The 72089-nt window shown below is 35.9% G+C and overlaps 1 protein-coding gene across 4 annotated transcripts; it reads right to left on the bottom strand.

The window, feature by feature from the left end:
* Window positions 1–33823: 33823 nt before the first annotated feature.
* On the bottom strand, window positions 33824–36805 carry LOC131063170 (protein XRI1). Of its 4 annotated transcripts, none has more exons than XM_057996952.2 (9): window positions 36562–36805; window positions 35899–36036; window positions 35673–35804; window positions 35435–35589; window positions 35271–35352; window positions 35095–35191; window positions 34905–34936; window positions 34761–34820; window positions 33824–34648 (listed from the first exon to the last, which is right to left on the bottom strand). In XM_057996952.2, exons 2-9 carry the CDS (start codon window positions 35966–35968, stop codon window positions 34371–34373), a joined length of 906 nt encoding a protein of 301 aa, XP_057852935.2. In that variant the 5' UTR covers window positions 35969–36036; window positions 36562–36805; the 3' UTR covers window positions 33824–34370. The 4 variants fall into 4 exon arrangements, with proteins under 4 accessions (XP_057852935.2, XP_057852936.2, XP_057852938.2 ...); XM_057996953.2 differs by having other exon boundaries at window positions 36449–36573; XM_057996955.2 differs by lacking the exon at window positions 36562–36805 and having other exon boundaries at window positions 35095–35188; window positions 35899–36487.
* Between the last annotated feature and the right edge of the window lie 35284 nt (window positions 36806–72089).

The raw sequence follows: 72089 nt of genomic DNA, 5'->3' as shown, positions 1-72089 counted from the left end.
GGACATAAAGATAAAATGCAAGGAACCTATAACTATCTATTGTGATAACACTGCAGCAATTGATATATCTAAGAATCCGGTACTACATTCTAAAACTAAACATATTTCTATCAAACTAAATTTTATGAAGAGAATGTTGAAGCAAAAGAAGCAAAACTGGTTTATGTGAATACTAAAGAATAGATTGTAGATATTTTCACTAAGCCTTTGCCTAAGGAGACTTTTGAATATCTCATAGATTAGCTTGGGGTCATACCCCCACTGGTAGAGACTTAGACAATTGATGTTTGTCATCAACCGATAGAATTAATAGAGAAATCTTTTACTCCGACCTTTATGATGAGAGCTACTTCTCAGGGGGAGTAGTTGGCATATTGAATTGGTTGGTATTTTGTATTTGAGCTTGACTTTTGTATTGGCTCTGGCATTTGATGTCAAAGGGGGAGAAATTGATATGGAAAAACACAAGGAAAACACACGTTACTCTCAGGGGGAGAGATTGTTACTTTGGGTGGGATTGATTACTCTTTGTATCTGAATTTTGATTTCTGGTTATGATCTCTTTTGGGAGATTGTTGGTTTTTGGTATTTGGCATTTATGTTTTGGCACTTTGATGGTTTTTCCATCTTGTGTTGCCATCAATTCCAAAGGGGGAGATTGTTGGTATTTTGGTTATATGGTTTTATCATTGATGTCAAAACCTATTAACACTTATCAACTCTGGCACTTTGGAGAATTGGCAATGTTCATCGGCAAGCAAGTGACTTTATGCACAGTCACTGGTATCTGGTTCACCGGCAGGATATGTTGTTCACCGTCACTTGGAATGACATGGAAAACATCTGGTTATGTCAAAGACATCGTTTAGACACTTTGTCTTGGAGATTTGTTCATTGGATTATTCGTATTTGCATATTTGTTGTTACCGGCAAATAGGTCCAGAATAAGCATCGACAGGCTTATCCATTCCAGATCAGCACGAAACACTTTGAAGATGATTTTGTTGTTATTGTAAATGCATTAAGCTGACATGTTGAATTAGATATTGCATCAGTTATTGATTTACTTGTAATTGTTTTATTGTAATATCTTTTAGAGTCGACCTACTAAAATTGGTCTTAGGTTAGTGTATATATGTAAGATCTTATTTGTAGTCAGTGCGACTCCTATTTGTGTTTGAGCAATGAGCTCTAGGCGCTTGGCCTTTCTGCATGTGCATACCTCATTTGTATACACATACTATCTGTAGTAGTATCATTTGATTGTGGGTAAGGTTTCCCACTGTGGTTTTTCCCCTTACAAGGTTTCCACGTACAAACATTGGTGTTATGTGTTGTGGATGTTATTGTCTTTCTGTTTTATGCATTAATCTTTACCAGTACTCCAATTATTTGATAAACTGTCTACCGGCATAAAGTTTAGTTTATCGGTATTAAGCATTAAGGTTGGTTAAGTTGTTTTTGGTTTGAATTTATTAGACAACTGATTCACCCCCCTTGTCTCCAGGACCTAACATTGAGAAACAAACATGTTATGTATTTATATTTCAAATTGGTGGTCTACATTTTATTAGTGTGTAGTTAATCCATCTTTATTATATAAATAATGATCCTACTCAATTTAGTTGCTCATGTATTTATTTGAGATTAATGATATTTTGACCCATACATTATGTTAAGCAATCAAGTTGTGTTTCAAATCCATGATCTTCATTCTATTAGTGTATTTCTAGAGAAACTTCATTGCATGGGCAATGATGTTACTCAATATCTTGGTTCACATTTATTTGAGACAAAAGAAAATTTTCTTTTTACCAACCATACATAGTATGAATGCATGCATGGTGTACATAGTGCATCTTGTCTAAAGAATAGCCACTCCCCAATCGATGATCACTTCACATGTGTGTATGTGCACGCACAAATTTTACAAAATCACTACAACCTACATTAAACATACATTTTTTATGTTTGCAGGTGTTGAATATGGGACATATATTTAAGAATTCATAACGTGAAATAACAAAAGCAAAGATTAACCATTGATTTGCACACAATTAAACATACTTTGAAGGCCAAAATTGTTTGTTTTCATTGTTTGAAAGGTGTTATAACAATAGGTATAGATGTGGAAATGCTATTGGTAATATTTAGTCATAAGAGTGATTGATTTTTTAATACAAACTATCCCTTTGTTGAAAGAGCTTTTTGGGAGCCATAATACTTAGTAAAACTTGTAAGAACTAATTTTTAAAAACACAAATCTCATGAGTCAACTCAAAAACCTTACCGCTAAGCTAAAATACTATTATCACAAAAGCTGACACCCTTTAGTAAGCTATCAGCTCAACAACCTTGTGACACATTGGAGGACCTCTCAAAGTAAAGTGTGCACTTTGAAAGATATAGGCCAACCTCCAAAGAATGATGGTTCATATGCCCACTTCACGTAAAAATTCTTTAAATTGGTACCTCTTGAGGAAAATGGTAAAAATATGCTTGAAAATAAATTTATAACTATGTTGGTGATATATATAAATGATAATTTAAAATTAGTACAACTATTTTCTCACACAAAAATACATTGATTCAACTTTTGAAAGGCACAAATTTAGTAATTTACAGGTATATGTATAATTATTCTATAGAAAGGTTTTAGCATTGATATTTTTAGAAGGAAAAGACAATTAATTTTCACAACCAACAACTATTTATAAAAAAAATATAGACTACATTAAACATGCATGTTTCTATTTAAAGGTGTTAAACATGGGATATATATCTAAGGATTCATAAAGTGAAATCACAAAAACAAAGATCAACCATTGATTTGCGCACAATCAAAAATACTTTGAATTCCCAAAATGTTTGTTTGCATTAATTGAAAGGTGTTGTAGAAGTAGGTATAGATGTGGAAATGTTTAAAAAAGAACTTGAAATGATGAAATTATATTAATATTTAGTCATAGGAATGACTATTTTTAAGTTACAAACTATCCCTTTGTTGAAAGATCTTTTTTGGAGATACAATACTTAGCAAAACTCGTAAGAAATAATTCTAAACTTGAATCTAAACTTCCTTATATCTCTATTTTACATCTGAGAGAGTATAGGACAACATCTATGAAATAAAATAAAATCCAAATGACTAGGTCCACCTACTTGGGTGCCTAGGAGGAGTGCTTATTTATTTGTCTTTAATGCCTTGTCTTTGTTAGAATTTTTCCACTTGATGAGTTGACACTTTGATTGCTAGATGCTTGGAGTATGCTATAACCACCTCCTAAATCCTTGGACAAACTTCAAACTTGATCAAAAGTCACCAACCCACCTCTATATCTACTCACTTGGTTCCTACATTGTTGCTCAATCTTCACAATTGACAAATTGACTACCCAAAGTTATGAGACATGTTCTTTTTCCTTGCTTTTGAAGTTTAGAAAGCCTTGGGGTCATATGGAACTGAAATAGGTCATTTAAGACCTCTTGGACTACTTTGAAAGGTGTCATAATAGCTTCAAACTACTCTCCAATACATTAATTAACTCTGAGGACACTTTGAACGTGTCAAAATGACACATATGAGTCCCAAAACTATCCTTCTACTATACTTTATGCTTTATATCTATCATATTGTTAAGTCTTTGAAAATCTTTCCATCACTGAGATCAAGGTACTCATGATTGTCACTTTGTTTGAACTGTGCTCTTTAGTTTCTATGTCATACTTGTTATTTGATTGTGATATTGTTGTCCTCAATATACCTCAATAGAGTCTTAGACACCAATTACTTCTAGTTTCACTTTGCCAATTCCATAATATTCACAAAGTTGTAACTTTGGCTAAAGTTCAAATATGTGCTCTCACTTGTAGTGAATAGACTTTTTTTCTTAACAAATCCTTACCAAATTTTGCATAAAATTTTGTTCTCATCTCCTTTTGACATTAATTACTATCACATGTCTTCAACTATACACAAATGCTATTGTCTTGTTATTATTTTACTAATGGCTTTCCTAAGATCTCAATGTTTATGTTGAAGACTCTCACTTGCACCTTGATTGTCATTCTTCCTTTAGCTTCATCATGAAATGTTATTGTCCCTACACTTTTTGACATTCCCTTGATTGTACCTTACATTGTAAAGAATCATTTCTAACACAATATACTAACATCAAAGGTTTCTTTACTCGAGGTAAACTTGATCACAATACTAGTGCTACAAGATTATCCAATGCTAGCAGTCCCTTTTATGACTGTGTCCTTTGAGATAGAATCCTTCTTCAAGGAGACTCTCTCATACTTTAATACCTTTCACAGTACAAATTTGAAAGGATTGTCGCTAGTTTATTTTGGTAATACTATCAACTTTCTTTCATACCTTATGAACATTCTCTTTCTTGCTCATTAACTTTGCATTGATGGGTGTCACTTCTCTTCCTTTACCATCAACAGGCTTCACAAACCTTCATTTTACCCTAATGTGGTCTCATTATGACTATTTTTTTCATTCAGCACTTTTGTATTGTTCATCCTTAAATATTACTATCTTTTAGCCCTTTTCATCATATTTGTGTTGGAAAAAACAATGAAGGAAAACTGAGAGGGGAGGGGGTGAATCGGTTTTCACCATATTAAAAAATTTAAGCGCAATCTCAGATTTGATCAACTGTAGCAAGAATAAGGATAAACACAAAAAAAAAAACACACATAACACATAACACTAAGATTTTTGACGTGGAAAACCCAATCAAGGGAAAAACCATGGTGGGAACCTACCCACAATAAGATGATACTCTGCAGTAGTATGTGTAAATATTACAATGGGGAATGCACATGCAATCGGGCACACTGCCTACAACTCACTTCTTAAAATACAATGACCCAGAAGGATACAACACTCAAGGAAGGTTCACTACCTTACAATAATAGTCGAACTATAATCCAATTAATATGAACTGAAAGAATAACATCTGCTAATGCTTGATGGCAGTTTTGGTTAAGCACATTTGTCTGCCCTGCAATACGCTTTGCTCAATAGACCACACCAAAGGATAATTTTTCTTGTTCACACATACACCACTCTCTGATAATGCAGACTCAACACTGATTCACAAATTACATGAATATAACACCTATTTATACAAATCGTCAACCTTGACTACAAGGTCGGCCAAACCCTCAACACCTAATTACAAAATTACATCACATGATACATAATTCAATCACCAGACCAATACAATGTCATGACAACACAACATGGACCCAAATCAATTCCTTGAATGTGCAACACCATTAGGAATCTCGCCAAGATCAACTGCAACATGTTACCCCACTGAAAATACCACATAACACAAAAAATATCACCGAGCCCATAAGATCTTCAACAACATGCACAATGATCATGTAGACCACCAAAACAAATAGGACATGACTAGGAAACACCAACAAGCACGTTCAAACCATCTGTAATAGCTGCACCAACACCACTTAATCAAATCTTCATCGTTCAACATGCAAACACTCAAGAACACTTAACAACAACAATTTGGACAAGAAAGATAACTTGTGGAGCACCAAATCATGAACCATCTGAATTGAAGATACAAATGAACATCGCGAATACTCTCCCAAATCCATAACCAAAGATATGATCATACCAGAGCACAATGAATCAAATACCAGAACACTAAAACACTGAATACTAAAAAAACCAATCTCCATACTAGAATTCATAACTCGATCAAAGCACTACATAGCACCATGAAATCAATAAAGAATAAAGTATCTCTAGTTTATTCCACATACTAGCAGATAAGCCAACCAGATCAACTCACTGCAAACACCAAATCACCAAAACAATTCTTTGTAACATCAAAATATAGGAATATATTGACATCAATGACAACAACATATCCTAGCAGCAACAATATCCAACAATATCCCCCTTTGGCATTGATGGCAACATATAAATGTGAAAAATAATCAATGCAAAGGAATAGATCAACACAATGTAATCTCCACCTAAGATCATGCACACAAAGCTTCCAAGATAAGGCATTTTTTCACATGCTTCTCTCCCCTTTTGAAAACAATGCCAAAGGCATAAGCAAATCAATCTCTCCCTCTAAAAAGGAAAATCTCTCCCCCTTATGATAAACTTACACACTGAACCATACATTAACTACCCTGGCTGAGTAGTAGCACCAACTCATCAACTCGGATAAGAAGATAAGACTGTGAAGTCCACCAGATTGATGCATCTCCATGCATCTAGTTCTCATGAGGAGGGGAAGAGACCCCTAACTTGTCTCTCAAATAGACAAATGTATCTACAGGAAAAGGCTTATTAAAAATATTTGCAATCTGCTCCTTTGTGGAAACATACTCCAATTTGACTTCTTCATCATTGACCTTCTCCCTCAAGAAATGATACTTATTTGATATATGATTTGTTTTAGAATACAGTACCAGATTCTTTGAAATATTAATAGCACTTGAATTGTCACAATATTTAACAGTAGGCTCATCATATATAACTCTAATGTCCTTCCAAATCTTCTTCATCCAAACTACTTGATTACAGTTGCTAGCAGCAACAATGGATTGAGCTTCAACAGTAGATAGAGATATAGCATATTTTTTCTTGCTCGCCCATGAAACCAACTTCTTTCCCAAAAAGAAAGCTCCACTGGTATTTCTCTTCAAGTCATCTACATCACCTACCCAATTAGCATAAGTATAAGCACATAACATGAAATCATATTTCTTCGAATACCACAACCCATAATCAACAGTCGCCTTCAAGTATCTGAATATCCTCTTCACAGTAGTAACATGACTCTCTTTAGGATCGACTTGAAAACTGGCACAAAGACAAACAACATGCATGATATCTGGTCTAGCCTGAGTCAGGTACAACACTCCACCAACCATAGACCTATACAAGGTCTAATTAACTTTTGGAGATTCATCTTGCTTAGACAACTTGCATCTAGTCACCATAGGAGTTCCAAATGGTTTGGAATCATCTAACCCAAACTTCTTCAATAGTTCCTTCACATACTTAGATTAAGAAATGAAAATACCTTTAATAGTCTATGTAATCAACAATCCTAAGAAGAATTCCATATCACCTATCATAGACATCTCAAATTCCTTTTGAATATCATCAACAAACTTCATACTCAAATCATCATCTCCTCCAAAAATAATGTCATCAACAAACACTTCAATAATCAAAATATTATCATTATCAACCTTAAAGTATAAATTACTGTTAGCAGCCACTTTACAAAATCCCAACCTCACCAAATACTTGTCCAATCTATCATACTAGACTCTAGGGGCTTGCTTCAGTCCATACAGTGCTTTCTTCAATCTGCATACCATGTCTCCTTCATCTAATAATAAAAAACCATCTGGTTGCTCAATGTAGACTTCCTCTTCAAGATCACCATTCAAAAAGGCTGACTTGGCATCCATTTAATATACCTTGAAATTCTTATAAGAAACATATGCAAGCAACAATCTAACGGCTTCAATTCTAGCTACAAGAACAAAATTCTCCTCATAATCAATTCCTTCCATTTGAGAGCATCTCTTGCATACCAATATTGCTTTGTTTCTTACCACTTGACTAGCTTCATTAAGTTTATTCCATAACACCCATTTAGTACCAATCACATTCTTGTCTTTAGGTCTCGGAACAAGTTCCCATGTGTTATTCTTCTCAATTTGATTCAACTCTTCCTCCATAGATTTTATCCATCTCTCGTCTTTACATGCTTCAACAACATTTTTAAGTTCAATCTTGGGAATTAGGCATATCTCTTCAGCAACAATCCTTCTCCTAGTCATTACACCTTTGTTTTTGTAACCAATAATTTGATTTTATGAATGATTCAATTTGACATACCTCAGAGTCTTATGATTATTTCGATTCTCAAGCTCTTGAACTTCTTCATTGACAACAACAATATCCGGATTAACTGTCTCTACCAAAGCATTCTGCTTTTGGATCTCAATTTGTACTGGCTTTGAAACAACATTCTGATCATCAAACTCATATCCACATGCTTTGATCTGATTTCCATGACATTCATCAGCCTTCACATTTTCACTTTCCACTATATTCTTCAATCTCTTATTGTAACATCGGTAGGCCTTGCTCTTAGTAGAATATCCCAAGAAGATTCCTTCATCACATCTTGCATCAAACTTTCCTATATCCTCATCTCTTTTGATATAACATTTTCTTCCAAAAACTTTGAAATATCTAACTGTAGGAACATGACCAAACCATAACTCATAAGGAGTCTTATCAGAATCACCTTTTATATGCACCCAGTTGAATGTGTAAACCACAGTGCTAACAACTTCTCTCCAAAAATTTTCTACAACATTTCCTTCAATCAGCATAGTCCTAGTAGCATCCAAAATGGTTATGTTCTTTCTTTCAACAACTCCATTCTGCTAAGGGGTTCTAGGAGCAGATAATTGTCTTCTCATTCCATTCCTTTCACAAAATGAATCAAACTCATCAGATGTGAACTCTCCTCCTTTGTCAGATCTCAGACACTTCAACTTCAACCCTATCTCAACCTCCACCTTAGCTTTGAATATCTTGAATTTCTCCAATTCTTCTGATTTCTCTCTTAGAAAAGTAACCCACATCATTCTAGAGTAGTCATCAATCAATAACATGAAATATCTATCACCCTACAAGCTTCTCACTCTTGTAGGACCACACAGGTCAGTATGCACAAGATCTAATAATCCATTAAATATATACAATGTACTCGTAAATGAAATTCTTGTTTGACTTTCCAACTGAAATTCTTTACATATCGGATTAGAAGGCTTCACAATCTTAGGAAAATCTCTAACAGCTTGAGTAGAACTTATCCTTATCATGCAGTCAAAATTAACATGACACATCCTTCTATACCACAACTAACTTTCATCAACTTGAGAAATCAAACAGCTTTTCTCCCCGGTATTCAAGTGAAAGATATTACCTTTTGTCTTAGTCCCTGATGCAATCTCTATACCAGAGGTATTCAAAATCTTGCATTTACCGTTCTTGAATTTTAAATCATATTCCTTGTCAACCATCTGTCCAACACACAAAATATTATGCTTCAAACCTTCAACATATAAGACATCATCAGTATTATTCTTACCTTCAAAGGAAATAGAACCTCTACCACGTATCACACAAGCTTTATCATCTCCAAAACTCACTATACCACCATCATACCTCTCCATATTCACAAATTTATTTTTATCACTTGTCATATGATAAGAACAACCGATGTCAATTACCCATTCATCTTTATCTTCAATCTTAGAAACCAAATCTTTCTCCTCGATGCAACTTGTAGAATTCACTGGTACCAGATGATCTTCTTTGATAACAATAAGTACAAATTCATCTTCTGAATTCCCATTCTCAGATTCCTCATCTGTCACACCTTCATAGCAACATAATAATATCTCTCCTGATATTTGTACTTTTGGTTAGGTTTATAGGGCGTGTAATACTTATCATGCTTCTCATATCTATCATGCTTATCATATCTAGACATTCTTTCAAGACACCTAGAAGTAAAATATCCTATCTTATTACAAGAGAAACAATTTAAAGGCAACTTTCCATCATACTTACCGACTCTCTTAGGAAATCTCCGAGCTATAAGTGCTTCAAGCTCATCCAACTCTCTTTCATGTTCTTCCATCTCTCTCATTTCTCTTTCATATTTTGAAACCCTTGATGAAATCTCTCCCAGATCATAATTCTTCCCAGATACAGTGGCTTTAAATGCAGTCTCAAATTTACCATGTGATTCACAAAATTCACTCAACTCAAATGCAACAAGCTTACCAACCAACATGTCTCGTGTTAGAGCAGTCAGACTTTGGATCTCATCAATAACAACAACTTTAGTTTTGTAAACAGAAGGTAAGGATCTCAGCACCTTAGCAACAATCTCATCTTCTTCAAGAGTTCCACTGGCACATTTGATGTTCATAACTAGTTCATTCACTTTAGCCATAAAGGAATTTATGTTCTCATCTTCTCCCATCTTCAATGTCTCATACTTTCCTTTGAAACTCTGCAACTTAGAAACTTTAACTTGTGCATCTCCTTCATACAAGGTCTCTAACTTTTTCCAGATCTCATGTGCAGTCTAAAGACCCATCACATTAGTCATCTTTGAATTGGTTAAGCCACTCATCAATGTTTCCTTAGCTCTTATGTTATGTTCAACATCCTTGATTTCAATAGCAGTAACCGGACCATCTTGAGGAACATTGTAGACATTCTTTGTAATCTTCCAAAAATATTTTCCAATACACTTCAAGTGAACTTCCATCCGATCCTTCCATAAAGTGTAATTATTTCCATCAAATCTCCGAATCTCTTTCTTAAAAACATAGGTTGTCATCGCAGATCTCCTCAAGTGGTCAAGCTTCTTCTGAAGAATCTAGCTCTGAACCAATTGTTGGCAACAACAATGAAGGAAAACTGCGAGGGGGGTGGTGAATCCATTTTCACCGAATTATACAATTTAAGCACAATCTTAGATCTGATCAATTGCAGCAAGAATAAGGATAAACACAATAACGACAACACGCAAAACACTAAGATTTTTAACTTGGAAAACAGGGTCAAGGGAAAAACCATGGTGGGAACCTACCCACAATAAGATGATACTTTGCAGTATAGTGTGTGTAAATATTACAATGGGGAATGCACATGCATTCAGGCACATTGCCTAGAGCCCACTGCTCAAAATACAATGACTCAGAAGGCTACAACCCTCAGGGAAGGTTCACTACCTTACAATAATATTTGGACTACAATTTGGTTAAGATGAATTGAAAGAATAACATCTGCTAATGCTTGATGATGGTTTTGGTTAAGCACATTTGTCTGCTCTGCAACACACTCTAGTCAATACACCACACCGAAGGATAAATTTGCTTTTTCATACATACACCACTCTCTGATAATGTAGACTCAACACTGATTCACAAATTACATGAATATAACACCTATTTATACAAATAATCAACCTTGACTACAAGGACACCTAGCTACAAAATTACATCACACGGTACATAACTCAACCACCAGACCAATACAATGTCATGACAACATATCATGGACCCAAATCAACTCCTTGAATGCGCAACACCACTAGGAATCTCACCAAGATCAACCGCAACACGTAACACCACCGAAAATACTGCATAACATGAAAAATATCACTGAACCCATAAGATCTTCAAGAACGTGCACAATGATCAATGCAGACCACCAAAAAAAATAGGACACTATTAGGAAACACTAACAAGAATGTTAAAACCATCTGCAATAGCTGCACCAACACCACTTAATCAAATCTTCATCGATCAACACGCTAACACTCAAGAACACTTAACAACAACAACTCAGATAAGAAAGATAACTTGTGGAGTGTTAGGATTAATGATAGTCCCAAATATACTGAGAGGGGGGGTGAATCAGTATCTAACCGGTTAGAAGAATATTTAACCTTAGTAAGAACTTTGCATTCCAAAACAGTATACCAGTAAATAAGAATTAATGCAGTAAACAGGAACAATAAAGACAGCATAGAAAACACACAATAACACAAGATGTTTAATGAGGAAACCCAGTGTGGGAAAAACCTCGGTGGGATTTGTGACCCACAATATTCACTCATTGGCCAATGAATAAATATTACTTACAATGAGGGGCATGCACATGCAGGAAGGCCAACTGCCTAGAGCTCACTGCTCAATAAGAGTCACACTGACTACAAAAGTGGATTATAAAATCCAATACAATGTACTGCTTCAAAGTAGCATCAACTATGCCAGGTTCAGTACCGGTTTAAGCTCATCCTATAACCAAAACCTTCGCTGTCACTTATATCACCTTATACATAGTTCACAACTCTCTTCTTACACAAAATGACCTATAAGATCTCATACATATATATGAGTCTTTTACAATATTCCTTGTCGACTTTACAAAAGATAATTATAATTAAATACAATAAACAAAATTTTATTCCCTATCGGTTGGGGTGTCGGTATGCATTGTTGCCGTTGTCGGTGAAGTGTCTATCGGTGTATGTAGATGTCTATGTCAGTGTCGGTGCCTATCAATGGCTTTACCAGGTGAGTGCCAGAAGGTTTCCAGATGGTTGCCATCAATGACAACACCATTATTCTCATAAGAATGTAGAATGCCAACAATCTCCCCCTTTGGCATTGATGGCAACACTCATAAGAAAAATCCAAAAATTGTTTCCAAAAAGTGAAGTCCAAAAAGTTACCAAAAATATTTGCTCCCCTGAGCAGATGATCTCCTCTGAATAATCATTTTTCTCTATCCACTACTCCCCCTTTGACATCAATGACAAATATTGTCAAAAAGTGTCAAACAAGTGCAAAAATTTCACCTCAAAGTTTGTAATTGGTTGGTTAAAATCTGAAATATGTTTGCCAAAACCAAACTTAAACTCTGCATGAATCTGTTGTTGTCATTCAGGGTTGCCTCAGTTTGTTGGATCGTGTCGGTGAGATGATGCTATGCTCTTCCGGTGATCTTTCTCCTTGAAGTAATGCCTTAGAGATCTCATTTCTCAGAGAGATAAGGTTGTCCAACTTGGGACCAAGTTTATACTTAAGTTCTTTGGAATTAGCCTTAATCCTTTCCTTCTCTTTCTCAAATTTCTCCAATTTTTCCTCAAAACCTGCTATTTCTTGCTCAATAACTGATATAGGTTCAGATGAACCAATTATGTTATCAGCTATGTCATCTATCTCCTTCTGTAATCTTCTTATTTCCTTTTCTATGTCCTTTGTCAACAAATGTGGCTTGCATGTTTCTCTGTATAGCTCTTTATATTCCAAAATTATAGTATTCATTGTCGGTAAAAGTGTGTTTATGTGTTATGTGCACTTCTTTATTGTATCCTCAAAGAATTTATCCTTTTCCTTTTCAACTTTCTCTTTGAATGTGTCCTCATTAACCTTATCAACTGTTATTACATTGTCGGTAATGAATTTGGACAATGTGTCCAACTTACCTAAATAATCCTTTACATGAACTATATTACATTTTGGTGCAATCAACTTAAGTATTAGTATTGTGTCATCAATTGATTTGTAAGCCAATGCATTACAGTCATTTATCTTCTTGATAGAGTCTAGGAGTACTTCTGTCACATTAGTAGGCATGAATTCACTTAATGAAGTACTAGATGTCTGACCAACTACCTTAATTACCTCTGTGCTTCCAACATTTGTAATCATTTTGCTTGTATTATCCTCCAATGGATCAATCTGATTTTGCATTTCAACCAGTAAAGGTTTGGGTTTCTCAGTGATTACCGGTTTCACTACTTCAATATGTACATGTGCCTTTGTCGGTTTCTTTGTGTGCTCAACTGCCGATATCTCTATCTCAGTAGGTTTATCTATGTTAGCATCTATACCTCCAGTATTCATTCCAGTGTCCAATGGTTGCTCAGTTTATAATGTTTGCTCTATTTGAATCTCAACCTCAACAGTCTCTGTCGGTTTCTCAACAATGTTACCACTATCAACAATGTTACCCTTAGCCTCTGTATTATCCTTATCCACAACAATGTTCACTTCCTGAGTGTCTACATCCTGAACACTCTCCCAAATCCGCAACCAAAGATATGATCATACCGGAGCACAACGGATCAAACACCTAAACACTGCAACATTGAATACTGAAAAGCCAATCTCCATACCAGAATGCATAACTCGATCAAAACACTACATAGCACCATGAAATCAATAAAGAATGAATTATCTCTAGTTGATTCAACATACTAATAGATAAACCAACCAAATCAACTCACTGCAAACACCGGATCACAAAAACAACACCAAAACATAGGAATATGTTGACATCAATGACAACAACATATCCTAGCAGCAACAATATCCAATAATTTGTCATGCACAACTCTTAGACTATCTATTATGCTTCATACATATACATAATCTTTGGAATAACAACCTCCTTTAATGTACACCATAACAAGTAATTAATTAGGAAAAGGATAACAATGTGATAACTATTACCCAAACACTTCAACCATATTTTCAAACTTAATATGAAGAGGTTCCTAGCTAGGTTTAAGGTATTCATGACTGTCATATGAGTTTGACACAATCTCATTGAACTCTTTCACTTGTTATATATGTTTATCACTTTTGGAATTAATTGTCATTTCTTTCATTGCTATAAGTTCTTCCCCTATCACTTGTTCATAGGGAGACTAACACAATGCATCTCTATCCTTTGTAGGTCTTCATGGCTTCAATTTTTTTTTTGTCCCGAGACTCTTATCAGAAAACTCATTTCTAGCAACCTCACTATAGTTTGAACAACTCCAAGTGTGTAAGGTAGTGATTACCATGACACATGGACTCTCAATTGTTACTATCTCCATGAAACTTTTCATATTATAGCCATTCTTAGAAGTTCCAACTTATAATCTCCTCAATTGTCCTAAGGAATGTCATTTGTAGTTTTTTTAAGACCTCACTGTCATTTGCTAATATCACTATCCTTGGTGCTTTGTCCCTTTTGAAATCATTGTGCATTGTATTGTTAGAAAGTTATTGTATTGTTTTATAAAATTCTATATATGCTCTATCCGTGTGAGCTTCTTGTCCTTGAATGGTCTCTTTTCTTCATGAATCTCATGCCTTTTTCCTTGACCTCTATTGTGTTCTCCATACCACTATCACTACTGGTCTGATCTTTTATTTTACTTCTATCTATCATTGCAATGACCTTGATTATCTTGTCCTTTTGAAGAAAACTACCATCTTTTACTTCATCATGACATGAATATTTTGCAATGGAGACTTTGAGATTTGATTTCCCTTCACTTCTCAGAGCTCATGCTTCTTATGTCATGTACATGTAGACTACCTTTTCAAAATGTTTCCATTGTGGTTTCTCTTTATTTTTTGTATATTTCTTTGTCCCAAATTGTCATGCCATTACTCATGGCCCCTAGAGACACCGGCCTACCTGCATGTTCTTTTACTTCATGAGTAGTCATTACCATTTAAATGCTTGAATATGAATAGGAAATAATTTATAGGTTGCTCTTAATGTTGATTGATTTTTGGATGTATGAATGTTGTTAACTTGTTGACTAGATTATGACAATACCTTAAAAACTTGTTTGTCTTCACTATTGAAAGACTCTTGAAATTATTCATGTCTATGCTAGTTATCCCTTGACTATGTGCTATCCCCCATCATAGAGGACTATTTTTAGGTGATGATTATGGCATCACCATTAGTCTCTAACCAAATCCATTCAATTGAATTGGGAATTTGACTGTCCTCGCTCTTTCTTTGACATGGTCCTCTATTTTATTATCATGTGTATGGAATGATTGTCTTTATACTCTTAACCTTCAAATATAAAGATGTTACTCATTAATATAATATCAAAAATAGCCTTCTTTTTTGGTCTTTAGGACTCTTGAACTAATGCATCTTTTTTCAATTTACAACAAAATCTTCATGTCTATGGGTATTTTTGGTAAAAAAATTCTTTGATTGTCTAGTGCCTACCTATAGAATGCCATCACGAGATGACAAAATTACATTTCTATTAAAAGCTCCTCATTAATCGTTGGGACTATTTTTCTGACAAACCTATGTAGATCATGCCTATATCACAAGTTTAAGAAAACTTAGGTAGAATAGGGACCTTGTTCATATTCATAATGTAAACCTTGCTATATGAAAGTTTGAAAGTTTTTCTCATGCCTAGAATTTCATGGACTACTTAAAATGTATTTTTACCTTTTCTATTTGTTGGGTTTCACAATACAACACACATGTGTCAAGACCATGAAAAAACTATAATGCTACTATATTGTTTTAATTTATAATTTAATAGCTATAAAATTCGACCGTTGATCTTCATTGGTCAAGAAGATCAATAGTATTTGAAACAAGACTATTAATGCTCTTCTTAAATTTTGGATAAGATGGTCCATTGGTCCCACAAAGATACATGGAAATCTCTCACTTAGTTGAATTATGGTGGTAGGCCCATCTTGCAAAAAATATGATAGACTTAAGCAATGTAATCAAATGAGATGAACCACCTAGCATTATTCCACATGCTCGCATATTGGAAATAAGATCCACCATATGAAGATGTGATAGACCCATTTTGGTGGTAGGCCCACCTTGGAGAACATGGGATAGAATTAAGCAATATGATCCAATGGAAGGGACCCAATGACAACAAAGCCCACTAAGAAACTTGTTATATGGACCAATATCGAATCTTTACAACCTCATATCTTTGAGGTGGGGCTGCTTTAAGGAACTAGTGATACATGTTGAACACACTTAGATACTATGAGGGGGGTTGAATTAGCATAAATCAAATGTTATCCATTGATTAACTTTTAGAATTATTAATTTAGATTAGAAAACATAAAGATTAAATTTTAGAATTATCAATTTAGACTAGAAAACATAGAAATTAAGCATAATATCCACAACACAATAACAACAAGGTTTTTAAGTGGAAAATCCGAGGGAAAAACCATGGTGATAATTTACTTACAATAAATGAAACATATTTTTACAAAGTTTGTTTTAGGATCACTACTCCCTAAATGGTATTTCAAGCTAGAGTACACTACACTAGGAAACACTAGGATAAGATACAATGCTTGCAATCTGAAGATCACTTCTCCCGAGCAAGGTACAATAAAATTACAATATTAAAAACAATATGAACTATCACAGATGAAGCATCTGGCAAATGCTTGTAGTGTAATTCTCTTGGTAGCCCAAACTATATTTTCATACAATTTAGCACAGTTTGTAGTCATCTGATATGGTACTGATATATTTCACACAATGCAATACTTTTTATCAACACACCCATCCACAAATGATTTTATCTTCCTTATATATCCTCTACACCATCCAAAACATCACTTAGGTTGGCACAATTAAGACTTATCAAATGAAACATTTGACCCAAGAATAGGCCGACTTCAATCATATAAATTAACAACAAAAAAAGGTTGTGGATCAACCTAGTGCATTATTGGACATTGTTGCTGCTAGGATATGTTGTTGTCATTGATATCAACATATTCCTATGTTTTGGTATCGCAGAGAATTGTTTTGGTGATCTGGTGATTGCAGTGAGTTGATCTATCTATTTGGGATACTAGAATACTTCATTTATTATTGGTTTCAATAATCCAGAAGTTTACTTGATCATATCATTTGATCCGGTTTGAGGTTTCGGTCTTTTTATTCAGTGGCTGGTAGAGTCTGGTTTTTTATCCAGTGAGCTTCGGTGTGATCATATCTTGTGTTGTGGTTTTGGAAGAATGTTTTGGATGTTTGTGTGTATCTTCATTTCAAGAACATAACTTCCTTTATGGCTAAAGTGAATGAGCTTGTTATGAACATCAGATGTGTCAGTGGAACTCTTGAGGGAGATGAGATTGTTGCTAAGGTATTAAGATCCTTGTCTTCTGCTTATAAAGCTAAAGTTGTTGCTTTTGATGAGATCCAAAGTGTGACTATTGTGACAAGAGATATGTTGGTTGGTAAGCTAGCTACATTTGAGTTGAGTGTGTTTGGAGAATCACATAGTAAATTTGAGACTGTATTTAAAGCCTCTGTATCCGGGAAGCAATTGTATGATCTAGGAGAGAGTTCATCTAGGGTTTCAAGATATGAAAGAGATATGAGAGAGATGGAAGAACAAGAGAAAGAGTTTGATGATCTTGAAGCACTTATTGCCCAAAGATTGCATAAGGGAGCCAGTAAGTATGATGGAAAGTTACCTTTGAAATATTTCTCTTGTAATAAGATAGGACATTTTTGTTCTAGGTGTCCTGAAAGAATGTCTAGGTATGATAAGCATTAAAGACATGATAGATTTGATAAGCATGATAGATATGATGAGCATGATAAGCCCTTCAAGCCCTACCAAAACTACATAAATCAGAAGAGATGCTATTATGATGTTGATGAAGGTGTGATAGAAAAAGATTAAGACAATGGGAATTCAAGATATGAGTTTGTGTTTATTGCTATCGAAGAAGATGATCCAATACCAGTGAATCCTATAAGCTGCATTATTGAGGAGAAAGATTTGGTTGCTAAGATTGAACAGAAAGATGAAAGGGTAATTGATAGCAGTTGTTCACAGCATATGACAGGTGATAAATATAAATTTGTGAGTATGGAAAGGTATGATGGTGGTATAGTAAGATTTGGAGATGATAAAGCTTGTGTGATTCATGGTAGAGGTTCTATATCTTTTGATGGTAAGAATAACACTAATGATGTCTTATATGTTGAAGGAATAAAGCATAATATTTTGAGTGTTGGACAAATGGTTGACAAAGGATATGATTTGCAATTCAAGAATGGTAAATGCAAGATTCTGAATGCCTCCGATGTAGAGATTGCAATAGAGACTAAAACTAGAGGTAATATCTCTCATTTGAATGTTGGTGAGAAAAGTTGTTTGATTGCTCAGATAGATGAATTTGGTTGTGGCATAGAAGGATGTGTCGTGTTAACTTTGACTGTATGGTAAGGATAAGTTCTACTCAAGCTGTAGATTTTTGCCTAAGATTGTAAAGCCCTCTAATCTAGTATGTAAAGAATGTCAGTTGGGGAAGCAAACAAGAACATCATTTAAAAGAAAATTGTATACATCTAATGGACTATTAGATCTTATGCATGCTGACTTGTGTAGTCCTACTAGAGTGAGAAGCATGCAGGGTGACAGGTATTTTATGTTGTTGATTGATGATTACTCTATAATGATGTGGGTGACTTTTATAAGGGAGAAATCAGAAGCATTAGAGAAATTCAAGATATTAAAAGCAAAGGTAGAGACTAAGACAAGGTTGAAGCTGAAGTGTCTGATATCTGACAAAGGAGGAGAATTCACGTCCAATGAGTTTGATATATTCTATGAGAAGAATGGAATTAGAAGATAGTGATCTGCTCCTAGAACCCCTCAGCAGAATGGAGTTGTTGAAAGGAAGAACAAAACAATCTTGGATGTTGCTAGAATGATGTTGATTGAAGGAAATATTGCGCAAACCTTTTGGAAGGAAGCTATTATCATTGTTGTTTACACATTCAACCGGGTGCATATAAAAGGTGATTTTGCTAAGACTCCTTATGAGCTATGTTTTTTTCATGTTCCTACAGTTAGATGTTTCAGAGTTTTTAGAAGCAAATGTTATATAAAAAGAGATGAGAATATAGGAACGTTTGATGCAAGATGTGATGAAGGAATCTTCTTGGGATATTCTACTAAGAGCAAGGCCTACTGGTTTTATAATAAGAGGTTGAAGAAGATAGTAGAAAGTGAAAATTTAAAAGTTGATGAATGTATTGGTAAGAAAATTAGAGCATGTGGATATGAGATTGATGAACAAGATATTGTCTCTAAGCCTACACAGATTGAGATCCTAAAGTAGATTAATTCAGTAGAGACACTTAATCTAGATATTGTTGCTGCCAATGAAGTACTTCAAGAGCCTAAGAATCAGAATAATCTGAAGACTCTGAGGTATGTAAAATTGAATCACTCTGAGAATCAGATTATTTGTGATAAGAACAAGGGTGTGATGACTAGGAGAAGACTTCTTGTTGAAGAGATATGCCTGATTTCTAAGATTAAGCCTAAAGATGTTCTTGAAGTATGTAAGGATGAGAATTGGATAAAAGATATGGAGGAGGAGTTGAATCAGATTGAAAAGAATAACACTTGGGAGCTTGTTTCAAGACCTAAAGATAAAAATGTGATTGGCACTAAATGGGTGTTCTGGAATAAACAGAATGAAGTCAATGAAGTGGTAAGAAACAAAGCAAGATTGGTATGTAAGGGATGCTCTCAGATGGAAGGTGTTGATTATGAAGAAACTTTTTCTCCCATACCTATAATTGAAGTTGTTAGATTACTGCTAGCTTATGCTGCTTACAAGAATTTCAAAGTTTATCAGATGGATGTCAAGTCAGCCTTTTTGAATGGTGATCTTGAGGAGGAAGTCTACATTGAGAAACCAGAAGGATTTTCTTTATCAGATGAAGAAGACATGGTATGCAGATTGAAGAAAGCATTGTATGGATTGAAACAAGCCCCTAGAGCTTGGTATGCAAGATTAGATAAGTATTTGATGAAGTTGGGAGTTTGTAAAGGTACTGTTGATAGTAACTTATACTTTAAGGTTGAGAATGATAACACTTTGATTGTTAAAGTATTTGTAGATGACATTATTTTTGGAGGAGATGATGATTTGAGTATGAAGTTTGCTGATGATATGCAAAAAGAATTTGAGATGTCTATGATAGGTGAGATGAAATTCTTCTTAGGATTGCAGATTACTCAAACTGGTAAAGGTATTTTCATTTCTCAATCTAAATATGTGAAGGAATTGTTGAAGAAATTTGGGTTAGCTGATACTAAACCTATTGGAACTCCTATGGTGACTAGATGCAAGTTATCTAAGAATGATGAATCTAAGAAAGTGAATCAGATATTGTATAGATCTATGGTTGGTGGACTGTTGTACCCGACTCAGACTAGATCGGATATTATGCATGATGTGTGTCTTTGTGATAGATTTCAAGTTGATTCTAAAGAGACTCATGTTACTGCTATTAAAAGAATTTTTAGATACTTGAAGGGGACTGTTGACTATGGGTTGTGGTATTTGAAGAATGATGACTTTATGCTATGTGCCTTTACTGATGTTGATTGGGCAGGTGATGTAGATGACCGAAAGAGCACTACTAGTGGAGCTTTCTTTTTGGGGAAGAAGTTGGAGTCATGGGCAAGCAAGAAACAAGATGCTATATCTTTATCTACTGTTGAAGTTGAATACATTGTTACTGCTACAAATTGTACTCAAGTAGTTTGGATGAGACAAATGTTGAAAGACATTAGAGTTATGTATGATGAGCCTATTGTTATATACTATGACAATTCAAGTTCTATTAATTTTTCCAAGAATCTGGTACTGCATTCTAAAACGAAGCATATATCAATTAAGTATCATTTCTTGAGCAAGAAAGTTAGTGATGAAGAAGTAAAACTGGATTATGTATTTACAATATATCAGATCATAGATATTTTCACTAAGCTTTTGCCTACAGATACATTTGTGTGTTTGAGAGACAAATTAGGAGTCTCTGCCCCTCCTGATGAGAACTAGATGCATTAAGATGCATCAATCCGGTGGACTTCACATTCTTATCTCTTTATTTGGGCTGATGAGTTGATGTTGCTGCTTAGCTGGAGTAGTTAGTGAGTTGTTCAGAGTTGTGACTATGTTGTTTAGGGGAGATAATTTTGATCAGATTATATCTTTGGCATTATTGTCAAAGGGGGAGAGAAGCATGTGAAAAACTGTTTTATCTTTGGAGCTTTGTGTGCATGACCTCAGGGGGAGCTTGTTGGATTTTGTTGACATTGGTTTATTCCTTTGCATTGATTGTTTTTCACCTATATATGTTTCCATCAATGCCAAAGGGGGAGATTGTTGGACATTTTTGTTGCTAGGATATGTTGTTGCCATTGATGTTAACATATTCCTATGTTTTGGTATTGCAGAGAATTGTTTTGGTGATCCGGTGATTGCAGTGAGTTGATCTATCTATTTGGGATATTGGAATACTTCATTTATTATTGGTTTCAGTAATCTGGAAGTTTACTTGATCATATCATTTGATCCAGTTTGAGGTTTTGGTCTTTCTATTTAGTGGCTGGCAGAGTTTGGTTTTTGATCCGGTGAGCTCTGGTATGATCATAACTTGTGTTGTGGTTTTGGGAGAATGTTTTGGACATTCGCATGTATCTTCATTTCAAGTGGTTCATGATTTGGTTCTCTAGAAGCTATCTTTCTTATCCAAGTTTCTTTTGTTGAGTGTTCTTGAACATTAGCATGTTGATCGATGAAGATTTGCATAAGTGGTGTTGGTGCAGCTATTGCAGATGGTTCTAACATGCTTATTGGTGTTTCCTAATCATGTCCTATTTTTCTTGGTGGTCTGCATTGATTATTCTGCGCGTTCTTGATGATCTTCATGGTCTGGTAATATTCTTCATGTTATGTGGTGTTTTGGTGGTGTAATGTGTTGCGGTTGTTCTTGGTGAGATTTCTGGTGGTGGTGCGTGTTTGAGAAGTTCATTTAGGTCCATGCTATGTTTTCTATGGCATTATATTGGTTAGGTGGTTGATTTATGTATCATGTGATGTAATTATGTAATTAGGTGCTATGGGTTTGGCCGACATTGTAGTCAAGGTTGATGATCTATATAAATGGGTGTAATATTCATGTAATTTTGGGTCATAGGTGTTGAGTATGAATTATCAGAGAGTGGTGTATGTGCGAACATGTGAATTCATCTTTCGGTGTGGTATGTTGAGTAGAGATTGGTGAAGAGAAGACATTTGAGCTTAACTGAAACTGTCATCAGGCATTAGTAGATGCTATTTTTGGAGTTCATTGTTTTCGGATTGTAGTCTGAATCTTTTTGTAAGGTAGTGAACCTTCCCTAAGGGTTGGAGCCTACTAGGTCATTATAATTTGAGCAATGAGCTCTAGGAAATGTGCCTGAATGCATGTGCATTCCCCATTGTAATATTCACACATACTACTACAGAGTATCATGTTATTGTGGGTAGGTTTCCATTGTGATTTTTCCCTTAATTGTGTTTTCCACGTCAAACATATTGGTGTTATGTGTGTTGTTATTGTTGTTATCTTTCTTTTTGCTACAGTTGACCAGATCTGAGATTGTGCTTAATTGATTTAATCTGGTGAAAACTGATTCACCCCCCCCCCTCTCAGTTTTCCTTCTTCTTGTTGCCAATAGTGCATAACTGAACCTTAATCATATCATGACACATCTTTCAACATTATTAAAATATATTTGGACTAACCAAAAATGAAGGAACACATTTTGTCATCCATTTATCAACACTATTGTCAAGACAACTCACTGTTAACCTCTTTACCATTGGAGAGAAGCTCAAAATATTTTGTAGGCCCAAGATAGAGCATTGGAAACCCTCTACAACCTTCCTATAACATCTTTTGAAGACATCAATCATTATATGCTCGTGCATAAGAGTAACATCACCAAACTATAGAATATAGTGCAAACTAGACCAACTGTATGAAATCATTATGAAGAATAACATGCACTGAAGCACAGATAACTCTGAAACTCTTGTCACTAATCCAACACACTCTTCAATCACATCCCAAAACCACAAGATCATACTAATAAATGTGGTAGAATTCAAAGCATTCTATTGACCCAACTGAGACAACTTGTACTGCCAAACTATGAAACACAAATCCAACCCTTATAGATTTCTCTGTACAAATAATTACAACTTGAAAATTGGTAAAATGATATTTGGCATGTTTCAATGCATGATTGTAGAACCACACAAGAGGAAGGAATGCAGAGTAAAATACTGTGACGCAATAATAGGGAACCAAACTATTTTGTACTTAGACAAATTTTCTTTGGCATCCAAACATATCAATAAACCAAAACATCATAGAACTAACCCTCAGAGCAGGTAAACTTCATCCAATACCACCGCAACATATGGTCTAATACATACTATTTTCTCCAAGTTAGTTTTCTCCGGACTAGTATAATGACATCAAGTAATTCTCTGGACTATCTTCAACATCTCTGATCATCGACACAATTATTCTCCAATATCTTCAACATGTCTATGCACCATCAAAGAACATTAATATCCTCCACACATACTTCAATTATCTCCTTGTTGTTAATACATAGTGTCAGACATCAAGTTGACATCAATGACAACACATATTGCCAACAATCTCCCCCTCTTTTATGGCAACACCATGTATATATTTACAAGCTCTCCCCCTTTCACCAATAACTCTTCCATGTGTACAAACAACTATTCTCTCTCTCCCCCTTTGACATCAAGGACAAAGGGAAAAAAATATCTGCTTCAAAAAGAATACTATACATACTCCCCCTATCAAAGTGAAATACTTCAAAAATTTTCCCTTTAGATGGAGATTCCCAATCAAAACTGTTATTGTATAAAAACTGCAAAACTAAAACTTATCTTACTTAAGCCTTCTTTGAAGAAAATACTCTTATATTTTACCTTGAGCTCTACACAAGTGGTGTCTCCTATAGCTTTTGTAGAGGAGGATTCAGGTCTAACATTCAAACTATATATGTAGATCTTCAACAACATCAATACAGTCTAAGGTCTTCATCTTTTTCTTTATCAGCTCTGCATCTCTCAAAATGCTAACCAAGGAAGCCAAACTTAACTATGCAACTTTTCTTAACATACAAAATTACTTCTTAATATGATCTCTTTGTTCCTATAGCAGAGATAGTTGCACATGAAGCTAATCAGTTTATGCCCTTATAGAGCCATCCTTATCACTTGTCAAGTCATATGCTTCATCTAGCTAAAAAAATTGTGACTCAATTGAGTCAACTTGTCCCTTTATACCTTTTGTGTGGTTTGGCCAACTCAGACAAAACTAGTACAATATTGCCACATCACTAATATTATTCTTAAACAATTATATGTTTTTCTATAAAGAGGTGTGTGCATTTGTACATTTATTAAATAATCCATCTTTCCTAATGTCATTGAACTTTCTTATGGCTTCATTTTCTGCTTTGTTTTCTACATGTGGCATATGAAATTTAAAGGAACCCATAAGAAACCTCAATTTTTTGTTCTGAAGAAAATGATGGGTCAATGTTTACCTCTGGTAAGCCCTCATGTATGAACCTTACTACTTCATCAATGAGACCAACTTTCTTCACATTATCATGAAATAATTCTTTCTTGGTTCATGTTTGCAATAGATCTCCTAGTTGAAACTTGTGAAGAAGGGAACTGTTTGATAGATCAATTTGTCCCTCTTGAGTAGGAATATGTCTTAACTATGGAGTTACTACCAACTCAAAGTGCATTTGAAGACCTAGTAGGTCTTTGAAGGAATTAGAGGATCCTTCACTAGTATTTTCTTCATTGCTCTTCTCAACACTTGCAATAGTACCTTTTTCCTTTTCTACATTAGCTGCAGCCTCTTCTATATTCATTTCAAATCTAGTTTCTCCTTTATCTTTTGTTTCTCCTTAGGTATTCTTTGTGATTATTGGAGCACTTTTCTATGTGGATCCAATTGATAGTATTTGGACGAGGGAGACACTCATCAATCCTCTTTTCTAATCTTTGAGATTCATTATCATACTTCTCTAGAGGAGGAGTCTCCTTGGTTTTTGCATGTAATGGTGAAAAATTAGCGTTTCACCATAGAAAGAAGAAACTACTATTTGTGTGGCTTAGAGACCATTACATTCAAAAGAGGGTCCAATCCAATAGATCTAGTCACAAACCAGCAAGGATTAGGACTGAGAATTTTGATTGGATTGGGGGGGAGTTGATAAAACCTCTTTTGTGAGTTGAATTACTAAAATTAGGGTAAAAGTGCTAGAAATTGAAGTAGAAATGCAAAAGCAGTAAGCTACAGTCGCGAGATTGAGCCACAAACTTGGATATGAGCAATGTAAGAAAATCCAGACCTATTCCCAGAAAGAGCTCCTAAAATGTCGAGATTGTGGTGCCCGTCGCTCTGGTCCTCTAAACTTTTCACACTCCAATGGATGATTGATTCGTCACTATAAATAATTCTTATTCTGAAGATCACAACTTGGTACATGTTTCCTACACATAGATAGAAAGGGGAAATAGGATGGGAATAGGGGCTTGCCTAAGTCAAACCCTAGTTTAGGAATTAACCTTGAGTGAAATATTGAAAACACTAAAATAAATAATGAAGAGATATACCTCAGATTTACAATGATTGATAATGACGCTTTACTTCTTGAATGTAACCACATATGCTGTATGAAATGGCATGAAGATGCCAAAACCCAAATCACACACACATGCTTGCATATGAATCATATAATGTTTCTCCACAATGGACCAATGAAGAATATGCAGCCTTGAAGACTTCTAGAGATGCTTGATGATGAATGCTTCAACACTTGAATGATAGATTGCTTGAATACGGATTTATTGGATGCCTTATGATTCTCCTATATCTACCGAATGAGAGGCATGGACCTCCTTATATAATTGCCCATCGAAAAACACCTTAATTTTCTGACATAGGCTGACATAGAGATCACAATCCTGGTAGCTCATTGTGACTGTTAAGAGGAGAAGATTGGGGTCCTAATTAAGAGGACCAAGGCGTGGTAGGACCATGGTGCCACGCCTTGGTCCCAATGAGGACCATGGCACCATTCCCTGGTCCTATCTCATTTTAGGGCCATAAAAAAAGGGCCATGTGATGTGCTAAGTGGAATGAGGTTAAATTTGAATGGTATAAGCAAAATTAGGTCATAGTCCATCTTTGGGACATGAATGCTGAGAGGAGGGCCAAAATGTGGGCTAAATTGTGAGGGAGTACAATTTAGGATGCTACAATTAGCCCCTACTTTAGCGAGAGTATGAGCCTATGTAAATACTCATGGTAAAGTAGATGAAAGAGAGATGAAGAAGAGGAGCAATGAGGAGCATAATCACAAGGATTATAAGACATCCCTAATTTCAAGGGACCAAGCCCCCAATCGTGGGATCTTAACTCACTCAAACATATGCAAAGGCACACAAGAAAAGACAAAAACAAAAAGACAAACAAAGGGGCCAACAAAGACAAACAAAGGCAAAAGGAAAAAGACCCACAACACAAAAGCTAAAGACCAAAGACAAGACCTCAAGTCAACTAGCCAAAGAGACCTTAATATCAAAGTCTCAACCACTAATATCATTCTTGAAAAATTCCATCTCAAGAACACAATTGATCACATAAAAGAGCAAAGCATGCATCATCCATGAACCATTAATAGCAAAGCTATAAGTTCATGAGAAGAAGGAAAGAGAGAGCATGGATACACACTAGATGTGTTTTTCTAGGTAATCCATGAGAAGAATTATGAGAAATGACATGGACACTTGCCCCTAAATGTGTTGTTCTACGTGATCCATGTTGGGGAGGAGAATAGGAATAGTCTAGTCATGTTCCACTAGTTCCACTCATCCTCATGTGTGTGTACAAGTGATGTTTGGTTTCAAGTGTATAGTACCTCGTATAAGAGTTTGTTACCTCTGGTTTCAAGCGCTCTTCAACCTATTTAAGACATATAATGCAAATAAAAATGTGAAGGGGCAGCTGTGTGAATGCCAAGGGGCGAATGTCTGGTTCGGGAACATCTTGTGTAAGAGTTTTTCTCTAGTTTCGAGAATGTGTAACCCCATCTAAGACATATACATGCCTAGTTTAGAGAACATCTTGTGTAAGAGTGTTTTCTTTGGTTTCGGGAATGTGTATCCCCGTTTAAGACATATATCAAATGTTGCGTCTGGTTTTGGACGTGAAGTATCTCATATAAGAGTTTGTTTTCTCTGGTTTCGAGTAAACGCCCCATTTAAGACATGCAAAAATATGGTACAATATAGTACAAAGAGGGAAATATGGGTGCCCCCCCATCCCTCCCCCCCCACCCCCTTAAGATGTCAACATAGCCCTATGTTGATGTCTTAAGGAAGCTAGAACAAGGATACCTACCTTCAACACCAAGGAGATATCCTTTAAGCAACAATGTCATAAATCCAAGCTAAAGAGGGAGTACTCTTCAAGCAAGGATAAGATAGTTGAAAAAGAGATATCTTGCAACAAGTGTTTAGAGGATTCTTGAAGGAGAAGAGATATTTGCTCAAAAGGCATCTACCTCCAAGAGGAGTTTGTTGAACAAACATAACATCTTCTACCAAAGGAAGGGAAGGATAACAAGAATGCATATCTTCCCCGTATTGCTAGGTGAAAGGGATTCTTGACGAAGGATGACACACTTTTGAGGCAATGCAAATGGGGTAAGTTTATAATAGGATATACATTGGCGAGTGAAAAAGAGGTTGTATCCAAGGACGTACGCCTCTTACATAAGAGAGAATCCTTGGGCAAGCAAGAACTTCACACAAGGAATGACATTAAATCATAAGCAAACACCACTCAACAAAGGAAAGTGGATCCTTAGAAAGGAGAGAGAAAAGGGAGAAATCATTGTCCCCCAAGTATAAGGACAATGAGAATAATTAAACAACCTCTAAGGAGAGATTAGACACAAGCAAATGCAAAATATACTCACATGAAGGAATTGTAAGAAAAGACATTTATATATGTGAAATGCAATTCTTAAGAAGAGGTAATCTTCAAAGAGAAAGAGAGAAGCAAAGATCACAAATTCCCTTAAGGAGGGATTAGTCATAAGAGACATGCCATTTCATGCAAGAAAGGATACCAAAACATGAAAAATGCAACCCCTAAAGGGAATAGTGATACTTTCGATAGAGAGAGAGAGAGAGGGATAAGGTTCTTGCCCCCCAAGTATAGAAGCAAGAATGGACCATGTTGCTACCCCAAGATGTTTGAAATTGAAAAATAATCACCTCTTATGATGAAGAGCCCCCAACTAATTTAACTACTTGTGTCCTAGGGTGAGGAGCAACATGGAGGGTGAGAAGAGTGCTAAGGCACTACTTTCTCACCTAGAAGGAGAGCAATATCAGTTGAAAGATTTATTTGAGATTTATCAAAATGATCTTGAACAAATTCCTTAAATGCTTTACATTTTCCAAGAGAATGACAATAGCTACGATGAAAAAGTCAATGCTCATCTCCTTCTTTATGCTTTTTGCTAAATTTTACAAAAGGAAAAATAGCAATCTTGTCATATTTTAGTTTCCAAAAGATTCTAGTTGCTAAACTTTCTTGATCATCAACGGAAATAGGCTTTGTCTCTTGTGATGTAGAATTAGGATTGTTAGAAGAAGAAGGATTGTCTATGATTTTAATTATTGCCATATAAAATTATCAATTAATTAATCACCACAACATTATAAAATCAACCCAATATAATAATTTAATAAAATACCACATAGCTCTTAACAAGATGACTTAACCAAAATAGTAGAGCTGACATTATATCATTCTTCGATCAACTTGCCATTGGGATTAGGGACACACTCAGACTTGTGAGACCAGGGGGAGTCGATGTCTAGTACCTGCAACCTTGCATAACACCAATGTCTATGCACAACATGTGTGTGTGTACATATACAGTCACAAAGTAAACACATAGGTGAAAGAGAATCGCAACATCACACCCCGCTTATAAATGAGTGGTGAGACATCGTCCCTTTTTCATCCACAATAGTGAGACATGTTAGCAAAGACATAATATAATAAATTACATCAACATCATTCGCATTTAATGTAGAAAGCAATAAACATGAACCGCATTTCCTATATAGTGATTAATCATGAAGTTAATCATAAACCTAACTCCATTAATTAGTCCAGAATATAGAATTCAACATCATAATAATCATAACATGTCCACTATTACCAAAGGGAATATCAATATAACAAATGAGACAAGAAGCAAGGAGCATCAAGAACACAAACAAACCCACAAGTATTTAACACATCCTATCATAAAGGATGAATCAAGGAGAGGCACTACAGACGATCATTAGCAAGTTCGCTAGAGTGCTCAGAATATTCAATAGATTTTCCAGGATGCTTTGGAGGATCAAAATATTTTGAATGGGAGGAATTTATTTTACTATTATGCTACTAGGAAAAGGTGATGTTGGAATTAGGATGTTGATGGGAGTTTGATGATCAGTTAGCTAGTTAAATGTGTTGTTAGGGAAATACTAGTCAATATGGAAAGCCAACATCATCAAAAACTTAGTAAATGCCAACCAAACAAAGTCAACATTGTCATCTCTAACAATGTAGGGTACAGGGCATACTTTATAATTGTTGATTGACTTTTTTATTATAATTTCTAGAATTAAAAGATTAGAGATAATTTTTTAAAATTTTGTGCAAATTTTTGGAGAAAACCCAAAAAAATCAATCCCATGCCAAAATGATGTTGTATGGCCTATGAGAAATAATGGCAACTGGGTGCCATATAGATTTCAATGCAAGGGTCCGTACTGTTAAATATTTTTCTTTTTTTTTCAACTTATCCTAATTTGGTGAATTGATAGACAATCAAAAAGTTTTTTACCATTTTGGATCTAATGGTCATGTCTATTTTCTCCAAGGTGAGGTGATTTTCCTCTCAAAATTTGAACAAGAAGCTATAGACTTGGTGCTTTGATACCATGTTGGAGTTGATAGTGAACCCCAAAGCTCACATTTGAAAAAAACCAATCCATGATTGAGTGCCATGCAACCTTGAGACAGAAATTGATCTAGATAAGCAAGATTGATATACCTGTTTTGATTGGTCTGAATAACTTGGATTATTACAATAATTATAATGAATGTTTATAAGAATAAAAAGATGAATCCCTAGGTTTAGATTAGATCATTACAAGTGTTCTCATCCTATGCTATGTGATGAACTACAATTAGTTCAATCTAAATATAAAAAACACTCCTAAGTTCAGTTTTAAGAGTAATAAAATAATAAGGGGCCTCGTTATTGATAATTGCTTAGGTGATTATCCTAATTACTCCAACACAATGGGCCACACAATACAATACTTAGGCTTCTTTCAACATTTTGACAACCCTTCAAGAAGCACATTTTACAATCATTGGTATCTATGGAAACTGCTTCCTTAATGGATGAGGTGAGAGTTCAGATGAAAAAACAAATTTAAATTTGATCATGGGTGAAAGAGAGAATGAAGAAACAAGTTTAAATTTGAATCCTAAAGGGACTGTAGTTGGCATTTCATGGAAAATGGTAATATAGAATTATTAAAATTAGTGGTTGTTGTAGCCCCCATCACTATATAACATATGCATATAGTTTTGTCTGGAGAAACAACATAATATGTCATGTCAAAATAATAATATGTCTTATATATGCTATATTTTGTATAAAGAATATCCAATACCTTCAAGATAAAGGTTTACATAATTAAAAATAAACTAATAATTGTAATGAATGCATATTCTAAATATGATTTAGTATAATTGTATTAGTCAACTTGTACTTCATAATAATATACAAAACCAATGAAAATAACAATCTTACAACATTTAAATAATATTGTTAATAAATTAAAAAACCACTCATTTTTTTTATTATTTAAAATAAACTAAATCTAAATTATATTTTCCCCTTCAATCAACCGCACCAAATAAACAAACAAACGATAACTTCCTTTTCCTATTAAAAGAGATTAATTTCACAAAACAAAGACTTCACACAATAAACATCAGTTTAGTCTTCCTTGTCCATGTTAGTTATTGAGAAGCACTTATGAACTGGTCAAGATAATTTACTGACCAAAATTATCTGTTGTCAAATGCACAATTGACAAGCTTTGGTAAGTTAACAAGTTTTTGAACCACATTGCTGTCCAAACTTTGATTAAGCATATAATTTGAAGTTGTAATGTTCTCTAGTAAATCCAAGATGTTATCATAGATTACAAATATGGCCTTTCAGTTTCTCTTTCAGCCCAAAGGATCTAATAAAATAAAATGAAGTTTTATTGTTCTGTAGTAACCATTATTATATAAAGGTAGGTAGGTCTTTTTATAGTTCATAATGAGCGGTCTATATATGAACCCACAGATGGCTTATAGCGATATGGTTCATAGATTTCAAATATAACCTCTCAATTTCTCTTTCAGCAGATAGGAATCAATAAAATAGCTTTTCAAAGACACATTAATTAAGTTGTACCATGAATCCCTGTGTGGGGGAATTTTATTGCATCAGTGCTGAGTTTCTTTTTACAGCTTGTCTGCAAAAGTAGGATCACTTCAGGACCAAACTGTTGACCTTATTTTAATCATAATTAACCAGTCAGAAAGTCCTGAATGCAGCTTATGTCCCCACATCGTTTGCCTTAAAGAGAATCTTATGGCTAAAGTGGATAGACCCACCTGCAACCAAGAAGCTAATTTCAGTGTCTTTTCTTTTTTGTTTATTTCACATAAATGGTAAAAGGCAAAAGATATCAATACAAGAATTCTTTACAGAAACTTTTGCAGTGCCTTGAATATCCAACCATAAGAAAAGGCTGGCAAAAATGGCCTTTAACATTGACTGGTCAAGACCTTTATAAAGAGCACTGCCTGATTCAACTGTGCAAATATCAGCAACATTGCCCAAGATTAATGAGAACAAGAAAAAAGGCCTTGGTACAAGATAAAGTTTTTCTTTGCCTAAAAAAAATACAAGCATTGTAATCTAGAAAGATTCTTATATTGGTACACAAAAGTTAAAGCATAATGCTAATCATAGAGAAACTGCAATTTCTTGTTTCACAGTCCTCTGTTGTGCATTTTTGGTCACGGTAGGCTGGTGGGCCAATCTGGTTCTCTGTAGTTTTTATTTAACTTTGAGATCCATCTTGATGCCAGGTAAAGGCTTGTACTTTTAATTGTTTATAAAATTCGCCTGACTTTTGCAGGAATTCCTGCATATGTAACTGGACCAGGTTTTTCCAACTCTAGTTAAAAATGCATTTAAAATCAATCACAGTTACAAGACATCCCATTGCAAGATACTTCAGATCATCAGAAGTTCTTAATGAGCTCTCAATTTATTATTATAAAAATGGAGGGGTGCAGAGGTGAATTTGATACAAATATCATCCAAGCATTCTAATCATAATTCACTAGCAAATAGCTATCCCCCATATCCCTGGTTGTGACAATAATTGCTCTCTTTTGCTTATATTTCGGGAAAATTGAGTTTAAGTGCTCGAGTATTCCAAGAGTTTTTAAACGCATATAGGAAAAGAGGCATATTTATTTTACTAAAAATTTATAAACATAATTTTCTGAAACCCAGCATCAGGTTAATTTGGACTACAAAAATATTAGCCAGATTAGTACAGGACAGATTATCCCAGATTTTCTTCTCAAGATAAGGTCCGAGATCTATAATATAAAGTTGTAAATTAGAATCTAAAACAAGCGTAGGGTTAAGAAATTCATACTGAATAAAATTCTGTAATTTGAGTTTGCCTTGATGGTGTTCTTCATCAGATCTGTATGTTTGGCTTTGGAATCTGAAATGAGGTTCTATATTTGAATTGTCACAGCAATCAAATTGCACAAATAAAAATAGCCAGTTGCTCAAACCCATCCCACCAAGAACAATAATTTAGCTGATTCCACGTAACTATTTGTTATAGTCCTCTGCAAACCTAACAGAAAAATTGATTTTACCGTATGGGTTAGTCAAAATATACACATTTTAAATTATATTCCAATCAATTTCCCAGAGCCAACATAAATCTGTCTTAAATTCAAAATGGATTTCATAGGTTGAAAATCAACAAGAAAATACAAATATGACTGATCTTAAAGCAAAACTTGCATTGGCATCTTCACATATTTATTTGCATATTACTACAACTGTCTCCATTGAAGCGGTTGTAAGATAGGTCTCCTGTAAAATTAAAGGAAAACCAGCATTCAAGTTTCAGATCATTGGTAGATGCTCATATAGTCCTTGTTCTACATCACAACAATTCTGTGCCATAAATGTGGGTCTCTCTTCCATTCAAGATGGACACCACAGGTTCAATTTGTGTAGCATGAAAATTCAGATACAAATGATATTATTTATAACTGTCCATAGAATCTGCCGCAATTTTATTGTATTTTAATATGCTGTTTTCATTTAAATATTATACTAAAGTCCTCTGTAAAATTTTGAAAAACCTTGCATTCAAGAGTCACTCCATGGATTGGTCCAGATATAATCCCTGTATCTTGGCCCCAAAATTTCTTGGCACTGATATGTATGTGCCTACAATCCAGATGAGCTCCCCTGGTTCAACTTGAGAGAACATTTAAAATTCAGACATAAATTATCTTACAATGTAACTCGCATTGGTATCATCTGGTCTTACATTGGTACAATCCCCATCTTGCATGTCTCTGTGATACATAAATCTGACATTTCTGATAGCCTAAGAGGTATGCATATTTCTGCCTGGTGCAGGTTGATCACATAATAAAGAGGAAACTGAAAACTGATATATAATTTACAACGCCTGACATTATGACATTTATAGAAGAATTTCCAAGTAGTCAGATCCGAAATATCGGGATATTTATTCTCTGCACAGTTGAACCCAAAAAGACACTTGCCTCCAGCACGGATAAGTTTGGTCAATCAGCCTTTGGTCCTCATAATAGTAATTGTTCCTTTCCCCTCTGTGTGAATTTTGGTCAGAGCAACTACAGCCTTCCCAGAAAGCCCTGATCCAGTGGAAGCAGCAGATGGAGGTTTAGCATGATCACCAACAGGGTGTTGAATCGGCCTAGTTGGCGGCATTAGAATCCGCTGGTTAATATCCTTAAGAGTCACATCTCCTTCTACTCCACTGGGTTTCACTACTGCAAATGGGTATGCCACAGGTGTTGCCAATTTAGGCTTACCCTGCGAAACAACTATCCTCCAAATGCAAGTATATTAGATTGGCAATTCTTATCACCTAAGGAAAGAAAATTGAGCAAGACCATTATAACATTATGGATAACATTCTGGAAAAGGTTTGCTTACCAGACAGGGGAAGTTGGGCAGAAGCTGTCGACTGTAAACCAGGCAATGAAACTTCCTTTTCTGTGCATAAAGATGTAAATCATATAAATCAAATTGTCAGGCTTGCGCATGCAGTTATGCAATGAGTTTATAGAACCATCATACCTGGATTTGAACACACAGGTACCGGGACACACCTACAGTGTTCAAATAGGGTTTAAACAAATTACACAAGCATCAATAATTGGGTTTGAAGATGAAGAGGTAAAGCCAAAAATAAATATTCAATCGCAATTTGTTCTAAAATAGATTGGCTCCAAAACAGCCAAGGAAGAAACTCAATTTATTTACTTACAACTGTTCATGGGAATCTAAATTCAGGCCTTCTCGTTCTTGGATATATCCAAGCATCCAGTTTTCTGAGGCTTCATTTGCATAATAAAAGTTTTCTTCTGCTCATAAAATTTGATCCATTATTGCTCTGAATAAGTATAAAGCAGTCTTGGCACATAGCTTGTTTCGAATACATACCAGAGAACCATAAAGCAACACTTCCTGAATCTGGTACCTGCATTTCCTCATATCCACTTAACAGATCACTGCCACAACCATTCTGTTAACAAAAATGATTCCCATAGTTAATATTTGATTATGAGATTTATAATCTGTAGATATCGCAAGTGCCTGTGACCCACCAGTGCTGTGGCTTCTTCAAATTGCTGAATTGGGTCGGAAGAAGAAATGTCAGTTCCAGAGTGATCTCCAGAGAAGAGAAGCATCCGCCTTCTTTTACACCGGGGACTGTCCTTTTCACAGGTTTCTTGATTGTCTGTGACCTCAAGCTCAACTGCTGCAAACCCAAACTACATTAATTTGCTTATTCTTAAAATAGACTGAAATCAATCTCAGAATAAGGAGATAAATCCAATTAACCTTGTTTGTTGGCGATAGAGGATGTGGGCATTGTGAGCTCTGCTACTTCAGATGAAGGAGGTGTGGATGTAAACAAAGTCTGGGCATCTGCCTCACTCTGAGCCCATTCATCCCACAGAGACTGAGATATAACTGCTCATTGCCCACAAAGATCAGATTGTATATTAAACAAAAGAACGGAGTAAGGAAGCCCAAAAAACCAGAACCATAAAAAAAATTCACTGACCTAATGGTGAATCGGCATCCAATGTCAAGGATTCCTCAATCCAATCCCAAGAATCGTTGTTTGCATCCATAGCAAAAACTCAACAACAACAACAATACCCTTCTTGACCGCCTCTTCCTAAAGCACCCTCATTTCATTCTGCGGATAAAATGGAGATAATATTGTCCAATTTAAACACTCCCGTGACATGCATGAGGTGAGCAATCATACTCCTATTCGACAGACAGCTATATTTGAATTAAACTTTAACTCCCAGCCACAAGGCAACATTATTCAAATGCCAGAATTACGGACTGAGTGAATTACAGCTACCATGCAGCAACAGAAAAACACTTAATTTGAACCATTAGGGAAAATGTGTGGAGTGGGTAAATCTCTAAACCAAAATCAAAACACCAACGGATCAAAACAATCTAAAACAGTAGAAGCAAGAAAGTAAAATGCCATCATAATCATAACTGTTACAAGCACTGCAGTGCAAAGAAGGTAAGAAAGTCAAATACAAGTAAAGGACAACCAGCTTGGAGGAAGTAGTTGATAAAATAACAACCTCTGAGAAAAAACAAAGAGATTCCTAAGGGTATTTCAATGCTCCGGCTGGAAATTTTACCACCATCCACAAATATATATACAGCAGATAAGACATTGGAGACAAAAGGGTACCTTCCTTACATGTACTGTACTGCTACAGCTACCATTTATCTACCTTCCAACCTAGGTAACCAATTTAAAACCCATAAAATGTTGAATCTTGACTGACTGCATTTGTCTTATAGTATATGGCACTGTATAATCTATTAACTGTACTGTCCCCACAAAGTCACTGATCAATTTATTACTGTGTAAACCCACTGAGCTGCTCATCTCTGCCCCGTGATTAAACATAAATAACTCCACTCATCAATCATTTATTCATTAATGTCGAAGTGCCCGGAAGTGGGCGAGTTACTGCGCTAGTTATATAATAAATATAAGAAAGTTTGTTTTTTCTCTCGTGTGAAACACAGCTCACTACGCTTGCAACACGTACCCCTGTTGAACAAGTTTCACAAACATGACAAAGTCGTCGCTCGTATATACTGATATTCACACTTTTTGAATGCTTACTGTGCTCCAGCGTTAAATTCTTCCCATGTTTTGTGGGAGAAAATGCGTGACAACTTAACGAGGGAGCAGCGGAATTGGCAAAGGGCATTAAAGAGCAAGCATCTTAAAATACGTGGGGACGCGGGGGATCAAATTTACCGGGAAAAGATCAACTAAAGTCGGAAGAAAGAACGTGAGTAAAGATAAAAAAGGGTTTTTTTTTTTTTTGGATTATTGAATCTGATGTGAAACTAGATTATGAGGATTGGTTTTTTTTTTTGGATTGGATTGTATAAAGATGAAAAATAACTAAACAGCAGATTAGGACAGCTCAAAAGATGGGGCAGTGAGAAGAGGGGCACACCACACAAGGTCTGAGGGAAGAAACTAAAAATAAGTAAACAGCAGATTAGGACAGCACATCTTAAAAGATCGGGGTAGGGAGAAGGTGACATAAAACACTAGGTCCGATGGAAAAACCTAAGAAAGTGACACAGGAGACGGTCAAGGGAAGAAACTGAAAAAAACCCAAAAGATAATAGGTGAAAGACTTCGAAAGCTTAAAAGATGAGGGTGGACATCACACAAGGCCCTAGGGACAGCTTAAAAGATGAGGGTGGGGAGGAGGTGACACATCACACAAGGTCCGAGGGAAGAAACTAAAATAATTAAAGAGCAGACTAGGACAGCTTAAAAGATGAGGGTGGGGAGAAGGAGGTGAGACGAACACTACTCTCTAGGGAAGAAACTAAATATAAATAAACAACAAACAAAGACACATAAAAAATGGGGTTGGGGAGAAGGAAGTGACAAGGAGATGAGGTCCTAGGGAAGAAACTTAAACAAACCTAAAAGATAATAGGGGAATGACTAATTTTTTTCTGAAAATAATTGATGTCGTTAGGCAATACTATTGTAATGAAAACTCATTTGTTGTGCTTATATGGTTATTAAAAAAATTATTTAGACCATTTCGAATAACGCATAATCTCAGGTTTTTCAGAATCCCCATGCATTTTAAAATTATTTACCTTCTTTAATTTGATTTTCTAAAAACTTAATTAAACTAAATCATTGTGAAAAAATCCTAAGCAACATAAAAAAAATTGATCTAAAATATTCATTGCATTATAATATAATAATATAAATTATGAGTTTATTCAATGTAATATAAGTTATAAAAATTGTAATGACATTTTTTGATTTATTTATTTATTAAAAAAAAATTAAATGAGTATTTTTTATTTTTTTTCCAAACAAATCAATTATTCAAAGGTTTATTTTTACAACTTAAAAAATAAAATAAAATAATATATTATTTTAATAATATAAATTATTATTAATAATCAAAATCTTATAAATTCATTTGTCATGTTTAAATGGTTATTAAATAAAATTATTTAGACCAATGAAAATAAAATATTTTCTTTTGTTTTATATTTTTCAACTTTTTTCTATAATATAGATGCATGTTTTTTAACTTTATAATTTACAAAAATTATTTTACTTGTAAATGATTGATTAATATTAGCTACAATAAATAAATATTTCTAATAATTATAACAAATATTATTATTAAACTAAATATTATTAAGGCACTTGTTTATGTGATTGGTTGAAAGGATGTTTTTTAATAATCATTTAAAATTGCACATTTTAAACTAATAAATAAACTGAAATTGAGACAAAATGAAAAATATGAAAAAAATAGAAGAAAATTGAGATTTTTTTTAAGGATAAACCTAAACAAATATAAATGAATGAAGAAAGTAAAAAGTATAGGAGAGCAAAAGAAGAAATGTAAACAGCGCAATGGAAGGAGGACACTCAAGATTTAAAAAAAAAAAAAGAAGAAAGGTTAAAAAAAAAGATAGAAGGCACTTAAAAAGGCAAAATAGAGGTCTTTTCTTTCATTATTTTTCTTTTCTTTTATACTTTTTAGTGAATATGGTTATTTTATTTAGTTTTATTCTATTAAATTTTTTCTTCAATTTTAATTTTCTTTTATTTTAATTTTTTTTTTTTCATTTTATCTCAATTTCCATGTTCCCTTTAATGATCTTTTATCTTATTTGTTTTGTTTCTTTCTTTTTATTTTTTATTTTTTATTTTTATTAATTCTTTAAGTTCGTCCTTTTTTTAATTTTTTCTCTTTCTTTCTCCCTTTTTTTTTTTAATTTTAAGTTATTGTATAGATTTTTTGGTAAGTAACTGATAAGGAAAAAAAAAGAGGAACAAGAGAACTAAATATAAGAGAACATAGAAAAAATATAAGAATAGATCAATACTTAATAAATAACAATTAATGTATAGACATGTGTCAAAATTAAAAATTAAATGAAGGAAAAGTATTATTATATATTATTATTTTAAAAGCATGTATATATGTATAAATATGAATATATATAAATAGAAAGATAGAGAAGACATTAGGAAACATATAAAAAGAGTCTCAATACTAATTAAAATGTAAATAAATTATTATATATAAAATTAAAAGATGTTTTTTTTAATAACGATCTAAAACAACACGTTTTGAACTAATAAATAAAGAAAAGAAAGAAATTGAGACAAAATGAAAAATAAGAATAAAATTGGTTTTTTAGTTTAAATCTAAATAAAGTAACTACATATAAATGAATAAAAGAAGTAAAAAGTATAGAAGAACAAAGGAAGAAAGGTAAATAGCACAATGAAAGGAGGACATTCAAAATAAATTCAAGATAAGAAAGGAAAGGAAAAAAAGAAGAGAGAAGGTACTTAAAAAAGACAAGATAGAATGTCTTTTTTCTTCTTTTTTTTTTACTTTTTTTTTCTTGTATTTTTTTTTAATGTCCTCCTTTCATTCTACTATTTCTTTTCTTCCCTAGTTCTTCTATACTTTTTACTTTCTATATTCATTTATATGTGGTTGGCTACTTTATTCAATTTTATTCTACAAAAGTTTTTACTTGATTTTTTTTTCTTCATTTTGTTTGGTCCACGTCTCTCTCTCTCTCTCTCTCTCTCTCTCTCTCTCTCTCTCTCTCTCTCCCCCACACACACACACACATTGTCTTTCCTTACTTTTCCTGCTCAATTTTTTAAGTTCAACACACGCACACACATCCCTTTATTCACTCTCATTAATTATATAAAGATTATTTTATTTATTTATTTAATTTCACAAATTCTTAATTCACTTTTATCCTTGTTAATTCAATCTTAGTCTTTTATCTTGTTCACATGGACCATAATCTAAACTTGTAGTCATGTAACAAGTATCACACCTTGTCCCCATTCATTAAACCTAGTCACCTATTGAAAAGTCAACTCAACTTTATACCATATTCATCCATCTCAACTTAAACTCTTAATCCTAGTCATTCCCTTAAGGACGTCGCCCTAACCTTGTCATAAGCCCTAGATCCTATCCCTCATGTGACACTTGACTTCAACTTTTATCCAAAGCTCTAATCCTTCTTTAATCTTAGTCATCCATTAAACCTCTTGATGTTGGTCCTTGGTTCTCTTATTGAGAATTCTATTTAGGGAGGCCTCTCATCCCATTTAGAAGATCAAATATTATGGTAGTGCTATGCTATTCAATTTATCATTTAATCATATGAATAACTACATCGGATGTTTTAGCATCGATCCTAAAAATCATTTGCCCAAAATTGCAAAAAAATTGCTTGGACTATTTACTTTTGTTGGGTAAAAGTACATGCTACCATGGTAAGAATCAAAGTAGGTCAGATAACAATTTCAAACAAATATCCATTTCATGTTGAATCATTAAATTTTTTTTAAGACATATCTGATTTAATATATATATGTATATATATATATATATTATTATAATTTTATTATATTAATATTATATATTTATAAAATATATAATTTATATTATATAACATATATCATAGTCTATATTATATACTATAATATAGTAAAAAGAAACGGCGCATAGTTGGCGCAAGGCAAAGTACAGAAATGCAAAATCCAAACGAAACTCAACGAAGATGGGAGGGCCTGATATTGCACAAAGTATAGAATGGCTGGAGGGAATGAGCGACTCCCATGCAGATATATTTGGAAACAAAACCTTAAAGGCCTCATCATGTGTAGTTGATTTGTCTCCATAAGTGAACAAAATGGGCAAATATCCCAGAAAAAATAGTGGTGATTGGGAAGGTAATTGGAAGGAGGGATAGCAAAGACGAAATTTGCAATTGATTGGATGCAAAACAAATCAGAGTCATGGTCAATTTTCTACCCAAACAATTTTTCATATTGGATTTTGAAAAGGAAGAGGAGAGGGAAAAATTTATGGGCAACCTGCCCCAAGGTGGTGCAAGTATTCTTTAGTTTATACTCAAACATGGACAAAAAAAATTTGACCCAAGAATGATGGTTCCAAGCAAAAGAGCATATTAGATTAGGTTATATAATCTACCATTTGAATATTGGTCCAACCATTTTATCAAGAAGATTGGTTCATGCTTGGGTCAAGTACTTGGCATCGACATGGGCGAAGATGATTCAATTTGATATGTAAGGGTGAAACTAATTTCCATTTGCCCGATTTTGAAAAAAACTAATTTGATCACGTCGGCTAGGGCATCAAAGTACACAATTGAGATTGAAGAAAAATGGTTTTATTGCATGTGATGTAAGAGTAGAAGTCATATTGAAGTAGAATGCCCTTTGTCGTCGATAAAAAAGTGGGTGTGTAAGGCGAACCTCAGGAAAACAATATCACACCATATTAAAGTCGATGTTTGGTCGGCTGGCAACAACATTGAGAGAAAACAGAGTGGGGGGGGGGTGAATCAGTTTTCTACTGGATCTACTAACTCAATCATAAATAAACTACAACAACAACAAAGATAAACAAATTGATAACACAACACACAACACCAAGATTTTGACGTGGAAAACCCGGTTAAGCAAGAAACCATGGTGGGAACCTACCCACAATAAGATGATACTCTATAGTAGAATGTGAAAATATTACAATGGGGAATGCACCAGCATTCAGGCACACTACCTAGAGCTCACTGCTCAAATATGATAACTCGGAAGGGTACAACCCTCAGGGAAGTCTCACTCACTTACACAAAGATTTGGATTATAATTCGGAAGGAATGAATTGCAATAATAGCATCTACAAATGCCTGATGGCAGTTCCAGTTAAGCACAATTATCTTCCCTGCAACACCAATCTCTTCTCAATCACAATGTCGAAGGATGAATCACTTGTTCGTACATACACCACTATCTGATAATGCAAACAAAAACCTTGATACCTAAATTACATGACAATATCACCTATTTATACAATTCATCAACCTTGACAACAAGGTCGGCTAAACCCTCAATTCACAATTAAAAAATTACAAAAGACAATACAAAGATCGACCACCGGACCAATATAATGATATACATGACATAACATGGACCTAAATCAAATTACCAAATGCTCATCACCACCAGTAATCGCACCAAGATCAACCGCAACACACTACACCACCAGGAAAATCACATAACATGAAGAACATCACCGGTTCAATAAAATCATCAACAACTCGCACAATGATCAATGCGGATCAACAAAAAAAACAGGACACAATTAGGAAACACCATCAATCATGTTAGAATCATCAGTAACAACTGCACCAACTGTACCAACACCACTTATCAAATCTTTATCTATCAACATTTGAACCTCAAGAATACTCAAACAGCAACAATTGTCACGAATAAAGATAACTTGCGGAGCACCAAATCACAAACCATCGTAAATAAAGATACACAAGACCATTCCAAACCCAAAATATCAGCTCAAGATCTGATCACATCGAAATATACTAGAGGAAATACTGAACTTTGCAAAGCATTGATCAGAAAAACAAATTGCCAACTGGATCATATGATATGATCAATTAAGCTTTCTGGATCACCAAAACCAATACAAAAAGATGTAATAATACTAGAAATACTCCATACACCAAACCATGATCACAATAAACCAATTTGCAAGCACCGGAGTAGGAATATGTTGACATCAATGACAACAACATATCCTAGCAGCAACAATGTCCAGCATGGTCCTCACTCCCTTAACTACAAATAGGGGATCATCATTTGGATGAACTAAGGTTTGGGGCATTGAGGTTCTCTGAAAAAATGGTAGAGAAAATGAGAGTTGATCTGAGGATCTAACAAGGAAAGGATACGAAGAAAGAATGGAAGCAATGAAAGAAATTGATTTAGAGCACTTAGGGGCAAAATTTGAAAAGGTAGATAGAAAAGAGAAGGAAGTGAACATTGGAGAAATGGAGGAACACATTACTGAGGAGGAAAATTGGGTGGATCTTATCAAAGATAAGGAGGAACATCCATGTGAGTCAGAGGAGGAAGGTCTAGAGGATGTACAATGGTAAGAAGAAGAGGAAGGTGAGCATGATGAATTGGGGATCGTTGATCAACAATGCATTAGCCAATCTACTTTTGAGGTTTCAAACCATAGAAATAAAGTGGGCAAGAGGAGAGGAAGGAAAACAAAGAGGTAGAAGAGAGAGGAATTTGTAGTTGAGAAAGGACTGACCAACAATAGAGTACATTTTGAGATCCAAGGGAGCTAGCACCTCACATGGAGGACAATGAAAATTGTCATGTGGAATGTTAGGGGCTTAAACACCCCTAACAATTAACATTTGACCTAGCACTACCTAAATAAGTTATTGGTCGACATTGTTTTTCTACAATAAATAAAATAAAATGGCAAAGAGGTGAGTAAGTTCTTGAAACATTGTATATTGTGGAAAGGAGCTTTTAGTGAGCCATTTGGGTCTTCCGATGGGTTAGGGATGCTATGGGATCACTCTGAGGTACAGGTTTTAGACATTAAGATCCATTAGCTTTAGATGGTCGGAAGTGTGCATCTTTTGTTGTAAAAAAATTGGAGTTCTTTTTATTTAATGTTTATGGTCAAACTAAGTTAGAGGACAAGCATTCATTGTGGGGCGAGACTTATGACTGATTGACCCTAATTAACAATTGTAAAGTGATTATTGAAGAAGACTTTAATTCTATTGTGTACGAGGGAAAAATCAACATGCTAATTAGACTAAAAAGGCAACCACTAAACCTTAAATATAAATAATATAATCCAATTGCAATGCAATGAAGGAATACAAGACAAAACCAACAAAACAACACAATCATAAAACTAAATACAATCATGCAACTATCAAACTTGTGTTGATTCACATGCACTTGGCCTCTATTGTTCTTCTCTTCCTCGTGTTGATGATGGCTCTCAAAGTCACACTTCATGAAAACCTTCAAGATAAACGCACACAAATGTGAAGATAGTGATTATAAAAAAGGGAGGATTGATGTTCAATTTATAGATTTTATGAAATTCGATTCGATGGTTGAGATCAAGAGCTAAGAACAAAATTGATCAATGACTGAGAATCCATGAGACAGGTTGGTGGGAGACAATCACTCAATATGATTGAATCTGATTGAGAGAATAACTCACTTGATTGACTAGTTAAGAGACATGATTGAGAGTGGAACTGAATTGACTGAGTAGTAAAAAAAGGTGATTTTGAAAAGAGGGGAAGTGACAGACTACTTAGAAAAAGTGATTGTTGACTCACTAGTTAGAACCGAGTGTCAATAATAGTTAGGAATTTCCATGTGTTGTAGGAAATTTGAATGAAATGTCATTTGGGTTTTCAAAAACATGAAATTAAATTGGAATGAAAGAGAAATGAATTTGAATTGAATTTGGAGGGAATTAAATTTATTTGAAATGAAGGTTAAATGAGATTAAAGAAATTTAAGAAATTTATTCAATCTAGAGGACGTCATTAGATAATTAAATAATTTAAAGAAATAAGTTAATTATGAAAAGATATAAATTGAATTTAATTAAACAATAAAGATCATTTAATTAAAATGGATAATTTAAATTAATTAAATAATAAGATTATTTAATTAATATTAGAAGGAAATGGTTAATTGATTGAATGATTAATAGAGACATTTGAATAATTAATTTGAAATGGAATAATTTTATTAATTTAGAAGAATAGAGTCAGATTAATTAAATAATTAAAATTATTTAATTGAGAAAGAGGAATAATTGGTAAAATTAGCATATGGTTGTGGAGGACAATTTTAGGTGTCTACAACTATCATTAAGTTATTGGAGAAAAGTGGGCTCAGATCAGAGAACACAACAATGTTTGCCTTTAAGGATTTTCTGGATAGGAATAGTCTTTGTGATATCCCTCCAATTAAAGGATCTTATATGTGGACCAATAGGAGAATGGGCTTTACAAATACCATAGCAAGATTGGACATAATTGTGAGCACAATATAATGGGGTTTGTTAGACAAATTGGTCTAAAAAAAATTATTCTACCAATATCAATGTTTGATCACTTCCCAGTTATGATGAAAATCACATCCTTTGAATGAACAATCAAAAGTTATTTTAAGTTATAACAAAGGTGGCTACATAATCTAGATCTCATTAGGTTGATATGAGAATGGTGGGAGGAAATTTTTGGCAATATGGTGTTGTCATTGATGTCAACTTGAGGTTGAAGAAGCTGAGAAATGATATATGTGGTGAGACACTTGACAAAGAGGGTTTCATTCAAGTTTTGACATGATCAACATGATTGAAGACAACCCATAAAACTACTAATTGCATCCATGGCAATATATCAATCTGGAAGCATGGTAAGTATATGGTAACACATTGTTACATATGCTTTATGTCTTAGTTATGGGATGCAGTTGCATTACATGTTGCTACATACTCAAGGAGTTAGTTAAGTGATACTGGAGTTTGGTTTCATTCATATGTTGTTAAGGAAATTTGTCTAAGTGTTGAACAATATTTTTTTTCTATGTTTGCTATTTTGGTTTGTATTCTACCACATTGAATGTTATGGTTGAGTGGTTTAGGAGTTAAGCTCAAAAGTGTGTAAGGTGCACACTTCCTAGATTTCATGTCATACACATTTGTGTAGCAAGAGTAATAAGGGCATGTTCTTCGGATTATAATCTAACAGTGTAATGAGTCCCAATTGACTCACTAGAATGCTTTGCATTCTTTCGCAATGATTGATATGCTTGTGCGGATTTGGGAACATGCTCATAAATGTATAAGGGTTTAGTAATATGAACTTCAGATGAATTGGTGCTTCACAATACTATATCTTATGTAGTAAAGTGTCACAATCTATCTGGTTTGCGTGGTTTTCGTCTGTTCAATGGGTTCCTCTACTTGCGTCGAAATTTGATGATCAATTACTTTAGGAGATCATTGAAGAAGGTTTGTTGGTGGTTTACACTTCTTTCATATTGTTCCACATCATGATTTTGGTTTCTCCCTAGTGGTGTAAAGGCAAACAATTAATAGTTTTGACAGTGGTGTTGGTATTTGGGTTGACAGTGTGAGTTCCTTCATTATGATTGATCCTAAACTATTCTAATTGATTTGAAGGATGTTATAAGATGTGTTTGAGTTTTAGCTACATCTTGGGTTGATCCACAACCTAATTTTTATTGATGATACATGTGTTTTAAGTTGACCTATATTTGGGTCACATGTTTCAGTTGATAGATCCTATCGGTGTTGACCTAAATAATGTTTGAAGGTGTTGTAGAGGATATATAAGGAAGGGTAAATTATTTGTGAAATTGTTGAAAAAGTGTGATGTGTTAAATGATTCAGCGATGTTTCACTGGGGCATGAAGTGTACGAAATTTGTATGACAAAGTAATTGAACTACAAAAGAGGACTATGACATCAACACATGTCATTATTCTTCTACAACAGTTCATGTTATATTTTTTATTGTAATTTTGATGTATCATGCTACCAGCCAATGAATCTCTTTAATAGACCCATGTTTCATTATATCTTTCTCTATGTCCTTTCTGGGGGTAGTGAGCTTCCTTGAGAAGTGAGCTGTAAAACAAGCATTTTAATATTCATTTCATATATAGTGTGAGTTAACTCTCATCGTGGTTTTCCCCTCATTGGGTTTACCACATAAAAATTTTGATGTTCATGTGTGGTACATGTCTTTTGTTTATGTTCTTTCCTTCTGTAGGTCTAAGTTAACATTTAATGGTTAATAAATTTATGAGTCTTAGTTTATGTTGATTCACCCCCCTGTCATATCTGAATGTGTTCAATATAAATATCGTTATTCAGTGGTATTGTGAGCTATACCTTCTATAAGCAGTTGGGACATGTAAAGAAAAAATTGAAAGACTAGAACATGCATACCTTTACAAATATATTTAAAAACAAGTGGAGGAGGAACCCATTATCCTCAATGAAAAATTCATCAAGTGCATGGTATGAATCAAACTGATTATGACAAAGAGAAGTTACTGATGGGAAAGCATGAGCAGTTTCTTGCTTAGGAGGAAGAACACTGGAAAGACAAAATGAGAGAAAGTTGGCTAGAAGCTAGAGATGTGAACACAATTTTTTTCCATAATTCAATCAAATCAAGATGGATGGTGAACAAAACCAACGATATTCATACTTTAGATGGCCGCATATTTTGGGAAGGCAAGGGAATTACGATGGAGGTGACAAGATTCTTTCAGTACCTCCTCACTCTAATGGATGATGCAGATATGCTAGATTATTGAGACATTCTAGGATGTATTGAGCATCTAGTTGATGAGGATGACAATAATATGTTGTTGTTGTTGTAAATTGTCTTATATGTAATTACACTTTACTTAAGTTGACTTAGGATAATGCATTCAATGTAGTTTGCATATGAGACACTTAGGGAAGTGTGCATCTAGGTGTGATGGTTGTAGGAGAAATTCCACCTTTTGTGGTGTTATCTTGTTATCACATTCCACCTTTGGTGGGTGATCCACCTTTAGTGGAATATTGTATTATTTCTCCTACCTACCCCTACCTACCCTTATATCTCATTAAGCCACTGTTAACCCTGTATTTTTTCTCGTGCCAAAAACCTCATGATCTGCTAAAAACCAACTATTGCTAATGTTTTAATGTTGAAAGTGTTGGTCACCTTTGTTCAAACTTTCAAGCACCCTCTTGGACATCCCCTACCTGTCGGTCACAAAGAAGTCATTGTTTTTCAAATTCTGTGAAAGATGACATAAAATCCTTTTGCAAAGATAATTTTAACATCCTCTTCTTCAAAATGATCAGTTTTTATGGCCAAACTCCATGTCAACTAGGAGATTTTAATTGTTTAATTTTTGGGTTACCCCCATATGCCCAAACAATTAAATCTCAATTTTTATGTGTCATATGAAAAAATTATTTCTGGGTTATGCTCTACTCAGCTTATTTATTCTACAGTTAAAATTTCATAAGAAATGGAGCTCTCAGTAAAAAGTTATGCAAGTTTTTCTATGATAGCCGAAAAGAACAATTGTCATTGAACTTGAACCTTGAACCTTTTCAAGTTCAAAGTTCGGGTTCAAGTTCAAAGTTCAAATTCAACTGGGGTGGGATTTGTAATTTTTGTTCATTGAACTTGAACTATTTTGGTTCAAGCACGCAGGTTCAAAAAAGTTCAAAGTTCAAATTTCGGGCTTTGTAATTTTCGATCATTGAACTTGAACTATTGAACCTCGCAGGTTCAAGGTTCAAGGTTCAAAGTTCGCAGGTTCAGAATGTGGATTTTTCTAAGATAGAAAAATTAGTCTCGGTGCGGGGGGGCATAACTATCAATTGCACCGTTGGATCAGGCTGAAATTTTGATAGATTTTAGAAAACCTAGTTGTCTAACTCCTCACTGGAGCGATTGGAAAAATATTATCGCGTTTCAAAGTTATTGATCTCTGAGTATGGGTCTATACAAATTTCTAAGAAAAATATTATTATGAGAAGCTCACATTTGAAATAGAGATATAAAATAAATGACCACCTGTCCACACATAATTAGATGTGTTTAAATTACATTCTCTTCAAATATTTTTCAGAAAGGAATTGAGGATAAAATATTTGAAGCAAAATTAAAAAGAGCTGTCGGAAGAAGATAGAAAATAAAAGAAAAGAGTAATTAATAATCTTTTCAAGAATCAGTTATTGATATCTAAAATTCTCAGCTATATATATGTAATGAAAGAAAGGAGAAAGGCTTCTTCTTTGCTTTTCTTTCTCTTTCTACTGTAAAAAAAGAAAGGGCAGCATTGTTTTCTGGACTGCACAGTTTTGTTTTTCAGAAGTGTTGAGTCTGTGAGCTCACATTTTTGGGCATTGATAGAATGAAGAAGATTTTGGTTGATCTGTGAATTTGTCAATATTTTATTTTTATTACAATGAGCTTTGTCTCTCTTGTAATCTCCTTTCATTGCCTTTTCTATTACATCAAACTATGTATATGCATTTGATTCTGAAACTTTGATTTCAAAAATAATTTGTATTTGGAAAGAAATTTGTTGTTAACTCTTTGTCTGGGTATTTTGATCCCCCTTGTCCTTTGAGGTATGAGAGAGACTCAATCAGAGTCCAGAGCATTTTTATTTATTGGAAAGGGTATTTTCTTGGGTGTGGATAATTAAATTGTGTTTTACTTATCTTCATTCACTTCATTATAAATCTGCTATTCGCATCTGTCTCATGGCTATGAGCAGATGTTAGTCGCCTTTATTGCTTTCTGGTTAAAAGCATATTTAGAAAATATACATTTTTATCCAACAAAGGGAGTTGTACCTTCATATCAAAATTCAGAGAGCACTTGCACTCACCATTGCAAGTGACTCAACTGTTGGTTCTTATTTTGTCTTTTAGTTTGGGCATTTGGGAGTCATTTTTAAAAGGTATTTAAGAAGGACAAATCTGTTTACCAATAGCCACATGTCATGATTGGGTGATCTCATTTCCCTATAGTCGTGCCTTTATAATAAGACTCATGCATATTGTACTTAGTTGGGCATTTTGCTTCTTGATAGGAATATAGTTTATTCTTGTTACATTATTTCTCTCTTATATGCTATTCATTTGGCCTCTAGATCTCGGGTTAATAAAGGCAAATTCTTACATGGTATCAAAGCTATAGCAAAATTCTCACAGTTGTGTTGGACCCCTTTGATGAAGAAGAAGTAAGAGTTGTTGTGCACTAATTGCATCTAGATAAGGTGATTATAGGATTCTCATCTATTTAAAAAGAGTAGATGAAGATGAGTAACTTAGGGTAGGGTTTCAGGCTGCTCAGGGTAGGGTTTCAGGTGATGATCTTGCGGTCCCTGGCGGATCCCTTCTAGGTTCACAAGGAGCTGGTTCAAGATCCCCAGGATCTACTAGCATTGAGGACAACTAGGGTGATACAGACTCTAAAGATGGTGGGGACCCAAAAATGGGTTTTCAGGTGGACCCAGGGGACGGGGATTCATCGAGGGTTTCCCCAGTCGACGGTCCTCGTGATTTCTCTTCATCACGGGCTTCTCGTGTTCCTATCATGGGGGGCCACGAAATGAGCTTTTTTAACATGAGCCACAAATAGTCATTGGGCTACTTTATTTGGGGTTAAGACAAATGGAAATTCCTCTTTCCCACCTGTATCTATTACTTGTGATAAGGCTAGTGGAAAGGTTTCTTTATCTATCCCTAACCAGGTGATTGACCACAACGTTGTTGTTATGGCACTCACCCTTATTGAAAAGTTCATTGGGCCTAGACCCAACATTGACTCAGTGAGGGTCTTTGTTAGTCGAAGGTGGAAGATCAAAGGGCAAGTTGAGGTTTCGGCTCTTCCTCAAAGTTTTTCCCCCTTTGCCTTCTCATGCGTTGAGGATATCATGACTATTCTTTGTGGTGGCCCATGGATTATGGGGAGGTCCTCCTTAACCCTTAAGAAGTGGAGTCTGAATATGGATATGCCTAATGCCTTTTTTGAAACCATTCATGTTTGGGTCAAGCTACCAAGGCTTCCTCTGGAATATTAGCATGAAGATATTTTTAAGGGCATTGTTGGAGTGTTTGATGAACTTCTATCCATTGATCCTATGACGACTGCTAGGAAAAGAATGGTCTATGCCAGGATTTGTGTGGGGGTGTCTAGATCTAAGGATCTTTCTTCATCGGTGGAGCTGGTGTAGAAGTTGGGAATGCTAGTTCAAACTATTGAGTTTGAATCGTTACCTTTTGTTTGCTTCTTGTGTAAAAAGGCGAGCCATTGGGAAAAGAAATGCCCTCAGATCACCAAGATAGATCCTAATAAAGGACCTATTGTCTGGAAACCCAAACTTGTGGATGCAAAAACCTAGAATAAGAAGGGTGATTTTGTGCACCAGAAAGGGCCTGATGGGAGCCACGAAACCAATTAGAAAAATGTTGTTCAACATGGCCAGAATAATGAGGCGAAAGAAATAGGCCAGGAGGAAGATACCAAAGAAAGTATTCACAACGATCAAAACCTTGAGGCCAAGAACATAGATCCGAAGATCACGTCTGAGGAGGTTCCTGCTCAGGTTGTAGAGGAGACAACTGAGGAGAATGTGATTGTTGAAAAGGGAGAATAACGGGTTTTGGTTGAGGATTTGGAGGAGGGAGAACTTCCCCTGAACCCCCACAGATTCAAGGATATGGAAGAATGTTCCTTTAAAGATCGACAATCTTCTCCAATTCTTGGATAGTTTGGTATTCTTGAGCTCAATGATTTGAAGAAGACCTTGGAGGATGACTCTTCTTCACAAAATTCCACATGTAACTTCCCTAACTTTGATCCAAATATTGTTATTTTGGATACCTTGCAGTCCCCAAAGGTTGATAGTGCTATGGGTTTAGAGGGAATTGAATTTGATGAAGAAATGAGCTACACTAAGGTGGTACCGAAGAAAAAGAATTCTCAGTAGAAGCCTGGAGTTACAACTCGCAACAGAGGAAAAGCAGATTGTGGCGGGCCACCTCAAAGTGCAGGAAGAAAATCTAACAGATGACAAAGAGAAAAGGAGTGCATAAAGAACATAGCGGATGGATCACAAAAAATGATCCATGATAGTCTATTTAATTCTTCTAGTAAGAAATGAAGATCCTATCTTGGAATATTAGAGGTCTTAATAGCAGTCATAAACAAGACCCTCTCATGAAAGCTAAGAAATTTGGGGGATCCCAGATACATATTGACAACAAACTGGACTTAGCTAACTTCATCAATGGTCAAAGTCTGGTTGACTTGGATTTATCTGGAGCTTCTTTCACTTGGTCCAATCGTCGTATTGGAACTGACCTAATTCAAGTTAGGCTTGATAGGGCCTTGATTTCTGTTGAGTGGATCCAACATTATATCTAGTCTCTGAATTCTATGGTTAGAATTGGATCTAACCACTTTCCTATATGTCTGATGGCTGAGCCTAAAAATGATCCGCGAAGGAGGTTTTCGTTTAGATTTGAGAAAATGAGGCTCTCCCACCCAAACCTTTCTAGTAGCGTGAAGGATTGGTGGAATGTTCAAGTGGATGGTTCTGCTATGTTCCGGGTTGCTAAAAAGTTAAGGCATGTCAAGGAGAGGGTTAAAAAGTGGAATAGAGAAGTCTTTGGGGACATATTTGTTCAAAAATCTGCTATTTAGGAGGAGTTGGTCCTAATCCAAGATAAAGTCCAAAATGAAGGATATTTGAATGATAATTTTGTTAAGGAAAGTGAGGTTTTGTCCAAATACCATAATATTATAGCTCATGAAGAGACCTTTTGGAGGCAGAGATCTCGACCCTTATGGCTCAAGGATGGTGATAAAAACACTAGATTGTTCCACATCTCTACCCTTAAGCATAGGGCTACAAATAGAATTGGCCACCTTGTGAAGAATGGGAGAAGAATTGATAATGAGGATGAAATAAGTGGAGTTGTTGTTGAGTTCTTTGCTGATCTTCTGAAGAAAGATACATTGTTAGACTCGGAGGATCAGAATATGTTGGTTGATACTATACCTAAAATCCTATTTGAGAGACAAAATCATAATCTTGTTGCCATTCCTTCTAAGGAGGAGATTAGGAGTGTTGTCTTTTCTTTTGATGATAGTAAAGCTCTAGGCCCTGATGGCTTCCCTATGTTTTTCTTTCAGCACTTTTGGGATGTGGTAGGGGAAGATGTGTCCAATGCTGTTAAATTATTTTTTGGAGCTAGATCTCTACTAAAGGAATTGAATGCTACCTTCATTGTCCTCATTCCTAAGAAGCAAGGGGCTGATTCTTTGGATGCTTTTAGGCCTATTATCTTGTGCAACTCCTTCTACAAAATTATCTCCAAGGTCCTTATGTCGAGGTTACTAAGTGTTCTTCCTCTTCTGATCTCCCCTCAACAAAATGGCTTTGTGCCAGGAAGACAGATTCTTGACTCCATCATCACTGTTCATGAAAACATTCATTCACTTTTGGAGGTGAAGTCTCAAGGCTTTCTTCTGAAATTGGACATTGCTAAAGCTTATGATAGGGTGGATTGGTGCTTCTTAAAAAAAATTCTTTAGGCTTTTGGTTTCTCTAGAAAGCTTATTAGTTTGATTTGGAAGCTCATTTCCACCACCTCTTCTATTGTTATTGTCAATGGATCATCATCCCACTTCTTTATAACCTCGAGGGGTCTTAGGCAGGGTGATCCCATATCACCTATTCTTTTGACTATAATGGCAGAAAGTTTGGGTAGATTCATTCATAAAAAAGTTGTGGAAGGATCCCTAAAAGGTCTCAAGCCGTCCTTTGCCAATTTGATTTGCTCTCATCACAAATTTGTTGATGACACCGTTTTAATGGGTTGCTCTTTTTTTGGAGAAGCAAGAGTCATCAAATAGATTCTCAACATCTATGAAAAAGCCTCTGGATAGATGGTTAATAGAACTAAAAGTTTTTTCTATTTTATCAACACCTCTGAGCAACGCCAAATGAAGATTGCTAACATTCCCGGTTGCCTCATTGGTAAGCTCCCCTCTACTTATCTGGGTCTCCCTCTGGGATCTAAACCTTCTAAGTCCTTCTGGCAATCTTTAATTGATCAATTTAATAGGAAGTTGGTTGGGTGGAAAGGCACCCTTTTGAATCAGGCTGGTAAAATTCATCAGTTGAAAGCTACTCTTCATAACCTCCTAGTGTATGCACTCATTTTGTTCAAAATTCCCTCAAAATTTGCTAAATTATTGACAAAATTCAAAAAAGATTCCTTTGGTCAGGGGTTAAGGAAAAGAGAAGAATCCCTCTAGTTGCTTGGGAGAATGTCTGCACACCAAGGAGATTTGGTGGATTGGGAATTAGAAGCATCAAAACCTTTAATAATGCTCTTCTGGCTAAACAGGTTTGGAGGTCTTATGACTGTAGAAGGGAATGGAACACCTTATGGCACAATAAATATCTTTCTAATGTTCATTTTTTGTAGGATTTTTTGAGTTCTTCTCATATCCCCGTTGGATCTCATCTTTGGAACAATATCCTCAAGGCTAGGGATGTGGCTAGATGGGGAGCCTATTGGAAGCTGGGGAATGGAAGAAAAATCCAATTTTGGGATGATTGTTGGATCGAGAATCACTCACTTGCTTATGATCCTACTTTGGGATCTTTAAGGGATCTTTGTGTGGCTTCTCTTGGCACTATGGTGGCTGACTATTGGAAGGAGGGTAAGTGGGTTAATCTTCTTGTTATTAATCCTTTTTTCACCCATTTGTCAATTTCCCTAAATTATTTTGGTTTGGAGGAAAGTGTGGAAGATGAACTAATTTGGAATTCCAATCCCAATGGGAAGTTTTTTGTGGCTTCTGCAGATGTCTATAATGAACCCCATGTGTCCTGATGTTCTAAAGTTTGGATTAAGGACCTTTCTCCTAAGGTCAATATGTTTTTTTGGCTCCTCTTTCTTAATAAAATCTTAACTACGAACAATCTTGTTAAGAGAGGTTTTTCTATCCCAAATAGATGCTACTTGTGCTTGCAAGAGGTTGAATCTGTGGACCATTTGTTTTTACATTGCTCTTACACCTCTGAGATTTGGAGTCTGGTGCTTCAGAAATGGGATCTTTGCTGGACTTTACCGAGAGCTATTAAGGAGTTCGTCCACCAATGGAACCCACCCTCAATAAATCTCTTCATAAAGAAGCTCTGGATTTTTGTGTTTCCTCACATGGCGTGGGGTTTATGGAAAGAATGCAATAATCGTATCTTTAGCGATATCCATCTCTCTTCTGATATTGTCTTCAAGAAAATTTCTAGAGCCATCTCTGATAACCTCTCAGTTGCTAGCCCCAATGTCCTCTCTCACAGTGGTGTCCTTAAGGAGTATGAAGCCAATGTTGTCAAGGACTGGGATTTTGGTCATCATATGGTTACACCTAAGGTCAACCCCAGTGACAACATTAGTTGGAACTTCCCACCCCAAGGATGGGTTAAAATCAATTTTGATGGTGCGGCTAGAGGGAACCCTGGTCAAGCTGGTTGTGGTGGGGTGATACGGGATCACTGCGACAACTTCATTTCTGCTATTCCTCTCCCTCTGGGGAAACAAACTAATAATGTTGTTGAAGCCATAGGAGCTTATTATAGTTTAAAACTTGCAAAATAGAACAATTGTAGGCTTGTTTGGGTCGAGGGGGACTCAAAGAACATTATCAACTACCTAAAGGCCAATTCAACTCTGGCTTGGAATGTTGATATTTGGATGAAAAAGCTAAATATATTATTAAAACCTTTTCTAAATGCATGTTCGTCCATGTTTACAGACAATCCAATGTGATTGTTGACTTCCTTGCCAATAGGGGAGTGACATGTAAAGCCCAGCTTTGTTGGACCCATGGTGACAGATTGGACTTAGAATTTGTGATGCATCTACTCCATGAGCGAAGTCAGGGGAGTAAATATAAAGATTACTAGTGCCGTAATGACTTTGAGTATTTCTAGAATTGCTAATACCTTCTGTTCTGAGACAGGTGGCCAGAGAGGACATAAGAATCAATGCGAATTTATTTCGCATGTTTTGTGGGCGATTTTATACATTTTCTGGAGGTTTGCTTTAACTCTCGAAATTCGTTGTGGAGAGTATTATAGAGAGCTTGATAAAATGGGTGGTGCGAGAAAAAGAATTGAGCCGCCTAGCTATGTGCAGCTTATGAATGAAAAGAAGCTATGGCGTATTCTGAAGAAATGTGGGCTCACTCCATACATTGAGAGGCTTCAAGAGCAAAATCAAGATGTTACGAGATTTTTTTCTAAAAACTAGAAGGATGGAATGATTGTTCATCATGGTCAGAGGGTCCTGGTTGATGAAGCCCTTATTGCACAGGTCACTAGGTTATCTATGGATGGCATGAAGTATTACAGAGATAGGGTGTACACGGAGCAAGCTGTGCAGAATTTCCCCAAGGAGGAGGCGGAGTGGGGTAAAATCATTAAGAAGACGACCAACTACTATGATATTGCGGTCATTAAGTCTTTCTGGCAAAAGATTCTCAAGGTAATTATGAATTACCTTACTTTGGATGGTCGCTATACTAGGGTGTATGGCCACCACTTTGTTATTTTGAATCATTTCTACCATGGTGTGAAAATGTCTTTCCCTTTCTACCTCATGTATGCTCTTAGGGCTAATTTCAGTGACCACCGTAAGAACCCTGCTAAGTTTCCCATCATGCATGAAGGCTTGCTGGTCCTTATTGATGCCCATTTCCGTGCTCTTCCTCCCCCTGATGATTTTATCCATATTTCTTCTGAGAATGATGAGACTAGTGCGAGAGAGTCTGATAATGATACCTCTGGGTTTGGGTTTGATGAGACTCCCCCTCCCTTGAAAAAGCTAAAATGGAAATTCCTTTGAGCTCTAAACCCAAGATGAGGAAGGGTTCCAAAGGTCATAAGAACATCGTTATATACTCCTCTACTTTGGCTGAGAATGGTTCCCCCTCTTCTACTAAGAAGGCAGATGATGTTAAGAACCCTGATAACCCTAATGTCTCGATCTCTCCTCCATCCTATAAGAAGACTGGTAATGTGGGTGTGGTTGGTACTGCAGACCTTCATCCCAAAAGTGATGAGCTAATTGATAAGAGGGAGGATTATGAAAATGTTATGGGGATGGCTCGTGATCATGCAATTGACACCTTCAGTTTGTTCAAGTGGTTGTTTCATGAACTTAAAGAGATCTAGATTAACCAAAGAGCCCTGGGAAGAAAAATGGATTCTTTCCTTGCTGGTTCTTCTCTTGGTAATCTGAATAATGAAGGGAATTGGACTGAGGCTGAGAAGAAGTCAGTCATGGACTGTATCAAGAAAACAGGGGAAGGGGTTGATCAGCTGAAGAAAAGATTGGAGGAACACATCACCCATGTTGAGGAAGGCTACAACAAGATCCAGGACACCCTCAAGATCATTATGGTTAGCAATCACAAAATTGTTAAATAGTTTGCAATGGTTATGAATACCATGGTGAATAGCCTGGAACAATCAGATAAGGTTGTTGTTGTTATTGGTGATGAAGCTGAGGCGGCTCAAAGTGGTGAAGGACCCTACAAAAGGACCCAAGGGAACATGAAGAATAAGGTGGCCTTTCAGAATTTGGGTCATAAAGCTATGAAGGCTGCTGCTGATACCATGAATGCCCTTGAGGCTGAGGTCATTGAGACCCTCAGAAGCCTAATGTAATTGGGTTGTTTTCTGTTGATGGTTCTTTCTGTGTTTGGGTTTGGTCTTTCTGTTGTCTTTTTGTGCTCGGTTGGGCTTTTGTTGTCTCTTTGGTTGCTGCTTTTTATGCCTATCCTTGCAACTCATTTTGTTTTGGATGTTGCTTTCTGATTCTATACCTCTTAGAATCATTTTGTAAAGTGTTTTGGGGCCCCTTCAAAACCTGTTTTTGCCTTAATCCAAAACTATTTAAATTATAAAATTCTATAATAGGACTTGGTTAACAATTTGGGTGCTTAACTCTCATATTAACATAATCAAATGTCTCGATCTTTCCAAGGTTCAAGCAATTAAAAAGTTATAGAAATTATGTTAGATATCATCATGTATTATGGAATTTTCTTATTTTATCAAGAATATGGATATTGTCTTGGGATTGTGTTATTATTAGTCACATATAAACAAGTTGCTAATAGTTATGTTGTGGTGATGCTATTTATCAATATTGGTAAATTGTAATGCTTTGAATGTCACTCTTTCTTATAGAATTTTTGAAAATATTTCAAATTATCATGCTCATGAAATTATTAAAAACTAGTAACACCATATAAAAGTTCTATTGGATGACCTATATGCATGTATATTTATAGCTTCGTTGGCCAAGCACTCTACTTAAAGACTTTGCCAAACAAATATAAATATACAATGTTTGGTTGTTAAGGCTATAAGTATATATTCCTATCAACCATTTAATAAAATCTTTAAGTGTTATCATTAGTATATTATAATATCATAATATAGAAAATCTACATAAAATAATCTAGGTTAATCCAATAAAGGCAATATTCAATAAACAATTAACCTAGATATTATGATTGGCAATGATCATAGAAACTACATAATCAATAATCAATTAATTATATATGAAGAGGGGAAAACAGATTTGAAAGGTAAATTGATCAAAACATAATGAAATAAACATGCAGAATGTTAAAATATCATAAAAAGACCATTTCACCTTGCTATTTTACCTTCTCCTTCGGATTGAGCTTGATGAAGTGAAGGCACCCCTTGATAATGCTCCACTTGATGTGCTCCTTTGATTGCTGGATGTGGATGGCTCTCCAATATTGTGCACAAATGATAAGGATGAATGATAAGGATGAGATGATCAAGTTGCCAAGATGATTTCCTAGGCTCAAAAGGGCAGCATAAGCTTACTGGATTTCAAGATGTTTTGAATGAAGAGATGAAACCCTATTTTATAGGAAGAGGAGAGGAAAACGGATGGCTAGGATGAATTCGAGATGAAGGGCTAAGATTTACTTGTGAGGTCACACAAGATTCAAGAGAGGGTGTGGAGACCAAGAAATATGCCTTAAAGGCATTTCGTATCTCCACACTCTACAAGATGCATTGGAGGAATTAAAAATTCTCCAAAAATGGATATTATGGGGATTAAAAGAATAAAAAGGAATTAAAAATTCTTTGGGAGAAGGAAATGTCTAGAGGAATGTGAGATTTCGAAAATCTTACATTTATCTAGAAAAAGAGCATTTAAAGCTAGTGGCTAGATGAAAGGACAACGAGTTGACTTTGTGGCTAATCATGATGATTAGCCATTAACGACTCATTAGGAGGGGGATTAGAGGAAATGTTAGGTGGGATTTATATTTGTGGGAGAATTTGACTAGGAGAGAGAATGAGTGGAGGGAATAAAACATTAGAAGAATAATGTTAAATGAGTTTAGGGAGTTTCTAGAAGAATTTATTAGGTTAATGATGAATTAAGAAAATGATTTGTAGGAATCATGTAGGTTAACTAATTAATTGAAATTAATTAGCTAAGAGGAAGATTTGTCAGGATTTGATTTTTTAGAAGAATAAAGAAAGGGATTGATTTATTAAATAAATCATATGCTATAGTGACAATATTAATTATATTTAATTAATATTGAGAATAATTTTAATTAACATAATTAATTAATTAATTATGTGAGGAATTAAAAATAATTAAAATAATTATTTTTAAGTGTCTACATTTTGCCCCTCTTTGAAGTGAGGTGTGATGACACATTGATTCAAAGAATAATCTTGTTTTGATGTTGATATTGGTTTGATAGGATGTCCTAGCTCTTGATTTATAGATTATGGTATGGTGATGCCCCCTCGGGAGATCAATTGAGGTATTTGATCTTTGGAGTTTTACGAAATTGATATCCCGAAAGATTTGATTTGATTTGATTGATAAGATCTAGATTCAGTCTGGTTTCAAGAAGAATTCATCCTGTATAAGACAAAGATGATCAAAGTGTCTGGTTTCAGGAAGGATTCATCCTGTATATGACATGATTGATCACAACGTATGGTTTCAGGAAGGATTCATCCTGTATAAGACATGACAAGAGCGTCTGGTTTTAGGAAGGATTCATCCTGTATAAGACATGATAAGAGCATCTAGTTTCAGGAAGGATTCATCCTGTATAAGACATGATCGATCACAACGTCTGGTTTCAGGAAGGATTCATCCTGTATAAGACATGATCGATCACAATGAACATCTAGTTTCAGGAAGGATTCATCCTGTATAAGACATGATCAGAGCGTCTGGTTTCAGGAAGGATTCATCCTTTATAAGACATGATCAGATCACAATGTCTGGTTTCAGGAAGGATTCATCCTGTATAAGACATGATCAGATCACAACATCTGGTTTCAAGAAGGATTCATCCTGTATAAGACATGATCGATCACAACATCTGGTTTCAGGAAGGATTCATCTTGTATAAGACATGATCGATCACAATGAACGTCTGGTTTCAGGAAGGATTCATCCTGTATAAGACATGATCAGATCACAACATCTGGTTTCAGGAAGGATTCATCCTGTATAAGACATGATCAAATCACAACGTCTGGTTTCAGGAGGGATACATCTTGTATAAGACATGAATCTGAATCAGAATTGATTATGTGAGGAAAAAAAAAATAGAGGAAGAAAAATTAGGGTGGAAGGGATAAATGAGGAAGATATATGAAGTAGTCATGAGGTATTTGGAAAGAAGAATAAGAGATGCGAGACCGCAGAGGAAAATGGGGGCAATTGAGAACTCCATGGGATTATTGAGTTTAGGATTTGATGGAATGATGGTGAGATTTTGTGCACAACAAATGTGGAGAGCCAACCTAGTTTGATGTTGCCCTGAGTGACTTGCACCATTGCTTATAGAAATCAGGATGCCATGAGAAACCCAGGGTGTGGATTGACTCTGCAGACAAACGGGAATTTCTTGCACACAACAATGCAAGTGTTAAGAAACACTAATACAAAGTTGTGGGTTCGTGCAAGGAAACCCTCAAACACATCGATACCTCTTGTACACGAGAAGGTAAGTGTTGATAAAAACTAGTACCAGGTCGCCGGTTTATACAAGAAGGATCCGAAACATGCCATACTATGAAATATGCCCCTATATGCACCTATCATAACATACCTGGATATGGAAGAACCCAGGCAGTCGTAAATAGTGGCAGTCGTAGGGCAAAAGATGCAAGCCTATATGAAAAGATCTAACAAAATCTAACAAGTCTCTTCCTTGCGACCAAATGATACCTCTTGCCAAGAGTAGAACTAGGATGGACTTAGGATTGTTCCTCAAGACTTCTTGAAGCTTGTACAGAGGCATAAAAGCTCAGTTTCACTGGGACATTTCTTGTTCATGACTTAGGCGAAGACTCATCATCATACGCATGTTTTATTGGGAGGCGGAAAAGAAGGAATGTTGTGCATGGGTGGGCTGGATGGCAGATGATTTGTAGTATCGACATGATAGACAGTGGATTCGGTTATTTACCTTGGTGCCTGTACAGAGGTTTTCACCAAGATACTTGCCCATAGCGCCACGAATTGTTTTTCTTTCTTTTTTTGATTTTTTTTTTTTAAATTTTTTTTGTATCATAAGGTGCCTGTTTGCCAGGTTTACACCAAAGTGACAATTTTGTCAGGATCTTTTTTTTTTCATTTTTTTATTTTTTTGAGAATTTAAGACTTTCTGAGGACTAAGCATAAAACCTTTTGAGGTGCATGATATTCATCGGATCATCCAAAGGATCGCCTTCAGGAGTAGCCAACTGATAAGCTCCTGATCCATATTTCGCTATGATTACATATGGTCCAAGCCAATTAGGCTCGAACTTGCCTTTCTTTTCTCTTTCTTGTAGATTTTTCTAATTCTCCATGAGGACAAGATCACCAACTTGGAATTTTCGGGTTCTGACTTTTTTATGATAACTCATGCGCAGACGATTTTGATATACCCGGAGATGATTCAGGGCCTTGAGGCGCCTTTCATCTAACAATTCTAGCTCTTGTAAGCGGGCAATTCTGTATTCTTCCTCTGGTAGGATGTTTTGCAGCGATATCCTTAGAGAGGGGATCTCGATCTCAAGGGGAAGGATAGCTTTAGAACCAAATACTAGGGAATAAGGAGTGGCACCTGTGGGGGTGCAGATGGAGGTGCGGTAGGCCCATAATGCAGGATGGATTTGGAGGTGTCAATCATGACCCGCTTCATTGACTATCTTTTTGAGGATTTTTATTAGGGCTTTATTAGAAGCCTCAGCTTGGCCATTGCCTTGGGGATAATATGGAGTGGAGAAGCGGTGTTGGATGTTGAATTTTTGGCAGAGTTCTTTGACATCCTGGTTTTTAAATTGTTTACCATTATCTGTGATGATAACTTTTGGGATGCCATATCGGCAGACTAGGTAGTTCAAAATGAATTTGGATATTTGCTTGTCGGTGGTGAAAGTAAGAGGGATAGCCTCTACCCACTTGGTGAAGTATTCGGTGGCGGTGATAATGAATTTATGTCCATTGGAAGATGAAGGGTGGATTTTCCCAATGAGATCAAGCCCCCACTGCGAGAAGGGCCATGGTGTAATGAATGGCTGCAATTCTTGTGACGGTGCATGAATCTTGTCACCATGTTGCTAGCAAGGGATGCATTTCTTCACATAGTTGTATGCATCTTCTTCCATTTTAGGCCAATAGTATCCTGTTCTCAAAAGTTTTTTAGCCAATGTGAGTCCACTTGAGTGTGCCCCACAGATGCCCTCATGTACCTCACGTAATGCCCATTCGACTTCTTGTTTATCTAAACACATTAGGAGGGAACCATCAAAATTCCTTCTGAACAAGGTGTCTGCAAGGATGGTGTAACGGGCACATCGGCAGATGAAAGTTTGTTGTTGGGTTTTGGTGAGATGTGGGGGAATGGTGTTGTCTTTGAGGAAAGCGAAGGTTTCTTGGTACCAAGGGGACTCTAGACCAATGAGAACACACACCATTTCAGATTCTGGTAGGTCATATGCTGGTATAAACAATTGCTCGACCAAGAACTCGCACTTCTGACTGTGTGCTGGCATTTGAAGGAGGGAGCCAATGGTGGCCATTGCATCTGCAGCCCTATTGTTTGTTTGTGGGATTTGATCAAACTTGATTGTTGTGAAATGTTGCTTAAGATCTTCAACCATGGTACGGTAGGGAAGGAGTTTATCATCTTTTGTCTGGTATTCATCATTGACTTGTTTTATGACGAGCTGGGAATCGCCATAGACTTGTAATTCCTTTATTTTCCAGTGGATAGCCAAGCGTAAACCTGTGATGAGGGCCTCGTATTCTGCTATGTTATTAGTACATGCAAAGGCTATCTTGTATGATTTGGGGATGCCATCTCCTTGAGGTGTGACCAATAATATTCCTGCCCCCGATCCATTTTGAGCGTAGGAGCCATCAAAATACAATTTCCATGTGGAGGATGTGGCAACAGTCATAATGAACTCATCTGGTAATTCTGTGAGAAGAGGATGGTTGCCTGGAAGTGGAGCTTCAGCCAACTGATCTGCAACAACTTGTCCCTTGATTTCCTTTCTATCCACATATTCGATGTTAAACTCACTTAGAAGCATGACCCATTTAGCCGTTCTACCAGTGAGAGCAGCTTTTGACAGGAGATATTTAAGTGGATCAATTTTAGCAATTAATTTTGTCTTGTTGTTTAGCATATAGTGTCGTAGTTTCTGTGTGCTGAATACTAATGCCAAACATGCTCTTTCAATGGGGGTGTAGTTGAGTTCATATCCTACCAACGTCCGACTGATGTAGTAAATGGCGTGTTCCTTCCCTTGATCATCTGTTTGCGCCAGCAATGCCCCCAATGCCACTGTAGTAGCAAATATGTACAAAATCAGGGGTTTTCCAGGGGTAGGTGGCATCAAGACTGGAGGTGATGCTAGATATTGTTTTAATTTTTCAAAGGCCTTTTGATAGAGGAAATCCCATTTGAATTTTGTGTCTTTACGTAACAAATGTGCAAATGGATGGCACTTGTCGGCTAGTTGTGAAATGAAACACCTGACAGACTAGAGTTTTCCTTGGAGACTGCGTAGTTGTCTGAGAGTTTTTGGTGGAGGCATTTCCATAATAGCTTTTACTTTTGTGGGATCAACCTCGATGCCTCTGCGGGAAACAATGAATCCTAGTAGTTTTCCCAATGTGATGCCAAACACACACTTTTTGGGATTTAGGTAGCTTGTATTTTTCCAATCTTTCGAAGATTTGTTTTAGAATAGGGATGTGCTCTTCTCTTGTCTTGGATTTGCCTAGCAGATCATCCACATAGTCCTCCATAATTTTGTGCAAGAGGTCATGAAAAATTGTTGTCATTGCCCGTTGATATGTTACTCCAGCATTTTTAAGGCCAAAAGGCATGACTCGGTAACAGAAAGTACCCCATGGTGTTGTGAATGCAGTTTTATGCTGATCCTCATCTGCTATCCTGATTTGGTTGTATCCAGAAAACCCATCCATTAGCGATAGCATTTCATGTCCTGTTGTAAGATCCACAATCATATCTATGTTTGGGAGCGGGAAATCGTCTTTAGGACAAGCTATATTTAGATCTCAGAAATCTGTGCAAATGCGGATGCCCCCAGCATGTTTGCTGACAGGCACAATGTTGGAGACCCATTTAGCATAGTCTATGGGTTTGATAAATTCTGCGTCTAACAACTTTTGAAGTTTTGCCTTGACCAAGAGAGCAATATGCGGGTGCATTTTGCGGAGTTTTTGTTTTACAAGTTTTGCATCTAGGCGGACGATGAGATTGTGAACCACCAAGGCAGGATCCAACCCTGGCATATCGGAATAGGACCATGCAAAATTGATTTTAACCTCTGTAAGGAAGTTGATGAAGTCTTGTTTCTCAATTTCGGTGAGGGATTTGGCAATGAGCACATTTTTCAGAATGACTTCAATGCCCATGTTGATGTTGTCTGTTTCTTCTATCAACAAATTTGATTTGTCCTATGGAAGGTAACCAATGGTAGGGAGGTCAAATCCCTCATCGTCAAGTGCCTTTTCCAGGTTTTCACTTTCAGATACGCCCTTAGTTTTTATTTCTTGTTCATCCAAAGGCACCTTAGGGAGGTTTTCACCTAGGAAATCATATCTTTTTCTTTTATTATCTTTTTTGTGGATAAGGGCATTGACTTGACTACCAAAGTATCCCTTTTCGTGTAGTTGAATACCCTCAATTCTATTACAGTCTTCCATATTTTGCGCTGTTAGGAGAGCAATGAGAGCATTATCGTCGGTGTAGATATCTAAATTGGGTTTGTCTCGTTGGCCCCAGTCAATGAGTTCAGGATGGACAAGATGTAGCTCATGTGAAGTGGGAGGGGTTATGGGGGTGATGGTATTGATGTAAGCATCGAAGAAGGTATCTTTCTCGTATTCATAAGGCATTTCGTGAAATTCCTCTTCGTCAGCACTTTCGATATTCGAAGAAGGACTAGAAGGGGCACCGATGATAGTAATCTTAGGCACCAGGGTGTACCCCAAACCTCTATTGTATCTGTAGGAGATAGGATTTATGGGTGCTTTTCTTCCTTTCTCCTTTGGTCCCAGACCGTGTCCTTTGTAACCCATTTTTTCAACTATGGTAAATGCTTTTGGGTACATTTCTTTGGATATTCTTATTAGATCATCATCCTCTTCCTGGTACAACCATGAAGAGATATCTGCTTCGAGGTTCTCGTTATCAAGTGGGCCCCATTGCTGGAAGGTGGTGTTTTGGCATTGCATGACTGGTTTCGGGTCCTTTTTTAGCTCTTTTGGTTTGCCAAATGACTTAGGAGAGAGAGGGAGGTTGCTTATTAATAAGACGTCCTCCAATTTGTATTCTCCAAAGCCATTATCCAAGATCTTGATTTGATTATTTGGTTGGGATGATGTGGAGGCAACATTTGATGTGTTAGATGGAGGCGTTGGCGAAGGTCTATTTAGTGGGCAATGATACAGATGCTTCCCCTCTAATAGTTTGCAATATTGAAAAGGTTGGGGATCACCTTTGATAGTGATCACTCTTCCATTATAGGGGAATTTGATGCATTGGTGATAGGTGGAGGGTATGACCTGCAAGGAATGAATCCATGGCCTGCCAAGGAGAATGTTGTAGGGGAGATCAAGATCTAGTACTTGGCAAGGGGTTTCAATTGTAATGGGGCCCACTTGAAGAGGTAAGGTGATCATGCTCTTTGAAATTCTTTCTGCATCATCATATGCCTTTATTATGATCCTTCTTGATGTGTCTATCAGATCCTCAGAAAGTCCCAATTGTTTTATTAATTTGTATGTACACAGATTAAGCCCGGATCCATCGTCTATTAGGATACGTTTGACCTTATGCTTGTGGATGAGAGCTTCGATGTGCAAAGGTTTGTTATGGTCCTCATCTGCGGGAGCATCTTGGGAGTTAAATACAATGTGTTGCTGGGCAGCAAGGTTTCCAACGAGGGTTTGAAATTGGGTGGCATTGATGTTATCAGGAACACGTGATTGGAGAAGGGCTTGTTCCAAAATTTCTTTATGGACCAGAGAAGTCTTGAGAAGTTCCAAAATGGAGATCTGCGCGGGTGTCTTCCCAAGTTGATCAAGGAGGTCATATCGGCGGGTGGGAGACATGGGTGGGGGGTTTGGTGGGGGAGGAACTCCTTGGATGGTGACTCTTCCTCGGTGTGTAGTTGCATTACAGTCATTTTGGAAATGGGAGCTGGAAGGCGTGGCACCTTGAATGACTATTCTAGCCGGATTTGGTCTGCTTTGGGAAGAAGGAGGATTAATTCCTTGGATGGTTATGACATTAACATGATTGTCTACAGGTTCAATGTGACTTACTAAAAAATCAAAATTGGTTACGTGATTAGCGTAGTCATAATCCATTGCGTTAGATGATGAGCCTTTTCCTTTATCATGCTTTGGGAAGGGTTCCTGGTACATTTTGAGTTTGTCATTGTTATTACCAGGTTTTGCATTTGCTACCTCAATCTCACCTCTATCAATGAGATCTTGTATGTAGATCTTCAGTTTCATACACTTTCGTGTATCATGTCCCTTGATACGATGGTATTCACAATACTCATTTTCATTATACCATCTTGGTTTAGGTTGATTGGGATCAAACGGGCGAGTGATTGGGAAAACCACTATACCTGCTTGGACAAGTTTTTGAAACACCACTTCAATAGGCTTAGCAAGAGGAGTGAAATCTCTTGGAGTCTTGTTATTCGATCGGGGTGGTCGTCCTTGGATTGAGACATTGTTGTGAGGTTTTTGAGATTGATTTGAATTGTTTTGATTGTTGAATTGATGAATATTGGTGGTGGATTTTGGGGGAGCGGCCATGGTTTGGACCCGCTTTGCATCAATTACACCATCATTGACCACGTTTTTATTTTTAGCCCAAAATTTTGGCTTGTCATTATGATAAGAGGAAGAACTTTGTGATGACTTCTGGTAATGTTTCAAGGTTCCTTCCTCCAACAAGACACGTTCGAGGGTGAGGCCCTTATCGGTCAATTTTTGGAAGGACTTGATACATTGAGATATTAAAGGTCTTGAAAGTTCAGGCACCAAGTTCTTTTGAAATAGTTCAATTTGATATTGTTCTGGCATGTCCCACTAGAATTTTTTGATAAGATGTCACCATATTTGTAGGAAATTGGCGAAGGTTTCTCCAGGCCTTTGTTTTGTATTACACAGGTCCATCATAGAAACATCATTACCCATGTTGTATCCATAGTGGGCCACAAATTTTTCTGCCAAGTCTGGAAAAGAGACAATGGAACCTCGTGGTAAAGATGAGAACCATGCCAGGGCATCTCCCGTGAGACTCTTGGGAAAGAGTCTGCGAAGATAAAGGTCACCATAGGAGACTTCTTGGCATAAGATGTGGAATTCTCGGACATGGTCGCGGGGGTCTCCTTTGCCTTCATACTTGGTGAATTTAGCGATCTCAAATCCGAGGGGATATGGTGCAACTGATATAGATGGGTCGTAAGGACAAGGGCAAAACTCTTCGAATGAGTAAGCTTTCCTTTTATTAGTCTTTTCTTTCATGTTTTTGATGATATTCTTCATGTCTTGAATTTCCTTGATGAGGTCTTGTTGTGGACTTTGATATTGATGAATTGTATCTACCCCAAGAATTGGATGAACTAAAGAAGGTGCAACACCACCAATATATTGATATGATGAGGAGGTGGGAACGTGGGATGTGATGACCGATGTTGCTGGGGTTCGTGTGATAGTTGGTTGTGGTCCGCCAACTATTGTGACGGGATTGAATGTGGTCTGGATAAAATTTGCGACATTGTTGGGAGAAAGGGAAGTTTGTGGAATAGAAATATGTGGTTGAATAGAAGGAGGTGGTATAGAAGTTTGTTGGAGAATGGATGAGATTGGATTTGATAGTAGTATGGATGGTAAGGAGGAAGAAGGTGGGATGGAGACCGTGGTGGGAGGTGTCGCGGGTGGCATTGATTGGGCTTGGATGATTGATGGGGCTGCAATTGATTGAGTTTGAATAGTAGGTGCAACACTTTGTGTGGGAGCGAGATCTCCTTGTGGTTGTTGGACGAGAGCAGATCTATTAAATTCAAGTGGAAGTTGAGCTCCATGTTCAAGAAGAGTTTTTAGAAGTGCAGTAGGATTGTGTTTAATAAACTTTTCTATCATCTCTTGGTTATAAGAATCCGCTAGGAAAGTTTGCACTTCCAGACAAAGTTCGTCTTGGTTAACCATGTCAAGATTTTGGCTTTGATCTTGATCGCTTGGTTGCCCACTTTATGTATGATCTTGCATGGGATCGTCATATAGGACACCAATGTCTAGCATGCCATATTGTTGATCAGTCATCTTTTTCTTTTGGGATCGAGTTGCGACCATACACGATATTTGTGATGAAAAGACTTAAGAAAAATGTGATGAAATGACTTAGAAAATTTGTGATGGAAGGATTTTAGAAACTTGTGATGAAAGGACTTAAGAAATTTGAGGATGAAAGGACTTAAGAAATTTGTGATGAAAGGACTTAAGAAAATTGAGGATGGAAGGACTTAAGAAATTTGTGATGAAAGGACTTAAGAAATTTGTGATAAAAGGACTTAAGAAATTTGTGGATGAAAGAACTTAAGAAATTTGTGATGAAAGGACTTAAGAAATTTGAGGATGAAAGGACTTAAGAAATTTGAGGATGATTGATGAAGAAGGTATGGTAGTGATGGTTTAGAAGAAAACTTGATGACTAGGTTGTCTTTGGCATGAACATGAAGGATCTATTTAAATGGCAAGTTGTATGAAGGGATATGACCACCCTGATTTGGACGATAGTAGGTGTTTCAAAGGACAAACTTGAATGTTGACGTAGAGGATAAACTCTTAACTTCTCTCTTAGGCTTATGAAAAATGGGACGAACGATGTTTTGACGCAATTTTGGACTTGGTGTGGGTAATGACTTTGACAATTTGTTTGTGTCTTGACAAATATTTTTGCAAAGTGTTTGGGGATAGTGATGTGTTTTTAGTCTACTCTTGGCAAGTATGTATCAAACAAAGCAAACACAATGATTAAATGCATATTATCTCAAAGACACTCATGCTCATATACAACATTCTTAAGGCTGGCAAGGACAATAGTTATTGAATCCCAATTGGTTTCCCATTTACACTTACCCAGAGCGGACACTTAGATGCTTGACCCCACTGGCTCCCCTCCACGACACTCACTTCTCGGGGCAGCCAAGCATCAATTCCCATGAAAACTCCTCATGGCGAACTTTGTGTCTCTACTAAGGGCTGTAAGAATATGGGCTGCTTCAGAGGTCCGACCTCCTGCACGAATGACTAGAGGGTTTTTGGCCACTATGAACAAGGTGTTTAGTAAGTCTTCCCGTTAGGAGCTACCCTTCGAAGTTACGCAAGCGCAATTGAGGCCTATAGCCCAACGAAGCACCAAGAACTTAGTAGTCATGCAAGCATGATTGAGATCTCTAGGATCCTACTAAGCACCCAATGTGAGAGTGAACTCTCATATAGCCCCAACCATTAACCCTTTCGTAGTCAATGGCCTATTTATTATAGTGAGTTGGGAACCCCAGGTCCGAGTGTACTCACTTGGGTCGTTCCCCTCTTACCTTCTCAAAGAGCAAGTTGGGAGGGCAAGCCCGCTAGAGGTAAACACACAATCAAACAAAAAAAGGTTGGAGGGTCTGGATTTCTGATCGTCTAGTAAGACGAGAGCATACTTTCCTACCTTTACGCTTTTCTTAAAGACACATAAGATAATGGTTCATTCCATTTTAATTAATATCTAGGTGCCTAATTTAAATAAATGCACAATATTTGGTTGAATCAGCTAGGCAACCTGCAAAACCACTTGATTAGTAGTTTGAAAAATGGAGTCTTCAAAAAGCGTCCTGCAAAACAACTTGATTAGTAGTTTGGAAAAATAGTCTTCAACAAGCGTCCTGCAAAAATCAACAAAACGACAAAAATATTAATTTTTTTTATTTTTTGAGAATGAATAGAAAAACATGAATAAAAACTTTTTTACTAATGACAAATGTGGATTTGAAGAAAGCTTTGATGGGTAAATGGGGTTTGACTAGGTTTTTACCACTTTCCAAGGGATAGGCAAGCGAAAAATGGGGATTTTGGAGGAGAGATGAAGGAATGGGAAAATTTGTCCAAGAGGGACAAAGAAGCAAAAGTTGAAGATGGATAATATGGGAAAAATTTGGAGGTGATTGGATGAAAAGGGAAGAAGTTATGGCAAACCCTAAAAATAGAGAAATATGGGATTTTGGGCTTCAAAAAGTGGATTTTTGAGATAAGGCCTCCAAGGAAGGAAATGTGAAAAATGGCAATGTAGATAATCTGGTGAAGTTTGAAGGAAAATGGAGTCAAGATAAAGAAGATATGGTGAAAAAACAGATTTTTTTTTTAAACCTTAGATTTAACGGAACAGAAACCCTAAATTTAACGGAACATAAACCCTAATTTTAATAGAACAGAAACCCTAAATTTAACAAAACATAAACCCTAGATTTAACAGAGTAGATAGAAACCCTAGATTTAACAGAACAAACAATCACACTAAACAGAATAAAATAAAAAATGTCAAAGGTCCGGATTTTTGATTGTCTAGATAGAGAAGAGCATACTCTCCTTTCACACTTTCCTGTAGGTGGACAGATTATATTTAAACAGAGCAGATAACAGGAAATAAATAAATTAAATGCAGACTACAGTTAGCGCCTAAAATTTTCAAACAGATTAACAAAGCAGATAGTAGCACTACATAGATAGAAAAGTGTCAAAGGTCTAGATTTCTGATTGTCTAGATAGACAAGAGCATACTCTCCTATTTTCACACTTTCCTACGGTCAGAGCATACAGTCATGCTGATCAGAATAGAAAAGTGAAAGGTTTGGATTTCTGATTGTCTATATAGACAAGAGCATACTCTCCTACTTTCACATAGATTATACTAAAATAGAACAGACAACAAATCAAATAACAAATCAGATAACACAGCTGTCGCGCTGCAACATAAATAGAAACATAAAAAAAAAAATAGAAACAGAACAAAATGAGGAGGAGTTGTCGTGTAGAAATGCAGAACTGTGATTCTGGAACCTGCGGAAAAGATATATATATATATATATATATATATATATATATATATATATATATATATATATATATATATATATATATATATATATATATATATATATATATATTCTGCAGTCGCGCTATTCTGGAACCTGCGTCTCACAATTCACAAAAACCTAAAAAACAACAACATTAGTTCTCAGGGACGTGAGTCCCACCGGGCGTGCCAAAATGAAGAGGGGAAAACAGATTTGAAAGGTAAATTGATCAAAACATAACGAATAAACATGCAGAATGCTAAAATATCATAAAAAGACCATTTCACCTTGCTATTTTACCTTCTCTTTCGGATTGAGTTTGATGAAGTGAAGGCGCCCCTTGATAATGCTCCACTTGATGTGCTCCTTTGATTGCTGGATGTGGATGGCTCTCCAATATTGTGCACAAATGATAAGGATGAATGATAAGGATGAGA

Source organism: Cryptomeria japonica, chromosome 11 (genome assembly GCF_030272615.1).
Source record: "Cryptomeria japonica chromosome 11, Sugi_1.0, whole genome shotgun sequence".
Lineage (NCBI taxonomy): Eukaryota > Viridiplantae > Streptophyta > Pinopsida > Cupressales > Cupressaceae > Cryptomeria > Cryptomeria japonica.
Note: the sequence above shows the minus strand (reverse complement) of the source record. Positions and strands in the feature narration are given on the sequence as shown.

Excerpts from the sequence above, each read along its gene's own strand:
- LOC131063170 (XM_057996952.2), bottom strand. The coding sequence starts at position 35,968 with ATGGATGCAAACAACGATTCTTGGGATTGGATTGAGGAATCCTTGACA. Across the intron at positions 34,937-35,094 it reads TTAGATTCCCATGAACAGTT|GTGTGTCCCGGTACCTGTGT; the intron begins GTAAGTAAATAA and ends TGAACACTGTAG. Across the intron at positions 34,821-34,904 it reads ACCTGTGTGTTCAAATCCAG|AAAAGGAAGTTTCATTGCCT; the intron begins GTATGATGGTTC and ends CTTTATGCACAG.